At 29.5% G+C, this 72,089-nt stretch overlaps 3 protein-coding genes across 8 annotated transcripts in view; 1 reads left to right on the top strand and 2 right to left on the bottom strand.

Annotated features, from left to right (window-relative positions):
• Positions 1-3,241, bottom strand: part of LOC107456412 (ribosomal protein S6 kinase 2 beta) — a 33,696-nt gene extending 30,455 nt beyond the window's left edge. Inside the window, exon 1 of one of the 2 annotated variants that reach the window (XM_016074266.4) lies at positions 2,995-3,241. In XM_016074266.4, the coding sequence (XP_015929752.2) occupies positions 2,995-3,057 (63 nt within the window). In that variant the 5' untranslated portion in view covers positions 3,058-3,241. The remainder of the gene's footprint in view (positions 1-2,994) is intronic. The other variant, XM_043048527.2, reaches the window with a different exon arrangement.
• Positions 3,242-3,369: 128 nt separating this feature from the next.
• LOC107456413 (small VCP interacting protein) lies at positions 3,370-8,889 on the top strand. Its single transcript, XM_016074267.4, has 3 exons — positions 3,370-3,570; positions 4,956-5,123; positions 7,712-8,889. The coding sequence occupies exons 1-3, from the start codon at positions 3,511-3,513 to the stop codon at positions 7,724-7,726; spliced, it is 243 nt and encodes an 80-aa protein (XP_015929753.2). The 5' UTR covers positions 3,370-3,510; the 3' UTR covers positions 7,727-8,889.
• A 6,319-nt stretch (positions 8,890-15,208) lies between these two features.
• Positions 15,209-39,334, bottom strand: LOC107456410 (Eukaryotic translation initiation factor mextil). 5 transcript variants are annotated; one of them, XM_043048531.2, is made up of 17 exons: positions 38,991-39,130; positions 37,831-37,964; positions 37,120-37,254; positions 36,877-37,043; positions 33,821-33,972; positions 30,672-30,733; positions 30,442-30,513; positions 29,077-29,137; positions 28,952-29,006; positions 27,823-28,032; positions 25,796-25,852; positions 25,442-25,497; positions 24,358-24,508; positions 22,791-22,872; positions 21,082-21,161; positions 18,371-18,538; positions 15,209-16,216 (listed from the first exon to the last, which is right to left on the bottom strand). In XM_043048531.2, the coding sequence occupies exons 2-17, from the start codon at positions 37,961-37,963 to the stop codon at positions 16,139-16,141; spliced, it is 1,719 nt and encodes a 572-aa protein (XP_042904465.1). In that variant the 5' UTR covers position 37,964; positions 38,991-39,130; the 3' UTR covers positions 15,209-16,138. The 5 variants fall into 5 exon arrangements, with proteins under 5 accessions (XP_042904465.1, XP_042904463.1, XP_042904464.1 ...); XM_043048529.2 differs by having other exon boundaries at positions 25,442-25,500; XM_043048530.2 differs by lacking the exon at positions 38,991-39,130 and adding an exon at positions 38,864-38,985 and having other exon boundaries at positions 25,442-25,500.
• Positions 39,335-72,089: the final 32,755 nt, after the last annotated feature.

Here is a 72,089-nt window from a genome sequence, read left to right on the forward strand (position 1 = left end):
AAATGCAATCCTAATTCTCAGACAATAAATTGGATAAATGTCTCAGGAATTCATTTTATATAATTTATAAACATGAATGAAAAAGTCTTAAATGATAATCTATAACCCAAATTTACCAATGTAGTTTGATATTCTTATTTCAATGGGCAGAAAATATCTAATTTACATATTGTTCAGTTTTACAGTTCAAGTATTAATGGAATTAAAGTTTATTCTTATCAAGATCACTTAATACATTCCATATTTTTTAAGCACGTAAATTTTCAATAAATAAAAAGTACTATTATATATACTAAGCTTTTTTTTTTAATCTTTTTTATAAAAATGAATTCAGTAGCATATTTGTTTTTCCAAAAGGCAAGGATTAGTTTGGTATAAAATCGAAAAAGCTGAAACTATAAAACCAAAAATGTTAAGTGCAAGACACATTTGCAATAATTGAAAAAAGAAGAAAAAGAAAAAAAGACTGAAATTTGAATAAGAAAAAAATATGTAGGAAACATATTTATAATATTATCAAATAGTTGGAAGCAGCACACTACAAGTAGGGTAACTACTGCAGTTGCTATTTTTCTCCTCTTTGTGTAATGAGCTACTTTTTTTTAAAATGCAATGAGTAATGTGATACAAAATAGCAGTTTGTATTGATTTCGAGAAACTGCTTTTACTTTAAATAAAGAAACAAGGATAATCCGCAACTAATTTTTTAAACAGGCACAAATCTTCCCAGGTCTATCTTTGGTGAATTAGAATAATGTCTAATGCTCAAGAGCAGCAAGTCTTTTTCATATAGGTAGCGACACCTTTAAATGGGAATATATACAACGGGAGAGAACATATTTTCAGAGTAATTCTCCATGTACTTAATTTCTTTGAGGAAATAAAAGAGCATCAAATTATTAATATTAAAAATATTTTATAACTTCCTAGCACTTCTTAAATATTCACTGTTTAAAAAAAAGGTATCAAAAAATGAAGGTTAAAAGAACAAATTTAGAAAAAATTGGTTTAGGTTGGTGAAAAAAACGGTTACAAACTGACTTCTGAATAAATACTTCTTAATAATTCCCCAAGTTTAAACAAGCTAATTTTTTTTAAAATTTAAAACCATTTTGAATATGTATAATAAGTTCTCCAGTAAAGCTTGTCAGTTAAGTATTATAAATTTGTGACTACATTTCGGAATTAATTTGTAGTCACTATATTTAAGAAAAAAGTAGTTGTTTTTAACAACAAAACAATGTAGTTTTTTCAGCCACTGATATTAAAAATGTTTTTAATAAAAAGTATTAATGGGAGATTTTTCTTTTTTAAATTGTGAGAATATTAATCCTAAAATGTGATTTTAAAATCAAGTGAATATGAATCCCAATGCGTGATTTTTAAATCAGGTGAACATGAATTTCGGTGGGTAATTTTAAATCGTGCAAATAAGAAGATACTTTATTCTAAATCTTATAAATAGCAATCAGGATAGGCAATATTAGATCAAGTAAATACAAACTGTGAAATGTGATTTAAAGCTGCGTGAATGTAACATCAAATCTCTTGTACAGAGGTAGATAAAAGCGTAAAAAATTTTTGGGGGAATTATAACAGAACTTCCTTTGAGAAAACAAAATTTCCCATTTAATTTAATTGAAAATTTCTCAAAAGAAAAGAAAAACTAAATCCTCTAAATACTTTCATTTATACACTTGCTTGGCAAATCATTTTTGAAAACTGCTTTATTAAGAGCAATTGAGACAAAATAAAATATGGAAAAAATCAAAATGTTTATTAAATTAAAAATATATATTCTCTAATATAAAATTACCATAAAATCTTAGTTGGAAGCTTTCCAAACAAAGCTAAGTTTTTACAATTATATTTCAATAATCTATTCATTATCTAGATCTGGTTTAATTTCAAGTAATCTGATCCACAAGTTCATTTTAAGCTCCTTGGAAGTTTTAATTTCATTTCAAACATACAAAGAATCATAATTTAGACTTTATTCTGATGATACAGCCTTTTATTAGTTTAAGCATATAGTAAATTTATTGATATTCATCTTCCAACTTGCTTATTTTCTTTAATATTGACCTTGTTAGCAGATTTTGCTAAGTCAATCTACAGCACAATCTTTATAAATACACATTTTTCTGCAATCATAACAGAGTCAGCCGGAAGAGCTTCGAGTCAGCATTAACAGGTACAGACACGGAAATATCCTCATATCAGTACCTTTGTCAAAATAATCACCATGCTTACAATGGAATAACTCGTAGCTTACAATGGAATAACTCGTAGTCACTAAATACATATATTTTAAAATTTTTGAAGTACAAAGCCCTTTATTTTCTTAGCAACTGCTGTTAGTACGAATAGGTACTAATATGAAAATAACCCCAAGAAGGTTGATATGATAAACAAAGTTTATTGTATATTTTTCTTGGTAAAAGTGTGATATTCTTAACAAGATGAAGACCAGTCATTCTCAAAATAAAGGAAAAAATAGAATTAAATTTGAAAATAAAAAATTTAGGCATATTAATTTGAACTGATAAATATTACACAATTATAGATAAATAATGCATTGAATATTATTTGCCTTTTTAAGCACCAATAAGAATTTAATAATGAAATTTCATAGTTTAATTTTTAAAAAGCAGTTAAAAGTCAATAAAACTAAAGAAAAAAAAGTATCTGTTGTAGGCAAAACTACAAATGAGCCTTTACTAGGACGAACTTTAAAATTTGAGGAAAATAATAAAGATTTTTTTTTATATAATAAGGCGAAAATAGATTTTAAGCAAAACAGCTTAAAAGTGAAAAGAAACGTAATTTATTCAGCTCAAAATAAACGACAAAAACAGAATAAAAATCTTTCAGCTAAAAATGATAAATCTATTGAATTTAAAAATAAACAGCGAAGAAATCAGACATTTGTAACCTTTTGACAGGTATGATTTACTTAAAAAAAGATATATAGCTAAAACTTTAATTGCTTACCTGAGTGCCATTTGTTTCACACCCATTCAAATTAAATGGAACACCCAAGTAAGCTAACGGCATGATTATTAGAAATAAATTAACATTTAAAATTTATGTATTCAATACAACATGAAACAAGACTCATGTTTTTATTTTCTACTAGAATGACACTTTTTCATGAAATAGCAGGTGTTTCTACCGACAGGCGTCATATCCGTTTCCGTTTATTTTATTGCCATATTACCTGCATTAACTCTCTCAGTTTAAAGAAGTTTATTTTTACTAGCACGTTATAATAGCGCAGTCTTATATAGACCAATCAAAACTCAGAATTTCTTTTTCTTCTTTACCTGATTTAATTATTTCTTTTTAAAGTAAAACTTTAACCGTCGTATTAATTTGTTTTGTAAACAAATCCGTCTAGGTAATGTGGGTGAGTTCTAAATGAAAGTGGAAATTGTTGAAGAAAATCAATTGAATTAATTCTTCTTCTTAAAAATTAATGGTGTGGTAAAAATCAAAATTCTTATTATCATGGGAAGTTGTTTGGATTGTTGCAAAGGATCGGATCCTCCTTATACATCCCCTAATGATGTTTGTTTACTATTTAATACATTAATTATTATAACACAAGTTGTTAGTATTTATGTAAATATATAAAAACATTTTTGAGGTTACTATAAATTTTAAAATTGTGTCATTGATGAAACTACGTTGATAACGTTAGTTGGTCGCAGTAGGAATATTCTAACTAAATTTTACAAAATGTACCTTCATATTATGTTTGTTTAATTTGTATATATTATATTTTAAACTAACTGGATTTTAAAATTTCCCGAAACTGTGTGATATTATGACTTAACATAAAAAAAATTTCATTTATCAATTGTAATTTAATAATTAGGTGTTTTTAAATTATGTTTGCTTATGTCTTTGCATACTACCGATCAGGACACAGAAATATTCCTTGTTTATACATTGATTATTCATATTGTTGACAGTCTTCAAATCATCATGTGTATAACTCTAAGACTGCTACTCACGACATTCAAATTGAATGGACATGTTGTCCCACCGGTATATTTTTTAAACTCTCTCTGTGTCAAAACTTAAATCGCCATATCATCAAATGAAGCTACCCAGTTGTTGTAGTAGAAATAAGTTTAAAAAATTTCAAAGCGATTGTCTGGCGTTGCAACAAGTTTTGCTTATCGCATTTGCCTCATTATGTGTTGTTTTTTTTAAAGTTTCACATACTCCACCTGGTTATTGCTAACATTTGGGGATTATTTTGGCACAGACTACTGATACAAGAATATTTTTTTGGTTCAGGACCTTTCAGAACAAACATTGAATTAGGGATAATCAGTTTATTTCTTTAATTTTAGTATGGAAACTAAATCGTTTTGACGTATTTGTTTTAACACAATTTTTTATTATGATACACAGCAATTTTTGTTATTATATTATTTTGAGGTATATAACTTTTATGAAAATGTACTGTGGGGCAATTTTCTATGGAACCTTTATAGTTTATTTTTTTCTAAAGGTACTGTATATCGATAAGCATCCCTCATTATTTACATCTTCTCATGCTTATGCCACTTTTTTTTTTATGAATATAAAAGTAACCTAAAACTTAGAAATGAATATTTTCCTTTCTAACTGGATTTGCATCTAGAATTAACAGTAAAGTAATAAGAAAGTGATCTTAACTTTCTTCTGCACAATACCATCTTAGGCTAAAGAGATATTTTAAATTTAGAATAATAATTCTTTGATCATTTTGGAAGTTTTATTTTAAATATTGTTTTAGTATTATAGAGGCATAATTTTTTAAGATTACATTATTTTAATATAGTTCACATTTTTTTTTGTGTGCTTAAATTGAAAAAGTTTTCAACCTGTGCTTTTCCTGTTTTTATAATAAGGTTAACTTTCCATTTAAGTAAAATATCTCGAACTTAACAATCATTTAGGAGGAAAGAAGACAAAGAATGGTTGAAGCTGCTGAAAGGCGACAACATGAACAGGAAACCCGTGGCTTGAAGGATGATTTAGCAGCCAAACGTGTTGAGAAAAATAAGGAAAGAGCTAGGCAAATAGATGAAGCTTTGGACAAATCGAATTCAGATGCACATCTGAGGGTATACTTGTTTTATTTATGTTTTTAGCAATTGAAATTTTACTTAGATTCGTTAAAGAAATAATGTTTAATATTGTTTTTTTTTCCCTTCATTTTATGGCAATTCTTTTAATTTATAGTGTTTTACATATTTTATGTTGCTTGTCTTATAATTGTGTTTTTTTTAAAAGCAGATTTTTAAAATTTTTTAAAAATTTAAAATATGATTCCATTTATTAAAATTAAAAAATTGTCACTCCAGATGCAAATCTATGAAGTTACAAAACTTAAGTTAAGGTGGAGAAGATGATTTAACAATCTACTTCAATGAAAAACCAAACAATCAGTTACTCAAAAACCATTTCTGCAGTTACTTATTTGTATTCTTCATCCTTTGTGGTATATGAGGCATTCAGGATGTTTATTTTCTTATTATCTCAGAATATGATCTCATTTAAGCTACTAATTATTAAGCTTCATTGAATATTATCAAACAAAATATTGGATATCTAGATTCAACCTGTACTAATATCTGACTAAAAGGTTGATTACTGATTATAGCTGGTTTAGGCCCTAAGAAGTTTAATTCCTCCATGTTGCATTTTGGTATATTTTTCAATTGTAGTGCATTTTTTAAGTTATAACTAGCAAATGCCTGCCTGTATGTTGCTCTCATTAGAATAGCTGGAAGCTTCACAGATTGCTCGATGTAGAAATGGTTAAGTTCGACCCTCTACTATTAGTACCAAAAGTTACTCACATGATTACTCTTATTCTATTACTTTCTAAATTACTCTCATATTTTAAAGAAGCTTTATTTATTTTGGATAGCAGGCCACAAAATCTAAGAAATATTACTCTGTCCACTAAAGAGGAAATTGAAGTAAAATTGCAGGGAATATAACTTATGGGTAAACTGCCATAAATGACCAAGTCAATGATTGACAAAAATGAACTAATATCAGTTACCTTTTTTGAAAAAAAATAAAAAATTCCAAGTTAATGTGTATTATATGGATGTACTGTCAAAGGATATATATATTGATTTGTCCTTTTTTATCTTAAAAAAGTGACAAGCATTATAGTGACTTGGAAATGTTCTTACTGTTGCCAGTTATTGACTTGATAACTTTTTGCAATAGATGACAAAATAGATTTTTAGATAACAAAAACTTTTAGTGAGAAATAGAAATTTTTATTTTAAACTAAAACTATTGAAAAAAATGCTCATAAAGCAAACCAAAATCACAGGCAATGTTGAGCCTTTTAAATAACTTCACTAATCACAGATTATTTTAGAATTAAAATGATAGTTGATTTATAATATGCAATTAACAATCGAATATAATTAATAAACTTACATTATTTTCTAGAATACAAGTTGCAATAAGATACTTATAACAGTTTCTAAACTTTTATATCAGGCCTATTTTGCAGTTCATCAAGTGAATAGTTGAATTCTTTTATTAAAAAAATAAATAAATCCTAATGTCAAAAAAAGGTTTTATTTCTTTAAAAAATTTGCTCTTCTTCAGTAGTATGTGTGTGAAACAACACTTGCTATGAATAACCTTGATGTCAAAGTACCTAATTTATGATCATAGGTGCCACTCAGAAAGAAAAAAAAATCAAGACTTATTTTTTGACTAATTAACACGGTAGTCATTAACACTCTTTACACCAATTGCAGAATTCTGACATTTTCTTGGAGCCTTTCCCATCTCTATTTATCACTTCATCATTAATGTTTTGTCTTGGGTAATTTTTTTAAAAATAATATAATTTAACTTTGCTTAGCGTCTCAAAATATCGGGAATAATTACAATATCAACCAGATTTAGATTTAGCAACACATATTTTACCACAAATTCAGCCAATCCCACTCTTTGATTGTAGTGAGACATCATTAATTGATCATTTTTTATTAATTAGGAAAAATAACAATGTTTATTAAAAAAATGTAATTTTTTTGAGAACTGGAAATATATATTGGAGAAGGTAGTTCAGTTAACTAGAACTTTTTTCAAGACTGATTTCTGTCCTCGGGACAAAATTCTTAATTAACCTCGACTGAGGTTTATTAAGAATTTTTTTTTCTAATATTCATTCAGCAATAATTCGTTATTCTGAGAAAAAGGGAAGGTAAAGAAGAGGTTCTGTGTTTCATGTTTAATTCTTTTACATTTGAAATATACATTCCCGATTTCATTTTTGAATACATTTTGTTCTCACATTGATAAGTCTTGCTTTTTTTTTTTGTTTTTTGTTTCTTTACAGTAATAGAAATTAAAAAAAGGTTCCAAATAATTCTTTTAAAATTGTATGTTTGTTGAAAACATATATGTTCTGAACAAACAAATAATAAAAAAAAATCATTGATATCAGAAATGAACTTTAAAAATAAGGACAGAATATTTTGCATCAGGAATATCAGGACAACGATGAACCCTGCTATATCTGAATTTCCTAAAACTTTTTCTTGTAGTCTTTAGATGATGAGCTGATTAAGTAATACATTTGATTTTCTACTCAACATTTTTACATTTGCTTAACGTTGTATATTGTTTATAGATATAAATAATTACAGTATATTCTTTTTTTTTTTTTTAGTGGCAAGTCTCATAGTTGGTGTCACGCTCAAGAATTTGTAAATATTTTATAAATCTATGTCACATAAGTATTATATAAAATGTTTTATGTTGATAATTTTTAAATTTTGTTGCACTTGATATTTCTGTGATTCATTTACAATTTTGTTTAAGGAAATTGTGCATAACTAAATGAAACTTAGCAAAAGATTTTTAGCATAAATTTTTTTTGAGTTATTGCTATTATTATTTATGATTTTATTATTGTAATCATCATCTAGCTATAAAAAATCTTTAAGAACTTCTAGTTAAATGTTAGTTTACATTATGAAGTATAAATATGTAATCATTGCAACTCAAAGCTTTAACTTGATATTCAATATTTGTGTTTTAACAAATTTTCTACTATAAAGTTTTAACTATTTCTATTTGCTGTTTTGTAATGTCAATAATAATGTAGCTTTTTTACCAGGAAAGAAAAAAAAAGAACAGGAGAATCTATTATCCTAACATTTATATATTTGTACAAATAATACAATTTTTGCTAGTATTTGTAAAGACGTAAATGTTATGTTTTGTTTCAGTAAATTCATTAACTGTTCAAAATTCTCTGCACTCTTAGTTGCGTGTTATACTGTGAAATTCCTAACTTCTTTCATCAGAAATATAGCTATTATTTCATATTCAAGAAATGCTATAAGCCTTTCTAAATAATTTACAAGGTTACTTCTCCTATAGTACTGTTAAAATTAACTGTTTGAATATCTTGAAACAATTAATTTCCTCAAAAGTTTCTGCATTCTTAGTTCTGTGTTTCATTTTGCTATGAAATTCTCAACTTTTTTCATCACAAATGTAGCTATTATTTTATACTCAAGAAATGCTTTAAACCTATATAATTAATTTACAAGATTACTTCTGATATAGTATTATTAAAATTAACTTGGTGAAATCTTGAAACCATTTTTGCAGAAAAATTTGTTAATACTGTTCTTTTTTGAAATAATCCATTGTAATTTACTATTTATTTAAATACATAATTTAATACTTTATATAGATTTTGATAAAAAATTTGTTTTTTCTCAAAAAAGATGTATATTCTGGTTTATTTTCAAGTTGATAAAAATTGCTAGTTAAGTTTGACAAGTTGTTTATTTCTACCTTATCATTTAATTGCTAATAAAATAGTTGTAGAGCATACATTTCATTTATTTTAATTACCTTTTTTTTATTTTAAGTCAATTTCTTTTACTAATTCAAATTATTGAATGATATCAGGCATTCAATGCTTTTCAAGATTATTAAAATTTTTTTTATTTTAAGTAGACTTTATTTGTATTAAAGTTTTAATTTATGAACAATTTGCATTTCACGCACTTATAGTTGAAAGAAACGTTGTTTCAATATTTTCTCGGAATCAATGCACGTGAAGATTAAATTATTCACACAAGATATTATAAGATATTTTATGGTAGCATTTTGTTAAAAAAATGCCTTCAAAATTTATAGCAATAATAACTTTTAATTTCAAAATTATGAAATTATCATGTAGACTAACAAGATGAGAAAGTCTTGTTTTCTTAAATTCGTTTAGAAAGTAATTTACTGCTTAGCATAAAATATAAAAATGTCTTGTTGTCTCAAGAGCTACTTTAGTCTTGCACACTGACTATGATTCTAACCAGAGCTCCGAAAATACCGAGTGTCTAAAGAATCACAGTTATCTGTTATTTGTAATATTATGAAACCTTTTTCTTTTAGTAACAAAATCTAAATATTTTAATTTTGAATATATCAAGGGACATTTTTTGAGCACCTGAATATTGTATGTATTGATTACTGATGTATTGATGAATTAATACATTCGTGAAATACCTATTTATTAATACCTTGAATGATGCCATTGCTTGCTCTGGATTCAGTCATTTAATCTTTGACTATTAATTTTTTTAAAAAGAAATTTCAATAAATTCTAAAGTTATTTCTACAAATCTAAGAAAAAATGTAGTGATGCTGATTATTTTGCAGGTAACCATACTTAACAATTATCTAGAAAAAATAATGAATATGAGGCACACATGAAAAATGTTTCAATATAGAAGTGCAATGCTACTCAAGCAATTATGTATGCTTTTAAACTAGAAATGTTTAAAAACAAACATATTTTAAATTACTTTCATTTTTAGATAATATTAAAAATTAAAATTAATAATTATCTTCACCCTTATTACTGTTAAGGTTCACGCAAATTACTTTTAAGGTTCTTTTCCTGATGTTTTTTTGAAATTGTTGTAGACCCCTGGTTATGAAGATAAGTCTCTTTGCAAAGGTTAATTGATTCATATTAGTGTAAGTAATTTGAGACAATAACAGAAAAATTAACTTTAAATTGTTATTGTACGAGTCTTAATATGGTGCAGAAAATAGGTTGAGTCTCCAATTAATGTGTAAACTTACTAAGTAGAAACTAAGTGTTAACTAACTAAGCGAATCTAAGTAAAAAGTGTGTTATCCTTTTCATTTTTTCAAGTGTCTCTCATTAGAAATGGGTTTATACTTTTTTCCAGTAGAGTATTAAAAAAACTACAACTTATCTGGAGAAGTTTTCACCACAGCAGGATAATGCCTTTCATCTGCATATTTCGACTCGTTATAGTATTATAATTTTCTGTTTGGTTTACAGTGCCATTACCAGATAAAATCACACCTCAGAACTTTAGATTTCAAAAAACTCTTTTTTTTTCTTTGATTTACCCTTGTAACATTCAAATTAGTTTTATGTTTCTATATTACTTTTGTTTCTGGTTAAATGTTTTTTCCTAAGTATCATAGTAAACCCCTACATCAAATTATATAACTTTCCATGAAAGTAATTTTAATGAATTGGCAACTGCATAATGTGTAATACATGTTTTTAAAATGAATAAGGGATCATTTAAAAATGAATCAATTAGAGAATCAACATCAGTCAATTAGAGAATCAACATGAGTCAATACCAGCTAACTACTTTTTAGAGGAATCATTGAGAAAAGAAAGAAAATGTGTTTGCGAGCAATATTATAAAACATATTAACTAGTAAATAATTTGTGTAATAAAATAAAAGTTTTCGTTTTTTTTTCTTTATAAATAAGAAATAAAAGTACTTTCAATAAATGATGATTTTTAATGAAAAACAATGTAATTTCAGAAAAAAATTAGAAGAGAAAACATAAACTATACGAGCTTTTTCTTTAATAGTTAAGCTCTAAGGAGAAAAAAATAATCATGGCCTATCACATGCAGAAGTATTAATGAGGATTATTTCAGTAACAAGCACAATACAATGTTTAAATAAATAAAATAAAAAATTTCTTCTACTCTAATGATCTGATTTTGACAAATTAAGTATTAATCTAAGGGTCTCAACAGGTAACTTTAAACATGATAATTAATTAGTACAGATAATATTGCAATTTTCGAAATCAGACACAAAAATGCATTTTTTCTGAATAAGGAAGACATGCCGTTTTCTGACGAATTTGGATTTTTGACCATCAAAATAGGAGATATAGCTTCAATCTAGAAAACTTGGTTTAGTCAGGTGAGTAGCCTTAATGTTAATTTTAGAGTATTTTCATTATATAGGAAGTATTTTCATTATATTGGGAAGTTTTTAAGCGAATCAAAAAATTTTGCACATAATGCACCTAAAGGTAATGTTATGTAAAAAAATAAATGTTTAATAATTATTTATTATTCTATTAAATAATGGTCGAAAAAATTGTTGTAAGGTATATATCGTTTTAAACTATATGTAATTTTAAAAGGAAATTTTAATAACTATATAATAGTTTGCCAGAAAATAAAGTTCAAAAGTGAGTCTTTTTCCTAAATGTAATTACTCAGAAACTATTTATGCTGATTTTGTAATTTAAAATTATATTAATTTAAATGGAATAAAAATGCATACAACGTAACAATTTAAAAACTTTCAACTATTATTAAATAAACTAACTTAGGGCCCTATCCTCTGCTTGCTGTGCTCACCAATCTGCTTTGCAGTTATTTTCAGATTGCTTCGCAATTAGAGCTCACCTGATACTTCTATATTTTAGTCAAGTGTGCTGGTACTTTTTTTTAAAAATAAAATTCTGAAAATATATAACCTACATTACCTATGGATTATAAAAAATATTTTACATGAAATTATTTTAGGATGAATGACTTATAATTCTGTGCATAACTTTTTCAATTTACTTCTAAGCTCCTCACATATGATGAAATGTGCAAAAAATGAAGTTAACATTAAGGGGCCCAAAATTTTGTCCACTCTTCTGACTAAACCATTGGGATCTTGTTTTCTTAATTGGGGTTACCTGCCCCCATATTTTGATGGTCAAGAGTCCAAAAACGCTAAAAAAAAGCCATGTTTTTTCAGAAAGAGTGTTTTTGTAACCGATTTAACATAACTATTGGCCCTTAGTTTGTGAAAATTTGATCAAAACAAAAGTTATTCAGGGTGATTTTTTTTGTTTGCACTGTGTATGTTTAGTAGAGAAGAAGCTCATTGTATAATAAAAGAAAGCAGGGTTTAAAAAAGCCTAGCCCACCAGGGTTTTTTCAGAAATATTTAAAATTAGTAAATTAAAAGATCTCAAGTTTTACCCCCCACATTAACTCAGATTTAGTTCCCGAGTCTATTAGAATAAAATCTACACCTAAGCATTTTGCTTGGTTATCATTGTTATTTTAAAATTTATTTTTTTATAACCCTATTCAACTTTTGAATTAATTTTATTTTTTTAAGACTAGTTAAATGTTTTTATCTAACAGATTGTTTAGTGTTCAGTAAAGTTAATTGCTAATAACAGTTTTGTATTCATAACTTTAATTGGAAAAAGTTTTATATAAAGCTTATTATAGAAATAAATATATTTACTAATTACAAAACAGTTAAGTTATATAGCATTTTCCATATGTTTTACATAAAAAGTCACATATTGAGGATTACTTCATATGAAAGAACTTTTTGAGTTTTATGCCTTTAATTTGAACAATAATAAAAATCAAATCATAATTATAGAAGAGATGACGATAAATATAAGTAAAAATCTTTAAATAATTATTATTGACCAAAGAAATCTAGTTCTTTGTTAACTTAGAAACTGTAGCATACGATTTTCGGGCCAATAGGAATGTGTTAACAAAAATTGTGTGTGTTATGACAATGTGTTAAAAAATTTTCAGACCATTATTTGTTTGTTACATTGAGAAAAAAATTATTTTTGGATATTTGTTTTGCCCGTATAAAGTGCTAATATTAATACATGAAATGTCTTGATACAAAAATTTTAAATTTTCTCTAACATAATTTTATAGTATAAAAACTTTTATAAAAATATTCATTGCAATAAATCTAAATGTTTCTAAATTAAACCTAACCAAAAAATTTTAAAAGCGGAATGATTTATGGAGATTGGTAGGACCTATATTTATCTGGGTTAGGGGCCGTTCAAAAAGTACGTACACAAAAATGGAGAAATTTTAAACCCCTCCCCCCCCTTCGTACATTACTGTACATAAGATCTTACTCCCCCCCTTAGAGTACGTACATTTTATTAGTCTACCCCCCTTTTTCATAAAAATTAAAATAATTATGTTTTAAATAAAATTAAATATTTACTTAAGGAGTGTGTAGGATGAAGTCAAATTTAAATTTGGTGTATGTTTATAAAGTACGTACTTTGTATAATACCTCCCCCCCTCCCCATCGTACATAATAGCAAATCCCCTCCCCCCCTTCGGGATGTACATACTTTTTGAACGGCCCCTTAGTACTTAATTTAATATGACATTGTTAAGCAAAATTCAAATGCAACTAATTATCAATAATTTTTTTAACATACACTTATAAATAAACCTTTTTATTAATTAAAAAAAAAGCCTTGGGAAATAGTCTAACTGAATATTTTGCAAGATTGGCCCCTGATGAGAAATTTGGTGCTTCCCTAGCTGTAAAATATAAAAAAATATTCTTCTATTGAGCCTACTTTGGCGAATACTGAAAAAAGCATTAATCAATACATAAATTTCTTAGAGCAATATGTTTTTATTTCATAATTTGTTGATAAAGTTAGTTAAAGAATTGGAGATCAGAGATAAATCGGAATGGAAAAATCTTCGAAGGAAGGTATTGGGCTGTCTGGCCAACTACAGTGAATTCGCGGTAACTCGAATCTGATAGGACTGACGAAAAACTTCGACATATCGGAAGTTCGACTTACCTTTAGTTTCGGTTTTGGACTTTCAAAATAGTGTCGGATTATTTAATTAATGCTTATTAATTACAAATTATTCTAAATGCTTACAATATTTAAGATCATTTTTCTGACAAGCCATTTACGATAAGACTGTTTGAAGCACTTTAGGATACCCTGGTCCATTGGCTGCAACTTTGCTGTTGTGTTTGGCGGGAGAAACTGCAAGTTTACTGCTTTCAAATTAGGTAGATCACTATGCGCTGTGCATTTATCCATAAAGAGTATCACTTTTCTTTTTTTAGCGAAGAATTTCCGATCCAATTTTCTTACATAGTCTTCAAATAAAACTGATGTCATCCAAAACTTTTTGTTAGACTTGTAATCCAAAGGATACGTTTTTACATTCTTGAAACATCGGGGATTTCGGTATTTTCCGATAACAAGTAAGGGCAATTTCTCTGTCCCAGACGCATTTCCTCCAACTAGGACAGTCAAACGTTCCTTGCTCATTTTACCCCCTGAGCAGTTTTCATCCTTAAACATCATAGTCTTATTTGGAAGACATTTAAAAAATAAACCCATTTCATCAATATTGAAAACATCATTTTAACTGTATCCTTGAAGTAAATTTGGTAACGTTTCATTTAACCACTGTTCACATACTTCAAGAGGGACAGCTTTAGCTTCTTCATGAAGAGTGCGAAAGACATTGTGTGTGTGTGGTGCAAAGGAAGGGGCAAGATATCGGCTCCTAGGTTTTTTTTTTCCTTGCTTTAAAAGATCCAAAAAAAATCGAGTTAAAGGGAGTAAAATTCGAGTAATCGAGAATAATTAATATGAAATTGAAGATAAAAGGTTCGGGACCTCATAAAAAATCGAGTTATCGTACTTCGAGTTATAGCGAATTGACTGTATAATGATGATAAAGTTAGTTCTTGTGGTAGAATGTCATGGATCAAACTATTAAATCATACAATTTAATAAATAATACACATTAGTAATTTAGAAAAAAAATATATGACAAGTAATTAATATAATAAAGTAACTTATCTTAAATTTCTTTGTTTATATAGATGGCAACTAAGCTTAGATTGGAAAATTTTTATTAAAAAGATATTTTATGCAATTATTTTATATGTTAGATATTACAAAAGTTTTATATATCTTGTGTTACTTAAAAAAGTTAATAAAACTTTCACATTTATTTTAAAAAGATTTTATAGTTACATGGGTATTGAAAAATAAAGAAAGGAATACTGTTTTAAATAATAGAGCACATTTGTATTGTATAAAACTTTTTATTATTATCAGATCTGAATAATATCACTGTAAACATGAATTTTAAAACAAGTATAAAGTATAGCTGGTAGAAAACTACAAATAATTTTAAAGACAATTACTTTTATCAAGAGAGAAATCAAATTATCAGAATATTCGTAATAAATACACAACTTTAAAAGAACATTTAAAAATTTTGATTAAATTACTATAATATGTTTGTAAGTAGTTTTATTACGGCACAGGATTACAAGTACGGGTCATTAGAAGTAAAGTAAAAGTTTCAAAGCATTTGATGTTAGAGACAGTGTATTATTAATTTCAAACATTTGTAATTATTAGTTTTCTATTTTGCAAAGCCATTCTTGCCCAAAATGGAACAAATCAACAATAATAAGAGACAGTTTTTTATTCACAGCATTGAAAAAGGGGAGAATTTAATCTCATTTCTTTGGTTTACATTGCACAGGAAGAAGCAAAATAACATTCATTTTCACATCAAATATAAAATTTAAGAAAAAAAAATTGCACAGTTCTGTAACAATTCTGTATATATATTTCTAGTACTCAACAGATTTATATTTTTTCATTACTACTTCTTTTTACAAATTTACAACACAAAAAAATCACTAGAATGAATGTACATAATCACACAATTGCAAGTTTTAACTTTGTATCAAGTTCAAAATAAAACAAATTTCTCAGGGAAAGGAAAACTTTTCATATCTGTCTCAATTTCTCTAGGTTAAATGAAAGAAAAATGTAATAGCCAGCATGGGAAGCTTTGGTTAGACATCTTGTTTGCCACAAGCTTATCTAGAGGTTATTAACCCAAGTAACATCTTGCAGAAATGATGCCACACTTGAGATATAAAAACTTTCATAAAAAATAAATGTTCCTTAACATATCAGATCACAACATAAAAGTTCTTATTTCGGCATAGTAGTTGCGTCTTCAGATTTATTAGTCCTTTCTTTGAATTTTTGTGGGTCAAACATAACTGGAGACTGCAAAAGAAGAAATAAATATAGATATTATATAATACATAGCAATTAGAGGGGTTACCACAAAAAAATTTAACTCAAGAAAAATCATGTCTTGTTTCCTTGTATCTTTTAAACATGCCAAGCAGACATTACATTTGAAATAACTTTGCCTTGTGATAAACTTTTCAATTTTTAACATACTGTAAAATAATTACGGTTAATATAATTAGCTACTTAAACCTCTAAAGAAACTTGTATCCTTTCATTATTATGATTATTTTTTATTGGCTCTGTGGTTACAGCACTAAGCTGTCTTGGTTTTATCCAGGATTTTATCCCTGGTGTAATGGCATCTTGATATCCAATTAGCTTTAGATTGAAGGGTATCAGCTTGCTCGAGAAGAAAAAGCAGCCGACACACAGTGCTAACCAAATCGCCACTATCATGTCGTTGGTTTCAAAATTGTGGAGCCTTAACTTTCTAATTTCCTTTGGCAGTTATGGGAATGAATTAAGTTGGAACTTTAAAGCATAAAATCAGCAAGGATTTGTCATCCTCATGCAAAAAGTTCAATTATTGCTAAGATCTTTTCAATAGGTAGATAGTGTCAAGACAAATCAAACCCCCAAAATTTTAAAAAAATCAGGAGATTGGCTTATACATTGGTAATAAAGTTGATATTCGTTTATCACGGAACATTGATGAATCATAAGCAATGAAAGGGGTATTAATAACTGAAAGCGGTATTAATTTACCCCTTTCAAAAACTATTTTTATTACTTTATATACAATTAATTTTGCATTTTCTCTCATATTTTTTTTTTACATACAAGTTCAGAAAAATAATTTTGCTTTTTTTTTCTAATTTTTTTTTTACATAAAAGTTTAGAAAAATAATTTTGCTTTTTTTTGAGGGGGTCCTTCATAGTATCTTAAATTGAGAGAAAATGTATCATATCCAGAGAGAACAATGTGAAATTTTTTTAATTTTTAGAAATTTTCATATTTGGTTGCTTTTAGCAGTTGATTTATACACTAAACATAATAGAAATTCGCTTGACTTATACAACGGGATATAGGGTAGTTTGAATTATGAAATTTTTTTTTTGTATTAAAAATTATATTCCCCATCATACAAATAAGTCTTAATATAGTTAGTTCAAATCTTATTTGATTTAAAGAAAAAGTCAAATAAATAAAATACATCTTTTTTTGTATATAATCATGCACAATTGATTTAGTTATTCAATTGATAATCAAAGGAGTAGGGAAGGATATAACATTCTTAGGAAGATCAACTTATTGATAGAAAACAAACAAACATTGTTTTTGTTGTACTATAGAATAAACGAAATAAAAGAGACGAAACATCTTAATAACTTCTGATCTATTGGTCAAATTTTAACATAGAAAGATATGATTGTGCTGGTTTGAGGATGGACTTTAAATACTCAAATTAATTAGCGCCAATGATATTTTAAATTAAATAATCTACCACAAAATTGTACCTTTTCTGAATAACCATATCTTTTTTTTTCCCTTCATGGATTTGAATTCTTCCCCCACGAAATATGGGGCTGGCTGGAATCACAGAAAATATTGCCCAATAATTTTGCCACAAGGACGGTCAAAAGTTTGGATTCCTTAATTTAAATTTTACTTTTTCCTTACATTGTGATATTTCTTGCACTATTTAAACAAATCACAAACTTCTTGCATGCAGTTGTAAAACTTATTCATCTAACGAAAAATATGAAAAATGAAATTAACATTGAGGGGATCAAACTTTCCACTGCTTTCGCGACCCTACTGTTGTAACCGCATTTTTAAGATTGCAGATACGCCACATATTTTGAGGGTCAGGGGTTTATTATGAGAAAGTAAATTTTTTGGTATCAATTTACATAACTTAAAATGTCATCAGCACAAATTTAGATCAACAGTTATTAATGTGTTCACTTTTTTATTTTGTGCATTGTAATCCCAGACCTGAGTGGTTTGGGTAAACAATAATACGTTAATATGAATTATCCCAAATTTTTCTTCATGTTATATACCATCATCAATTTTTTGGTATACATTAAATCCTTCTATTTTATTTGGAATGAGGTAACTTCATCGAGGGAAATGAAGAAAAAAAATTCAAAAGTAAAGGTTGAAAATAAGATATTTACTTGGCATATAATTTCTTGAAAATGTTGGTGTATATGAGCATAATCCATTGGCTGGTTGTGACTAAGAGGAGAATTGGCAAGATTTAAAAGAGATTCTCTACTATACCGCATCTTTTTGTAAGTTGGTGGTGGGATTGGCATCATTTCAGTGTCTACTGGCGAGAATACCTAAAAAGAACATTGAAAATTTCATTAACATTACCACAAAAAATAAGAGAAAGCATACTTAATTTAGCAAAGCTAGACTAATAACTTTAAAATGAAACAAAATGTACCATAATCTCATTTTTGAAATTACAGTTTGCATTCTTAATTTAGCAAAGCTAGACTAATAACTTTAAAATGAAACAAAATGTACCATAATCTCATTTTTGAAATTACAGTTTAATTGTCACACGAATTTCCCTAAAATTTTTTTTTTTATCTTCTCGAAATTTTGTAATGTTTTTCTCCAGACAAATCTCTATTTTCTCTTCCAACACCCTATGCTAAAAGTCAAGGCCACCAAATATGTCCATCTTATTATAAGGGGGGCTTTTTATTAAAAGAAACCGTGTATCGGGGGGGGGGACGAAACACCTTCAATGGCCAGGAAAAAATGACAATTTTCGTGAGAAATCTGAATTTGTAAGTGTGAAGGCAATGGGGTGTCCCCCCAGCTCAATGTCCAGCTGTCTCCAGACTTGTATGCTTGTTTAACTTCTAGTTAATTAGTTGTGAAAGGTTTGGAAGGAAAACGTTTTCCTAATTTGTCAAATAGATTTAATTTATATTGTAAACTGACAAGAAAGAATAAAAAACACACATACCTCCCACAGAGGATGCCACCCATGATGAGGAATCCCTGTAATGAATACTAAAAAAAAGGAGATTCCTCTACCTTGAGTGACAACTAATTTAAACCATTCAAACAATTTAAGATTCAATACACCCCGCTCTGTTCTGAAAAATAAAAACAGATAAATGATGGGTGTTTAAAGATGTAAGCCATTCATGTCTTCACATTTAAGAAATAAAAATGAAGAATAAAGCATATGTATAGGAATTAGGATTTATGTAAAAGAATAGAGCATAGATGAAAAACTAATAATAAAAAATTTATGTTACCAATTACAAAAATCAGGGAAATGTAATAAAAACTGTCTGAAAAAAAATTTTTTTTTTAATTGAATATTTGTAAGTCACTCTAAATTGAAAGAAGAGCAAAAGAAAAGAAGTTTTACTCCTAATTTATTTTTAAGTGTTAGTTTTTTAAGGCAAGCCTTATGAGTACTTTTCTTTTGGCAAAACTTTGAACTAAAACATTGAAATAGTAGCTAAGGTGAATGAATTAACATTTTATGAAATTAGAATAAAGTTTAGGGACTATATGCATATTGAGCGCAGTACTGACCACATTGCCAAAATTATGCAGTAGGTTACGAAATTGTGGAGAATTAGCCTCTACGACCCCTTTGGCCCACAACGGGCTGCTGCGGGAAGGCTTTCCCCCCCTTTTTTTATTTGTATATGCATATTTTTTATAAGTACATTATATATTGTTAAAACAAATTGAACTTTATGTTTGAATCATATGTATGAAGAATTTACATTTAAATACAGAAATATTTTTTTAAAAATGAAAATTGTTAATTTTTTAATCTAAGATTTTTCATAATTTTATATCTACTTTCATGATATTAAAAAAAATATCTATTTATAAATTCATTACAAATTTTAATATTAGAAGCTGCTATGAATTAATTTTTACAAATGTTTATAATATTAGTTCTAAGCATTTGCCAATGCCATCTAGTGTATGTATTTATAATCAGAATGTAGCGAAAGAATGACAAAGTTCTTTGTTTTGCTTCTAACGAGCCTGTAGTGTAAACTGCTGTGTTGAACGGAACAGAGATATGCGAGGTCTGTTTCCTACCATGTGTTAAAAATAAATATGTTTGAGTCTATGTGAGTACTGAAATAAAATATGAGCTATCGATGTGTGCGCTAAGAGAGAAAAATACAATCTTAATGTCTTAAATTTAATTTAAGTAAAAGAAAGGCTTGTTTAATATAATGTAGAAAAAAAAAACTATTTATTTAAGTAGTATTGATGATAAGAAAAATAAATGATATTACCCCTGGATGAGTTTTTCTAAGATAGTATTAACCAAATAAACAGTTTTATTGTCTAAATTATAAATTAGAACATACTCACAATAAATTTGTAAGCAAGCTAATACTGTAAGAACTTCAGAACTGACTGTGAATTTCCCTGAGAATTATAGGCTTATTCAGTGTTTTTTACATATTCTCTAAGAATTTCGTAGTTTCCAAAGAGACTGACCATACTCATTTGACAATTTTGCAGGATGCAAAACATACTATCATTGAATTTAGCTCCAAAATAAGTGAATGAAACAACAGCATAGCTGCCAACTTGTACAGTAGTTAGAAAAAATTTTTAAACACAATATTAAAAGTAAGAAGAATTTTTTAAAAACTACACCATTTTGACAACTATTAAAATCATAATTGCTGAACTAAAAGATCTTATATACATATGTTTGGATAACTGATCTGTTACAGCGAGTAAAACAATATATTTTTTTTAAATACTAAAATTAATAAATTAAAAACCTCAATGTTGCTACTATGAAGGAAAATTTTCATCGACAACTGTACAAGGTGGAAGCTATGTGACAGACATTAAATTTTAATAGAATTACCTGGTCATTTATTGGAGAATACATTTCACCATAGCCTTTCCCAAAATCATTTGGAACAGACGATCTTCTCATTAGTTGTCCTAAAGGAATCAAAAGATTTATTTAGGAATTACTTGCCAGCAATTTTTTTTAACTTCTATACATTTCATGAACTTAAAAAATCAAGAACTATTGCTGCAATCAGAAATACTCTTTTATGAGTGACACAAGATAACTGCAGGGGAATTTTTAATTCAGAAAGAAAAATAGGTTTGAATTTAATAAAGTTTTTTAAAATTACTATTATTAAATGACAACAACATTTGCATACCCAAAAAATTTTTCTGAATGAGTCATGGCTCCTAAGTAGAATCCTAATTACATTATATATAGGGCGACAATTGTCGTTATATCTTATACGAATGTCACTAAAATAATATGCTATGGAGACAAATTTGTAGTCTTGAAATATGTTAGGATTTTACCAAATAGTAATGAAAATAAGTTTTTTTTTTCGCACCTAATTCAATGCCTTTAAAAAAAAAATTTTTGTACTAATTTAATTGTTCTATGCAAGGAATGGAATTCAAATGGAAAAACAGAAAGTGTCTGGAAAAAAAAAATTTAAATTTACCTGTCCTGCTGTGTTTTGCATTTATGCACTGCCAGTAATTATCCATAAAATAATATTTTTTGCTCCTTTAGAATTGACTTTATTTAAAATTGTATTATTTTTAGATAATTAATATTTCTCTATTCATGAAATAAATATTTCTAGAATAGTGAACTAAATTTTTAGGCAGGGCTAGGCTCCTCTCATCTACTCACAAAGCGCATTAAAAAAATTCCATAAATAGTTTCATAGTTCAAAACCACTCTAATTATGCTCTGCTTAAGTTCACAGGAAGAGATACAACAGCTAGTACTACTTAGATTCTAAATAATGACAGTTAATTAGAAGTGTTTATTTTCACAGAACTAATGTAGTTGTGGTCAATTTAAGAAGGTGTTTTGAATAGTAAACAAAAGACCTATCTTTGAATTGCTTGAAACTTTTGAAACACTGGTATTGCTATTTGATTCCCCAAATTCCAATCATTAAAATAAAAGTTATTCAGCATATTTCTTTAGAGTGTTTTATTTGACATTCATTATTTTGAATGCCATTAAAAGAATCTTCTTTCCTTTATTTTAAGAGTCCGTTCCCTACACTTTCTGAGCACACTTTTATAGCTATGCCAATAACCACAAAACTTTGAAATTATTATACTATTTTAAGCATATTATGATGCACAATTTTTATAAAAAAAAGTAAAAACAAAAAGCTTAAAATTAATTTGAAATTAATGAAAATTTAAAAAAATGTTTTTAACCGCTTAAGGAAGTGGTTTTAAGCTATATTTATTCTACAGAAATGTAGAAAGTTTAATGCAAATATAATTGCATTGAGTTTTTTTCTTTCTTCCCCAATGCCCACCCAATTAATACTCGTCATTCAGGTATCAGTAGAGAAGATTTGTTGGTCACTCCTTCAGACGAACCATATTAGGTGGGCCAGCATTGCTCTCAGACTAAGGACAGATAGTACAGGGTATGAAAGAGCATTCATGCCTTGTCTGGGATTGAAACCCAGAACCTTTCTGATGTGAAGTCAGCTACCTAACAACTCCACAGTTTAGTGGGCAACTTAAAGTGACTTAGAATAATTATTATTCTACATATAAACTTACCATGAACATTGGAAGATTCCAAAGAAACAGTTCTACGTTTGGCTTCGGTAAAGACTGATGTATCTTGAGTATACTGATTATCCTAAAATCAAAAACTTTAATATAGGTTGTGAATCAAATTACGAAAGTTATTTATTTTCAGAAAATACATAAAAATAGTGACACTACAAATGTACTGTAACTTTGCTGTGATACGTATTATTGTTTCTAATAACATTTGGACAAGCTAAGCTCGCCAGCTATTGGCCTTTTGTGAATTAAGTCAAGAAAGTGAGCCTTTTGTTTGACAAGAAAGCACCACAAGGGTGAAAGTAAGTCTTAGCTCAGAGCCCCACAGTTAGATGGTAGCAACAGTATCCCTGAGGCTTCAACTTAGACATAGATCTAAAGAGGAAGGAAATTTTCTCCAAATCCCTGTACCAGGGTTGCCACTCAAATTTGAAAAAAAAATTCCTTGTGTTTTCCCTGTACATATTGTACACAATATATTAAGAGGAAACAACAATTACTGCGCTCTTGAGTGAGCTATATTGGACTAACTATATTTATTAGTTTTAATTACTGGAAAAACAGCTGAACATACTTAATTAATGCTATAGTGAATTAAATAGTTTAGTATAGCTGAAATATTATGATTAAATATTCCATAGATTACGCTTTGAGTGGTCACCATTTTTTAAAAGATAAAATAAGAAACAAAATTCCCTGTATTTTCCCAGTTTGTAAAGAAAAAAATCGAAATTCCCTGTTATTTTAGGTGATTTTTAAATTCCCTGTATTTTCCAGGTCTTCCCTGTTCTCCCTGTGGAGTGGCAACCCTGTGTACACATGGTACAGTTCAGAGATCGATCCATACCTGCCAACATTGGAGAAATAAAATAACTGCAATTTTACTACAGACATTGTTTAGACAACGAGTAAAGTTTTGATACATCATGCATAATCATGTAAGTCAAAAAGAGAAATTTGAAATAATATAAGAACTTACATTTGGCGAAGTAAAAAATATGTATATGCATCTAAATCCAAAGAATATTTTTTTAAACCATTATCTATAATTACTTAAACTTTTAACACTCAACATACGGCAATGCTGGTTATAGTACTGTCTGTTGAGGAATAAGAGAAGTATTTTTGCCATCAGCGGATATTTTATCGCCATTTTTTTAAAACCAAATATGAAGAAATTTGAGAATGTACGGGTAAGCAGGAGATAATGGTAAAATACAGGAGTTTTCGTTAAAAAACAGGAGACTTGGTAGGTATGTCGATCACTCAAATTTTAGGAGCACTGAATCGAAAATACTCGGTGGGTCTTGGCCGATTGTAACTCTGGGCTAACACAGCTACATACAAGTTCATCCATTAAGTTATACTAAAAACAAGCACAAAATTCAAAAACTGATAAAAAAAAAGTATATACGATTATTACTATGTGTAATTTAAAAAGAAATTATTACAAAATACATTTAATTTGCATGAAATACAATATGTCAGATAAGATGGATTGACTACTGCTATAAATTCCTTTAGTATAGCACAAAAAATATTTTTTGATTTGTATTACCATATCTATTCTTTTGTCATCCTTCACAAAATCATCATCTGATGAGCTAAAAGGAGATACAGAATCTCTTTTTGGAGGATAACTTGTCCACCCAGTTGAGTACATATTATCTATATTACTTTTCAGAGATGATTGCTTTTGAAGTCCAAGCCTACATTAAAAAAAAAGATCATACAATTGCTATATTTAAATGCTATCAATATGTTAAACTGAATATGATTTATAACTTAATAGGTATTTAAATTATGATTACATAATTTTTGAGAAGAAACAGGAACAATTACTCCCTATAAATGTGAGTTATGTTTTTATCTTTATTAATAGAAAGAATACATTTTTAGATTGTCCGTTAAGAAATAAATGGCAACTATTTTAATCAAAATTATTATACAGTCTATAAACAATTATGCTAATTAATACAATGGTAAGTATGTCAAGCCCATCAACAATTATTTATTGCTGAAGGATTATTTTCCTAAATTATTGTCGTTCCAGATTATGGCAGAATTTTACAGGGTTCATTCGAAAAGTAATGCCAGTGAGTTGACTAAAAATTATTGACAACACATTAAAAGTTTCCAAAATAAGATTCTCATGCATCAATACATTGCTTGCAGTGAGATTTCTAAACATCAAAACCACCACCCTATTTCAGAATGTGGTTGGCTCAGGGATAAGCATTGTTATTCCTCTACTCTAAAAGATGTCATTTCATTGGAGTTTTTAATTGCAGAAACTTAAAGACCTAGACTGTATAGTGAATCAGCCATACAGCACAATTTTGAGAGAGGTACTTTTGGTAACATTTAATATTTATACTATCAAATGAAAATTGAAACAAGTCTGAGTTCAGTTACTTCTATTATACTTTTATCAACATGACCACTAATGATCTTCTAGAAAAACTTTAATAGGTAAAAGCTAAAGATTTAAAAAAAAAAAAAAAAAAACAAAAATAAACTATANAAAAAAAAAAAAAAAAAAAAAAACCATAATGTCATCATGAAAATACTCAATTATTGAGATAATTTTATTTTAAATCTTAACAAATATCAAAGTTATTTTAATAAAATAATAACTATACCTTAGTCTGTTTCTGTCAGGTGATGATTGACGATTCAGAGAAGAGTAGCTTTCATGCTGCTAATGTTTAAATATAACATAAGTTCAGCTATTTATGTTCCTCACAAATAATTTACAAAATGTTGTAGATATTTTTAAATTTTTGCTATAAATTACAAAGTAGGTAAATTAAGTTTCATTTATAAGCTAAATTTTAAAGAAAAAGAACTCAAATAAAAAAACACAAAATATTTGCTAAACAAGTTAACAAAAAACTTTATTATGATAATGATGAAAAAAATTAAATCTAGTGAATTATACAGAATGATAACAAATACTTGCAAAATAACTTTTTTACAAATAGTCTGTTTCACACCTTTTCATTTATTTCAGTTTGGCCGGCAAAGTATTCCATCAAAACCAGTTTAGCTGTCTAAAAAATAAAAAAAAAAAATCTTTCAATAAATAAGTTTTTACAAATAAGACACTAAAAAAATTTTAAAACACACTCCTAGAACAACATTTTGGATAGTGTTAATTAAGTTGAAACAGAATTTCCTTTCACTGTAACAACCCTGACTAAATTTGCGTTAAAAAAGGCAGCATATTTTGAAAAATTACGATATGTTTTTAGGGTTACTTTACAGTTGATAAAAAATATAATATATTTCTTTACATTGTAGGAAGAAGTTTTCAATATAATGTATAATTTTTTAAGAAGAGGCATTTACTAAGACAGATTATTTGGTATGGAGACAAGTTAGAGCTATCAAAGTGAAAGAAGCTAGACTGATCATCATTTTAAGAACTGTCTGATTACGAAATATTGCATACCTGCCAGTATTCGAGAAATAAAATTACGGAGATTTTACTAGCGACATTTTTTAGGCTACGAGTAAAGTTCTGATACATAAGTCAAAAAGAGAAATTCATATTTGGAAATAATATAAGCACTTAATATAAGCGAAGTAAAAAATATGTATACAAATCTTCTAACTATTTTATTTTATTGTTAAACAGCAGACCCGATTTCGGATTTATGTCTACTAATGTTCAACTCCGCAGCCTTATAATTTTGAACCTAATCCAGAAGACAAGCGAACTCCTGGATCAAGTATTAAGTGTAATTAGCCTTTGTGGAGGACTTTCTGATAGAACTAACTTGCATTTGAGTTACATGGAGAGGAAAACAGCAAGGAGACTCTAACCCGTGATCCCAGTACCACTGATGATATTTTACATTTTTACATCAGCACCGTGCTCAGCGCAAGCTGGATGCGGAATTCGTATCGACAAGTCATCGCCGTGATTCGAGTCCAGTTCACTTCATTGGAGGGCGAACGCTCCATCTCCTGAGCCACCACGGTTCAACTTAAACTATTAACACTCAACATACTTCAGTATTGGCGATAGCACTATTGGTTGAGGAATAAGAGAAGTACTTTTTGCCATCAGTAGATATTTTTGTCACAAATTTTTTTGAAACAATTTCTGCAATAAATACAGAGAAATTTGAGAATATATGGGTACAACAGGAGACAGTCATAAAATACAGCAGTGTTCGTTGAAAAACAGGAGACTTGGCAGGTATGATAGTGACGTCAGCACCTGATTTGCTGTAAGCAAATCAAAATCTTTTTTTAAATCAATAAATTTCTATAACTTTGCTTTGAAAATCCTTTTATCCCCTCAATACTATAGCAAAGCCCTTTGTATGAGAATAGAAAATAAGCTAAAGGTGTACTTATTACACCTTTATAGAAACTAATTAAAAAAAAAACTTACTTTGTACAAGAATCATGGTAATGGATTATAAAAACGTGCATATATATATCGCAACATCGAACTTTTAAGTCGTGTAAATCCGAATTACGATGCATAATCTTTAGGTCGCGTGAATATGTCTTACAATACACAGTTTTTAAATCATGTGCAAATACTAATACCTAAATCAATGTTTGATATTACAACCCGATTCTGATTTTCAAATTGCAACATTGAATTTTTTAAATCACTTGTACACGAATCGCAACATGTAACTTTTAAACCAGGTAAATAAAAAAAAAATCAATGATTGATATTAAAATTGGGTGAGTAAGAATCGTGATATTAGCAGATTTTAGAGCAGTTCTAAATATTCAAAATGGTGAAAATTCGCTGAACCAAAAGAATCAAATTGGCAGTAGAATCATAGGTATGTAAACATCTCTTTAATGAGATTTAGCAAATGTTTCAAAATGCTGATATAAGAAATGTAGATATTCTTTAATTTTTTATAGAAAATAATAATTACATGAACTATTTTCAATGCATTAAGTAATTTCAATTTGGGCATAGCTTTATTCTAGCAATTTAGCCCTTATTATTTCAAACAAAATAAATTTAAGTAATAATAAAACTTACTTTCAAAAGTTCAGCATTAGTTCCAGTTAAGCGAATCAAATCTTGATCAATTTGCACAGAAACACTATGTTCTCTTAAAGAAGCATCACTTAAACTGTAACTGTGTTGAAGGTTTCTTTTCATAAACATTTGATTATCAACTGAAGAATATGAATTATTATACTCTATAGAATCCTTAGTATTATCCAATACAGACATGTCAGAGTTTTCCTAAAGAAATATGACAAAATGATAATTGTTGAAATACAAATCCAATATTTAATTAAACTTTTAGATTATTTTATAAATGAGACATTAATAATAAATATGCATTTAAAATTCTCCCTAGATTGCAACAGGGTTCCCACTCAATTTCAAAAAAAAAAAAAAAAAAAAAAAAATAAAAAAAAAAAAAAAAAAATNGGTATATTAGGTAAATTTTAATGAAAATCCATACCATATTTTATCTATACCATGAAATTTTTCATCAGAAATATTTTTTTATTTTTATTTGTAATGTCAAGTATTAGATTTTATGAGCAAAAACATATATTAGAATGAGAATGGAAACATGAAAAAGTTTCACTTAAAAGCTCAGCTCAGTGGTTAAAAATATTTTAGTATTAAAGCATTTTAAATTTATGACTATCATAATAGCACTCACATTTCATTAAAAATATAAAACAATCTAAGTTGGATTGATCATAATTTAGCCAGAATAGGATATATTGTGCTTAACTTAAACAATATTGTAAAATTAAAATCAGCATTACAAACTTAAGTGAAATAAAAGTTTATTAATTAATAATTGATTACAGAGCTGCCAACTTTCTACACTTTTTGGGAAAATTTCTAGTGGTAGTTAAGTTTATGTTTCCATGGATTATCCTTTGTTTTTTTATAAGTTATTTTCTCCACTACTAGATGTAAATGATTCAAAAGTTCAAATGATACAGAGCTTTTTAGTTTTTTTAAAAAAAATACACCACATTTAAATGTTCAAATTAGGTATTAATCTAATTTAATGATTAATTATATATAGAGAGAGCAATAAAAGTATTAAGAATATTTAAGACAAACTAACAAAAAAACTTTTAACGTTTAAATTTATTTCATTAAAAGTATTTAGTTTTAAAAGGAAATAACTTACTCGAATAGGAGAAGCATTTCTACGAATAGTATCTTCTACCAAAAGTTTTGCATGCCTAAAATAAATTATTTATTTCAAATTGCTGATTATTATAATATATTTGGTATATATTTTTAAAAACTTACCCAATAGCTTCTTCATGAGGTCCTGTAATCTGCACAAGTCTATCCCGAGCTCCAGGATTTACTAAAATAACAATGCAGGAAATTTTTTTTTTTATAGTTTTAAAACGTTTTAATGTCAGCTACATATTAAATAATTTGAACTGTAAGAATTTTTCTACAAATAACAGCAGAATCCTAGTAATCTAAACCTTTGTATTTCAAACAGCCACAAAATATAGGTTCACAAGATTTATGTTATGATTATTACATTTTGTTTCACTTCAATTTCTTTCATTAAAAATATATATTCTGTGAACACATTCTGCTTAAAGAATGTACAGATATTATTAATGTCAAAAGTAAGAAATTAAAATGCAATTTGATCTTATATTAAGAGACAAAAATAAGTCTTGAAGTTAAATATTAATGTAATTTAAATTTGATTGATTTGATAACTAATGTAATTTAAACAAAATAAATGTTTAGAAAATAAGTGTTTAGAATAAAAAAAATTAAAAATTAAAGGAAAAATTGCATATTGTAAACTTTTTATGATTATCACACAAAGTACAGTAATGTTCACACAATAATCATTTTTGTTTGTTTTTTGATACATGTTTTTTTGTTTTTATAAAGACAAAGTATTTTTTGAAAAGTTTTAAATGCACAAAATTCTATTTAACTGTAATGAATTATTTAGTTTGGCTTGGACTGAATTAAATAAAATAAATGAAGAGGAAAAAAAGAAAATGAAAGTGAACCAAGTGATCCTGTGACAAAATTGATTAATTTATGCAATTAAATAAATAAAAAATAAACAGGAACATTATTTAGAAATAAAAGAACAGAGTTTTATCATAAAAATAATTATTTTGCAATAATGTAACATAAAATTTTAGAGTCACTTTTGCAAAGTGCTTTTCACACACAGCGTAAAAATAAAATCATTGCAGAAAGAGAACTTAACATAATTTCAATTCAGTCAATATATGTAACTTACAATTGATAAATACAGTATTTGTTGAAATAGTGTTATAAACTAATATAAATAACAGTTAGAAAAATTTAGTAAAATTATTATAAGATTTTAATTATTTGAAATTTGATTATTATTATTTTTTTAGCGAACTAAAGCATACACTGGAAAAATATTAGTGTTTTAAGCACACTATAATTCACACAATGTTTGTTTTAAAAAAATAATAATAAAATAAAAAAAGCTGCAGAAAGAAATATACATTATTTTTTTCACATTCTACTTATTTGGTATTAGGTTTTACAGTATTAAATAGGGAAAAATCTTATAAATTTATTTCTCATGCTCATTTAGTATAAAGCCTTTGTTAAGCCAATTTGGCATGCATTACATGCAAATGAATATCTCACCTCGTTGGAAAGATATTACAGTATCACTCAATTCTTCTATCATGTGAACACGACGTCCTTTGATACCCATCACTTTAAAAAACAGTCATTATTAAACTTTTTAAGTGTCTGAATGCAGTTCAGTTTTCTTATATTTTTTAGAATACCAAAGTTATTCACATTTTTTGTAACTGAAACATAATTAATTTTAGAAAAAGTTAAAATACAAAAATTAATAATACAAAAATTACCTTTTCCAGAATCAGAATTCCTAATTAATATTTCATCTTTAAAGACATTTTTGCCAGAAATCCTAAATGTAAAAATACACATTTAAGGTGATTAAAACAAAAATGTAATAAAAATACATAAAGCTATATTACAGAATTTAAAAATAGCTTAATTAGAAATACCTTCACATTTTTTCAATAGCAAATTAAACACCAGTTAAAAATAACAAGAAAACAAAACTGTAGAAATGTGTTTATATCATTGCTGAGTTCACCTCTTTTTTTAAATTATCCATAGTAGTACCGTATATTTCAGTGTATAAGTAGACCATTGAAAAGAAAAGGGGATAAAAAAAAAAAACAAATATGGAAATTTCTAATATTATTAGCTTGGAATGAATATGGAAAAAATATAATCTTACAAAAACAGGAAATATCTGCTCAGCTCCTTTGACGTCATGTGGCAAATGAGACTAGATACAAGGCAAAATGTGCACTCAAATGTTATTAAATTCTTTTTTAGAAAATGTAAAATGGGGTGAAGACCATTTTTTTGGGGATTCAGAAGATGTGAATAAAGTTGAATCCATGGCAGAGTGGGATCGGTATGCACTGCTATATAATTGAATTTTTAAATTTGTAGCTTTACGGTACATTTTAAAATTTTTCATTTCGTTAAATATTTCAAAATACTCTTGAATCTTAACTTTCTTATTCCAAATTTTTTGAACTTAATTTAAAGCAGTTTTTCTTTCAAAAAAAAATCTTTACAAGTAAACAAATAAGATGTGAGAAAATGGCAACATAATTGTATATAACGTATTAAAATAGTTTTTAAATGGGTAAATTAAATACAAAATTATTCATATATAACACATGCTAAATAAAGCATTGATATTTTGTGATCAACGAATGTCTGATTCTATTACCGGTGAATAAGTCTACCTTTTTGATTTTTTCAAATTTTAGTGGTTTGAGAATTCAATTATAAACTAAGATAAATGGTATTTTTAAATGCTATATAAAAATTTAACTACTAGACTATAAATTACATTTAAAAGAATACAAAAAAAATTATATAATAGCACAAAATTTTCTTTTAAATATCTCTAAATTTTTTTGGTAATAAAACATTTTAGGAATCAGTATTGAAAACAATCTATTCCATAATAGTTAGTACTGCCCCCCCCCACTCTTTTGTAACCATACCTAGCACAGCAACTAAGTTACTAATCTTATCACATAGTAAAATGTTGTTTCTAGCATATGAAAGAACACAGAAAACAATTTAAAAAACTTCTGTCAAATATTTAAAAAAAATTAAAATAAACATTTTTTCGCTATAAAATAATTAGCTGAATGAATATTGCTTTTTAACAATTAAACCAATTAAATCAAGAATTAATCAATAACTTATACTGGACATATTTTAAAAAAGTTGATTTTAAGTAATTTTAGTAAAATCAAGATAAAGATTTTGTCTTTCCGGATTTGAATGTCTGAGTTTTTATTTTTTATAAAACCTCATTTACTTTATTTTTTTTTTATCCTGATGATCAGTGGCGTATGCAGAATTCTTTCAAGGGGGGTGTTCATAATTTTCTGAAACTACTAAAAGAAATTCGAGTCTGTAATAAAGCACTATTATTTCCCTAATTTAGACAGCTAGACAATTTTGACTTTTCATTTAGACAACATTGTTTGGTTAAATTTTGATTTGATTTTTTAAGTTTAAGAACATAATGTAATATCTTCTGAAAAAAGTCCAATGTCATATGGGTGGGAAGTAACACTTTGAGGGCCACTTTCACATTCATCAGATTTTGTTATGCTAGAAACGTTTTCTTCAACGGAAGTATCACATTTCTGTACAACAGAAAAACTTACATTGGTACTAGATGCTGTCACCTCACTAATTTCAGGTCGTGATTTTTTCTCAAAATAATTAAAAATTGTTAAATTTTTACGTTTTGACATCCTAAAGATCAAGAACAGTAAATATATATACTGGCACAGAAATAAATGCTATGCTCAGGGCCGGCGCTTACGCGGGGACCTAGGCCATTCAAATTTTTGGGGCCCTTCAAATAAGTTGTTTTTCTCGTATATTTTTTATTTATTCAAATATAAAAGTATTTATATATCTTTTCATTTCAGAAAGCATGTTTAAAATTAAAATAAATAATAATAAATTGAATTTTACTTTATTTTGTTATTAGAACTAAATTTTAATCACAACATTTTGAAAAAATTTTAATATATATTTAAAATTGATTTTTTTAAAAACAATCATTGTTTTTCTTAATTTTTTAAAATTTATTTTCAAAAAAATGCATTTTAAAGGGGTCCCTAATTATTTGATCTTACACCATCCAATGTACTCCGTTCCCCCTTTTATATAATTTTTCACCGCATCTCCAAAATTCTCGAATTGTCTCAAAGACGACAGCACGTCTAGGATTACAGAATCACAGAGTAAAGATCTCGCGAATGACAGCCAGTCTCGAAAACTATACCGTCAGGACAGAAAGGAACCAGTCCGTAACAATATCATGCGAATTTGGTTTCAAAAGTACAACTCTATTATAGTAAATGTTTTTTCAATATTCTGAGAAATACCGTGACAAAAAAAGTAGGCATAAGGCAGATAAAAATATATTGTCTTAAAAAATAATAGCTCGCATAATTTCTACTAAAATTGCCATTTTGTCTGAGCTCAAGGGGGGGTGTTTAAACTCCTAAACCCCTCCCTTGCGTACGCCGCTGCTGATGATACCACAAAATAAGTGCTATGAACATTAATTAATTCATGTTTTGTTGTCTGCATTTCAATGAAAAAAGATATTTTAATATGAAAAGGCATATCCTTAAAAATCTTTTTAATTATGATACAACATAAAAAATTTCGTACAATTAAACAAACAATGGAAAAATACTATGACAAAATAAGTAAAAAATTATTAAACTCTACAAAAGTAATGATAACTTTAAAAAGTTTGGTAGTAATTTAATTATTAAAAGTCCTTTAGGATTTTTTTTATAGCTTTTAAAAGAAGAATAAAGATAAAATTTATTTAAAAGAATAATGAAGATAAATTTTTGTTAAAGCAATGGATAATAAAAACAATATAAGATGATTGTGAAAATATTAAAATTAAAAAGAAAAATACTTAGTAGGTTTGGCAAATTTTCCAGATGATCTGAGTATTTCTCCTGGTGCCAATGGAAGTGTATTGGCAGGTGAAGAAGTTTGGTTGTGTAAGGCAAAAGGAACTGAGGTCATAGATGAAGATGTAGAAAGAGTGAGATCTTGAATACCTTGCTAAAAGGTAAATTTTTATTAGGCTAAGTTATGGTGTTAACATTTTATATAAAAGCTTTAAAGTAATATGAATTCTTTTAAGTGCTGTAACAGTTTCCATTCGCAAAAATTAACAAAACAAAGAAAATGAGGCACTTAAAGCTTCCATAACAATTATAAGCTTTCATAAATTCATAAACTCAATTTTGAATAAAATTGAGTATATGATGACAAAAGTCACACCCAGTAAAAAAACCGGTTTCTGGGGAAGGTTTTGTGGGAATAGTTGAAGTTGAGCATTTTTCTTATTATGTATACCGATTTAATTTATTAAAATGTTTAAACAAACAAATAATCATAGTCTTTTATTATATAGATGAAAAGTAAATTTAAGTATAGAAATAATTAATAATTTACTCATTCATTTAAACACATAAAAAAATGCTGTTAAGAAATATTCAAATTTAATTAGATTAAAAAAGTGCTTCACTAATTTAAAAGAATTTTAAACTAATAAGTTATGAAAAATATATATCAAATTAATCTTTAAAATGCTCATAATTTTTTATTTCAAATGAAAAGAAATGCTGTTAAGTAATGCTTAAATGCAATTAGATTAAATAAATGTTAAACTAATAAGTTAAAAAATAAATCCCACCAATCTTTTGTTTCTTAAGGTCTTTTTTATTTTAAATTAAAGCAAATGATGTATAAGTGTCAGATTGAATCTCCCCCATAAACAAAATTCAAGACTTGCAATTAATTTTCATTTATTATTTTCTTTTTCAAATTAGATGACAGATATAAATATCTTTAATGGATAATAAAAATGGTTTACCAGAACTCGATGCATTTTGTTTTGTGATCATAGCATACACAAATATTGCTGTTGTACAATTTTTATAAAAACAATTATTAATCAAGTAGCTTTAATTAAATTATGAAACTGTTTGAGAAAATTTTTGATACGCTCAAGTATAGATATTTTTCAAATATATAAATATACACAAGCATATGATTTTTTAAAAATGTTTTCCGTCGTTAAACTCTTTGAAAAAATACCTTTTTAAAACCACTAGCAAATTAAAGAAAAATTTAAAATTATACCTCCACCATTGTATAACCAAATTTACCAAAATGAAAATTGTATCCAAAATTTACTGAAATGAAAAATAATCAAGATGGTTATTTTAATGAAAATACTTTTATGGTTAAATATACCAATGTAAATGTTGGTTTTGCTGATAAGGTCTTAATGATTAAGATTCAGAGAATCATTCAATATTTTTCCTCCTTTCCCCCCCTTTAAAAAGAAAAAAGTGGAAATTTCATTTTAAGTTAAAAATCTATATTTTAAGACATACTAACAACCATTTGTTGACAAACATAAAATGTTTATTATTATTTAAGTAAACAAAAAATGTATTATTAACAACAATAAAATATTCATTTCACCTCACTTATACAGTAGGGAACAGATTATCCGGTTTCCTGAATCGCTACAAAAAGCAGTTTTTTGATTGTTAAACCCAACTTAAAAAAACAATGAAGTAATGCACTAATGATTACTTCCAAAATGATGGTAAGGTAAACATCTTTAAAAAAAAGAAAGAAAAATCGTAAAATCTTATGAGGAAAAAAAATTTTTTGTTTTAAGAATGGCGAGAAAATTTATCGAATTTCGTTCCGGTTTTCTGATTTTCGGATAACGGGTTCTGTACTGTATTTGAATGTATTAATACATTAAAATAAAAGTGAGATGCATAAAAAAGAATGGTGAGCTTGCTTGTGGAAAATCAGAAGCACTCAAGCGCTAATCCAAAACCGAACGATCCTAATCTATATGGAACAATAGATATCAACGCTGATAAGTCTTATCTGTCCAGTTTTTTTAAAATTGAACTGGAAATAAAAAGGTTGAACAATAACCGATCTGCTGGCCCAGACAAAATTAAAGCTGAGCTTTTTAAGATTAAAGACCAATAACAGCTAAAGACAATCTATAGAATCATTTGTAGAGCATGGGAATTGGTAATGCCCACAGACTGGGACAAAGGTTTTATCTGGCCTATTTTTAAAAAGGGTGACAGATTTGACTGCATCAATTACAAAGAAATCCTTTTACTTTTGGTGCTGTTAAAAAAAAAAAAAAAAAAAAAAAAAAGAAGCACATTTCTNGGCACACCTTTTTGACCCATTAGGTAGCTAGATAACATTGAAAAAGACTTCCAAGTAATCAGTGCTGGAAAAAGAAGGACAACGTGACTTAACAGGGCAAGATGGCGAAAACTTGTTGAGATGGCCTGTTCCGGGCTGTAGTGCCCAAGAATTCATTAAATTTAACAAAAAAAAAAAAAAAAAACTAAAAGCNAAAAAAAAAAAAAAAAAAAAAAAAAAAAATCTAAGAAATACACATAAATAGATAAATGAAAATGTGTAAGGACAAAGAATATTTCCTAGTTAAAAGTACTTTGGTGTAGTGACTAAATTTTATCAATTTCTACCCCCGTCTAAAATTATTTTCAATTCTTATGAAATTTTGTAAATACAATAGTTATATAATAAATATTTTTACAATATTTTAATACAGAAAAAAAAATAGTGACAATAAAAATAATTTCTGAACTTTTTAAGACATAAATATGAAGAACTACAGAAAAAATATAACTCTTAAATTATTTCTCAATTTATAGTTTAATTATCCATAAAAACAGAAAACTAATAATTAAGTTATGAAATAGAAAAACACGACAAAAATGAATAGATAAGGGAAAACTACAGGTTTCACCATTGGAAACCTCAATTTAGAAAAAAATTTAGAGAGGAAAACAAATAATTACAGCCAGTGTTATTGCAGGAAATAGATTTTGAGAAATCATTAAATTTAGGACAAATAAAAAGGAATATTTCTATCTACATACTAACCTCAAGATCTAGAATTTTAGAATTAAAATAATTCTGAATATTATCATTCTTTTTCCAACCATTAGCTCGAATTTCGATTGTTTCCAGCAATTTCAAACGAGAAACCATATCCAGTCTCTCTTCTCTGGAAGCATTTCGCAAAGTACAGAAGTATCGGTCAATCGCATCTAAAATGGTAAAATTAATTAGAAATTTATACAGATATTGATGCTAGTATATTAGTTAAAAGTTAGAATGATTTACCTTTATTAAACTTATCCAGTTCCTCTCCACGTTTTTTCAAAATGGCACACATTCGAGAAATATCAGCTGCTGTTACATCGTCAAAGTTACAGTTACTAATACTGACATTCAGTATTTCTAAATCAGCTAGTATTTCTAGAAATATAAAGTTGAGATATAGAATATATTTTCTACATTCTTAGAGAATCAAAAAGTTTAAATTTTTAAAGAAATCAAAAACTTCAAAGGCAAACTTCAATTATTTTAATTGACACTAACAGATAAAAATAAAAATTTTATCAAAGTTCCCATGGACTTTGGTTTCATTTTAAGCAACTATAATTCAAATTCCTTTCACAAAAGAATTCATTTTTAAAAGCCTTTCATAAAAATTGAATAGTAAAAAAAAAAAAAAATGTTAATTTTTTTATTTTTTGAGATAATTTTTCTAAATAGCGCATAAAATTAAAATACTTTTTCTAACTTAAAAACTTAACTTTTTCATTAATCAATTTTAACAATCGATGAGATCTAAGTTATAAATAAATATTCTAAGAAAATATAAGATTCAAATATATATATATATATATATGATTTTGTATAATGATACAATTTTATTAATTGAGGATCAATTTAAAGGAATTTGTTTGCTGAATAACAATGATGAGAAACAAAATCAAAAATTTTTCCATCGCTAAATATCAAAAAAATTTTTTTTGGCAAATTTAGTACCTTCTTTAGACTTTTGCACAACAGCATCCTTAGGATCATGAATATGAAACTTTAATGTATCAGAGCTGTTAACTGACTTCAAAGGACGTGGCTTTTTAAGGGGTTCTCTCCGTATTGCTGCTTTAGAAGTCATCCTAAAAATAAGATGAAACAAGAAATAGAACTAGGCAAAATAAATACTTGATACAGAGAAATGCTAGAAGGTTTGCTATTAAAAATGTACATCCCTTTATTGCTTTTCTTATTATAAATTTTGCAAAATGTAAACAGACACCCAAAAAAATTTGTAATAAAAGAAACTGATATATTTAAAAAAAAACTCAAAACAATGAAAATTAAAATATTTTTTTATACTAAATTTGTATAATTTCAATCCGTTATTGAATGTATAGATTATATATCCAAGAAGATATTTAAAGTAGAAAATAGGCAAGGAAATACGTTTATATTATATTTTCTTAAAGAATTCAAGGCTATTTAATGCAAATGGTTTTCTCATTGTTATCAAATCACTGCAAAATAAATACGAGGGGAAAAGATTATTTTATTGTTTAAGATATCAGGTTTATAATTTTTTTAATAGGTAAAAAAGGGTATTAGAAATAATTTAAAACTTCTTACTTGTGGGTACTTAGGTAGGTAGGAAAAAAATTTAATTTTAAAACTATAATCAGAAATAACTCGTACATAGCGCAAACACAGTAGAACGACCTATTGTCAAGCGTTAAATATATCCTTCAAGTTTAAGAAAGAATTATTGAAATGAAGAAAAAAGTGTAGTACAATATTAATCTAAAAATTCCCTTAACAAATAATTTTTACATAGTATTTGCATCGCATAATAAAGACATATGATTTTAAGACTAAGTATTAAAAATTCTCAAGTTGTCTATTTTTAAAGACACACGTCCCTAACTTGCAGAAAATAGTAAAAAAAAAAAAAAAAAAATAANAAAAAAAAAAAAAAAAAAAATTCACAAAAACTTAATAATTATATTTTGAAATCAATAAAATTAAGATTTCGGTTCATTACGGTAAAATATTAGTTTCTTTCTTCTATTTGAAAAGTGACACGCATAATTGGAACAGTACGAATTATTAAGAATTTCATGATTGCATGAATAAATAAAGGCACAATATTAGCGTAGTATATTCCTTACTTAGCTAAAACAAATTTCAGCTCTAACTTTTATAGGCAACAATTATTAAGACTTGAAAATTGTTGACGTTTTATTCATACATGCAATTTTCATGCCCTAGAAGAACAATAACAAACTAGACCAAAACAAATCGAGTTGAGATATTTCTGTTCTTCTTCTTCTTACGCTATATAAATGGGGACAATTTATCACTAGAGTTAGCTGCATTACGTGCTGCATTTTTTAAAAATCTTCTTAAAAATATGAGGTTGATAATAATTTAACAATATTTTTGAAAAAAGGAAAGAAAAGGTAGGTACATGAAGACTAGAGTATCATGGGAAGACAAGAGTATCGACATTCATGGGTAGGTCGGTACTTTATTTACGTCGCACTAGAGCTGCACAATGGGCTATTGGCACGGTTTGGGAAACATCCCTGTGGATGATCCGAAGACAGGCTATCACAATTTTGATCCTCTGCAGAGCGGATGGCTCCCCTGCTTTGGTAGCCCGACGACCAGAGTGCGAAGTCGAGCACTTTTCGATAGAACAGTTTAACGAGGACTGATACCGAGCACTCTCGGTCCCTACTCAGGCTGATTAACGTGATCACCCACTCTCTTACTGATTGCAGCAGTGATACTTGACTTCGGTGTTCTACTCGGAACAGTGTCTTTACTATAAGTTCACTGCGGGACTAAGAAAAGAAATATAATTAAGGAAAGAAAAAAAGCGATTGCAGCTGTATGGAACTTAAAACTGTTTTAAACATAGTTCTGAACGAAAGCATCGTGGAAAGTTAAAAAAATATTTTTGACAAATTAATGTGAAATATATTATGGAAGGGGAAAATTTCATACTACATTCGCATATAATTGAGCAGAAGAGAAGAGATAAAGGGGGGCGAGTCAAGACATGGAACCGGTCTTCTCCCCAGATGGCGCATCAAGCTTTACGATTGAGAATTTTTATTTTTTTTTTTTTTAAAGGAAAGGAAAGGAAAATGCAGTAAAACCTCCAAGAAAGACTACATCTGTGTATCGACCCCCTCCATTTACGACCACTTCTCGAAGGCACGAAATTTTTCCTATTCGCGATCGCAACACTCGAATACGCCATCTGGGGAGAGACCGGTTTCATGCTTTTAGCCCTTCTCCCTTCCCTCTCCTCCTCTTTTCAGTTGTATAGGAATGTACTACGATATTTTCCCTTTTCTTAATATTTTTCCTTTTTATTTAATAAGAATATTTTTTAAAATTTCCATAATACTTTTCTTTAGAACTATGTTTAATGTACTTTTCAGTTCCATATAGTTTTTCAAGTTAAAAGATTTCAATCTATATGAAAATCAAGAGAGAAACTAGCGTACTTCCTTCCTCTATGACTTTCCACACGCTAATGGGGAAAGCTTGTGAAGTGTTGCCATAGGAAAAGAGTTCTGCTCTACGCCACCTGCAGCCCATTTCGATCGCCAATAGACTTTGTGTTGAAAAAAACCTTTAAGAGAGAACATCAAAATCTGTCCTTGTGTCCGGGCAAATCTCTGTATCAAATACGGAAAAGGTCAAATATGGAAACACGAAAAAAATTTCAAAACAAAAAATATTAACAAAACAAATAAGTACAATTAATGTACTCAAAATATTTAATGAGACCTTTATTTAGAGAGCACTTTTTGACGATCTCTGTTAGAGATAACAGACTCATAATGCAGTCAGAGTGCACTAAAGACGATGCTATCAATGATTTATTATTAGAGTTGAAAATTAACTTAGAAAAAAAAAGTTATTTTAGAAATAAAACTAAGCATCTTAAACAAATAAAACTCTTCTCACCTTCTAAAGTTAACTAATTTTAATGCAATTTAACATAAAATTAAATGCAAACTTAAACGAAAAGATAATTGTTTACTTATTTAAAATAGTTTTTCCTTCATAATTAGTAAATTTGTTTTTACATTTAATTATATCAATAAGGATCATTTTTATTGACGCTAAATTATATTCATCGATCTGGTTTTCAGGACGCCAACACAAGTGGCATTTGCGTACCGAGACTAAATGGCTTAAAATAACAAAAACTAAAATCTCTTGCGAAAATTACGTACCTTCAACAAAAGTTTGAAGTTCATGGAGGTATCCTTTAAGAACGACCAACCTTCATTAACGACCATTTTACTGTGGAACAGAAAGTGGTTGCTTCCGAGAGGTTTCACCGTATTTAGAAAAACGGATGAAGTGAAGAATATATTAAAATATCTGTGACTTGGATAGTTCCCAGAGATAACATTAAAAAAAATGGACTCCTTTCTTCATATATCACTCCAATTAGGAAACTTCTAGAAAAGAGAAAAAAACTGTTAGACATTTTAAGGTGAAAATTAATTTATAAATATTCAATAGAAAAATATCACGAAAAATCTACTAGATTTTGAAATCATGATTTTTGTAATTTAAAACGCATATGATGAATAATAACAAGCATTTACGTAATGAAAATAATGGTAAATCTTGAAACAATCGTATTCACTTAGTTAAACTTTAAAACATAATAATTCATTAACGATTTGTAAAAAATCAAATGCTTAAAAAGAAAATTAATTTTTTTTTTATCACACTTGTAGCTTTTCTAAATACAGTGTTCTGTAATGGCTAATCTTTACTATATATGTAACGAATCCTTTGCAAAAATAAAGACAAAAAAGTATACACAAGCATGGTTGCATATTAATATACATTTGCGAAAAATAAACAAAACAAAATTTTTTTCGAAATCTTTCGAATTACTACTGAGGAAAGTGGGACTGCAAACATCAAAGCCTGTTTGAATGCCAAAGGAAACAGAGTGGAGTTGAAAGACAGTCAGTCGAAATAAATTCAAGTATCATCATACAATCAAACTGGTTTTTTTCTGTTTTTTAGTTTCCATATTTTAATAGCGACTCGTCAAAATTCGATATCATTTTTTTTACTTCTTTATTTGAATATTAATTTGAAACTTTTTATGGGCATGCTTTTTGTTAATTTAATATTTGTCAAGGAAAAATAAAACATTTAAAAGATTATCAAAAAATTACGGAGCACTTACCAGATCTCCTATCAAAAACAATAGTTTAAATTAACTCTTAAAATAAAACAAGTAACATGAGCGAATTAAAAACGAGAAGTAAATATTTCAAAATCTGTTTGCACGCATTCACAATTCTGATAAGATAAATAGCGAATAAAAAGTAAAACCATATAATATCTATAATTATTTTATTCGCTATAATTTCGATTAAAATTTAATAATAATCTTTTTTAACGCAATCAAAAGAAACAGGGAGTTTCTGAAATCAGTTATCATAAGTTTTTTTAAAAGAAAAAAAGTCGTTTGGATTAAAATAAGTTGGAAAGAACAATTTAATTCTTGAAATAAAGAAATAAATTAATATTTAATAAAATTCTAGAAATGGGGCCATTTATTTAAAACGATATCCCCCTTTCTACAGCTCAAGTTAAAAGTATACCCTCGCTTCATAAAACTGGAGCATTCTTCCTCAGCAGGAATATCGCTCATTAAAAAGTGAATGGCATAGTAGCCGCAATTAAATAACGAGTACAAAAGTGTTATACGTGCTTTGTAATAAAAAGATACCATCTTCAGGTCATAAAGTTCTCCGAGATCCTAAGAACAACGATTTTGAGGATAAAACTGGGTATACTAAATATACTCCTTATGATCCTGAAACTTACTCCGGCACTATATTTTCCTTACACTCAAGATTCTGTTTTATAGTTTTTCTCTCAGAAAATATAGCTTCATATAATGGTATAGGAAGTATTATTAAGTTCTAGGAGCTTTGGCTGAGAAAAGGATCTACGTTTTAAAGGACCTCTCTTATAGATTTTTGATCGTAAACATCTAATAATGCATTAAATAATGTAAAATATATCATAATGATGTATTTTACAGTACATTTGAGCATTTTATATCCAGTAGTTTGAATATAAAAATGTTTTATTCATAAGTTTTTTTCTCACTAGATTCTTCGGAAATTAGCGAAAAAGCTATAAGAGTATTTGATAATGTTTTTTATTTATTTATTTTTTTTATATCTGAGAATCAACATTAAAACTGTTTAAAAATAAAACTAAATATTTTTATGCATGAAGTTTCCTCAGCAATTTATAAAAAATGTCAAATACTTCAAGATATTTTGGGGGATGAAAATAATAAAATAAGATAGGTAGAACTTCGACCCACCCCAGGGGGGTATACGGAGATAAAAAGTCAAATTATTACATGAAATGTTTAAGCTGAAGACTAAAAATACAGTAAAATTTTGCCAAATGACAGTGGTGGTGATCAGTTAAAAGTGAATTAATAAAAAATTAAAACAATTAAAATCATGTTTTAAAAGCTATGAAAGCTAAAAGTGATCGATCCGGTGTAAATGAAAACTGGAAATAAATCAAATTAAAAAATAATAAAGTAATTTTTAATTTTTATTTCCTATAGCAGAGAATACAAACAATAACACAAAGGAACAATAAAAATAGAAAATAACAAAAGACCGAAGTCATCTTCCCAAAAGTTCTCTCGCATGCCAATATCTTGCGGTCTCCGAGTCTAGTCCGGGGAGCCTCCTACAGCAACGGAGGTGCTCTCTATTCATTGGTGCTCCAGAACCACACAGTTGACACTGAGGGTGGTCATAAATATCTATACGATGCAGGTGTTCTCCTAGACAATCATGACCCGTTAGGAGTCTAAAGGTGGCTACTGTATCTCGGCGAGGCTTATCTGGCACTGCTTAATGTCTGTCTCACGCCAGTTCTTATTCCTTATGCTTTCTCGTAGGTCAGCGGAGGCATTCATTTTAATTATGTTTTTAATATGTAGTTTTATGGAATGGTATGACAATCCAGAGCAACTTGGTTGAAGGATTTGTGTTCCCTTGCGAGCAAGAAAGTCAGCTTGTTCGTTACCATAGATGTTACAGTGGCTGGGAATCCACTGGATGACTACTCTTTTGTTTTTAGTGCCAAAAGTCTCATAAGTCTCCGACACTGAAGCACTTCATCCGACAAAGTGTCTTCCTGTGGGCCGATCGCCTGGATTGCAGCCTGAGAATCTGACAGCAATACAACTTTTCCAAATTCTGAATGGATGGCCAACAGTTGTTTCAATGCAATATATATAGCATGTACTTCACCATCGAAGGCCGTTTTGTATTTTCCGGCAGATGCAAGTAGAAGGAAAAGAGATCAAAGAAAACACTAGATTCAGCAGCCATTTGCGAGTCAGAGTAACTTGGGTACTCAGTATATATGGTCTCCAATGCAAGGGATTTTAAAATTTCAGGTGCTGTTTGTTTCTTTATAATATAATTTTTAAGATTTAGGTTTGAATAATAAAATAAATCAAATTAAGAAAAAAATGTTTTCAATGTGGATTAAAACGGGAGAAAATAATTGTACTTCAGTTTTAGTAAAATCGTATTGCACATCACCTTTAAAACAGACGGTGGGATTTTCAGTGATGATAGAAGTCTTATTCTTAAAGTGATGCGCTATTCGTTTTTCAATTTTAGTCTATTATAACGAAAGGAACATTTTGTGTTTGTTCTCTAATAATTCCAGTACGGGTATCATTAAGTGGTCTTCTGAAACGTTACCGATACGGAAAGTTCTCATTGCGGTATCTCTCAATTTCGGTTTGAAATTTCCTACTGATTCTAAAAAGAAAAGTCCCTCAGTGGACTGATCGTTAAGACACGGTTCCCAGTAGATCACCGAAGTCAAGCATCACTGGCTACGGTCAGTGCGCGAGTGGGTGACCACTTGGAACAGTCTGTGTAGGGACCGAGGGTGGGCGGTATTGGTCCTCGTTAAACTGTGCTACCGTAAAGTGCTCGACTTTGCGCGCGGGTCGTCGGGCTACCGAAGCGGGGGTGCCATCCCTTCCGCAGAGGATCAAAATTGTGATGGTATGTCTTCGGATCATCCTCCGGAATGTTTCCCAGACCGTCGCCAATAGCCCATTGTGCAGCTCTAGTGCGACGCAAATTAACAACAACAACAACAAAAATCTAAAAAGAAAAAAAAAACATTTAAAGATTTCAAATTGTCCGCTTGGGAGAGATGTGCGGAAAATAATCTTTTTTTTTTCATGCACGTTGTTGCAAATTAAACAGCAGATGACTTATTATTATATTTTAGACGAAGAAAAGAGTAATGAACATTAATAAATATTTATCGACAGGCATTTATGCAGTAACTATATTAAGGTTTAATGGTGCAAATTTAACATTTGAATATGCATTGCACACAGTATAGAAATAAACTTAACAATAAAAAAGGAATCTAATTTAAAACAAATATAATTTTATTTTAAGAGTTAAGAAAAGTGTACTTTGTTTTCATCAACACAGGTCTTTCTTAAAGAAGAAACATAAAAGAAAATGATCTTTTAAATAGTATTTAAGCTTGTCACCGCATAGGAGCGCTATATATACAAGAAGCTCTGCTTTTTCTCTAGTTTCGAAAAAAAAATCGTCATTCTTAGGCATATTTCAGCATTAGGACAGAAACAAGAAACTTTTTAAAACTTCTTTGACCTTTGATGATCTCTGTAAGTTTTGTAATAATAAATTGAACTGTTATTTTTAAAGTTTGTAAGTGTAATATTATTTCTTACAGCGATACTTATTTGCTCGTAGCAGTGGACGGCGACCTCAAAAACTTTTAAATTGAAATATATGTCATAAAATCTTAATATTTCAATCGATTCACAGAAATTGAATTGTTTCACGGAACATAAATGTGATTCTTTAAGTAACTTTAATAATTTCACTCAAGATATCAATTTTTTGAACATTCTGAGTACTAATATTGCTGTTACATTAAAAATACGTATGTTTTTATTGGTACTTTTTAGCATAATTATATCTACACTGTCGGAAGTTTTTGATACGTATTTAACAATTATATCATTAAAATTTTCTTCGAAAGATTATGTCAGTTTAAACCCCATGATCATGAAAATTAATTCCTTATAAACTTAATTACATGATATCGTGATTCACTTTGATGTAAATTTAGTTGCGAAATGTGAATATCACTTAAGTAATTAAGCTTTTAGACTTTCATAAGCTTTAAAAGCACCAATAGCTTATAGCTCTGTAATAGTTCATTGACAAAGAAATCAAGCCTAACTTTTGAAAAAAAAAAAAAAAAAAGATTTTTCACATGCTCTGAAATTAGAGTGGAAAGTTTTTAATTATTTTTTGTGTTATACATTTGAAGTTGACCAAACACTTTTATTTTTTGAGTCATGAATAATTTAAAAGTTTTTAAATTTATTCATAGCTGGAAAGGTTAAAACTCGAACTGAATTTAGTGGAAATATTTATTTCAGATCCTCATACTTATATTTTTTCCCCTCTTAAGCAAATAATTTTTACTGACAACAATTTCGATCATGTATTTTCTTGGGAAAAACTTCTGAATTCAAATGAATGTAAATTTTTCTAAGAGTTAAGTGCTTTAAAAGAGCAATTACTTAGAATAATTTCGTGCATTACACAGGGGAATAAATTTCATTTTCCTTTTCAGCTAAGATAAACTTTTTAATCGCTTATGTTTCATTCACCTAAGGGTTAATGAAAGAAAATTTCGCCCCTAGGAAGCATGTTTAAAAAAGGAAGCAAAGCTATTCTTTTATCACTAGCATAATTTTTCTTCTCACATTGTTAAAAGATAAGCGGAGTCGTTTTCCCGGAAGAAGTTTAATCCGCTGAAACAAGTTGAGTTGAATTGTCTGTTTTTCTTCTTTTGCATAAGTCCTTTATATCTACTAGTACAATCGTGTTGCTAGCGCCATCTGATGGCATTTTATTCATCTTCTTTTATTCTTCGTCTTGGGAATTTTCGCTGAAATGTTTCTCTAGTTCAGTGAAGCTAATTTCGGCGTAATGGTCTTTTTATGTAGAGAAGACTTACTACTTTTTATTTTCAAATGATGCAGACGAATAACCAGCGAGTACTTTTGCATCAGCGTTTTGTTGCTTTTCTTCACTTTCTGCATCGGATTACGCTAACGTTCAGCGAAACAAAAGGAATAATACGGAAAGAAAGAGGAAAACTGTAAATAAAATAGGGATTTCAGCCATTCACGTTCCGTTCACGCGAGAAACTAAGGGTAATAGCTTTTTTTTCTTCCCTCCAGCTTTTTTACTTTCTTCAGAAAGTTGAATATCGTTTGTAGGAGTGGAGGTTTGAAAATACTCGTTTATAGTATTCTATCAAAATATTGACTTAGCATATATAGTTTAAAACTGAATATAGATAGTTAGACTATTAGTAAAAAAATCTGAATCATTTTTTAAAAGCCCAGATACAAAAAAGGTGTCAGTTTAGATAGAAGAAATTGATTTTATTTACTACTGGCAGGCCTCCGGCGATCAAGTGATCACCGAATATTATGTATTTAAAAATTTCAAGTTTTTCGAGATTTAAAATAATACAGTCAAAAATCAAGACAATATGCAAAGATAATAAACTCATATGGGTCAAGTGAGAATGGATTTCATTTTTGTCTCTCACATGCTCGAATGGTATTGTGGGTATTATGATGATTTTGGACTTAGTTATGAAAATTTTCAGTACAACATAATCTAACTTAAAGAAATTAAATACCGTCATGTGGGGCTACTTTGTGCAGGATTTCGCAGTTTTTGAACTTTGACATGTAAAAAAACTATGTTAATTCAAACTTTAGTAAAATTTATCGATATTTTATTCATAACTGGACTCAGATGAATGAACTTGATCAATATTGGCATTATTTGTATGTAATATTTACAAATAATAAGTCAAAACATACCTTGCACAAAGTAGCCCCCAAGTGGGGCTACTTTGTGCAGCGATAGGAATTCAGTTTAATAATCATGTTTTTAGTAAAATATTGATATAAAATTGTTAAAAAAGTTAACCGTTGACATTTTTAATAACAAAAAAAATCAAGATATGTAAAGATATTAGTTCGAAAATAATTTTCAGCTTTAAAAAACCATTTTTTATAAAGAATTTTTTCTTAAAAGGAATGTTTATTTCAAAACATTTGAGTTTAAGTGAAAGGAAACCATATATATTTTTGAACATTGAAATAGATGAAATTTCAAAAATAATAATTATTGCATATTCATTAACATTTATAATATTGATAAATTTGAACATAATATGCTTGAATGAACACGACAGAACTTGCTCTTCAGTTTCTGTCAAAATCACCTGATGTCCTATAAAATATATTTTATGTGTTAAATCGTTTGATTAATTCAATGAAAAATCTTTGTAGAAGAAAAATAATAGTTTACCAGTACGTTTCACGTATTTCTTGTGAATTTTATTAGATAAGGCTCCTATACTATCAGAGCTGACCTATCAAGCAATATTGGAGCAAAAAAGTTCACAAGTTAACGTTATGTTAGTATTGTGCTTATGTTAGCTCTTTGGAGAAAAAATAAATGATAAGTCGGCCTGTCTAATTCAGGGGCTCTATTATTAGAGATAGTATTTCTGTGGCTTTTGTACTTCCGAGAAGCTTCTGCAATCGACATACCACCAGCAACTGCTTGCAAACATTGTTGCAGCTTTTCTAAAGTGTAATCACGGTAGTTCCTCGTTCCAGGTATTTTTTTTATAACGTCTGACCGTTTTTCTGTCGAAAAAAAACGAATGAAACTTTGCACAAAGTAGCCCCACAATGCATTTTTTTTCATTTTCCGTTTATTTGTTATTAAATTTCAAAATTTTTTTAGCGCTAACATGATATAATTGTTTATTAATATATAAATGAAAAAATTTGCACTTACGACAATTGTTTTATCAACGTCTTTGCATTTCACAGCTAAAGTTTCGACGCACACTTTTCGACGCCTGACGTTCTCGGAAATTTGATGACATTGGATAAACAAAACACACTCTAAGATTGTTTTAAAATTCGTAAAAATGTTTGTAGTAATAGAAGAGACTTCTATCTTCAAATTCCACACATTTTTAACGTGAAAAAAGCATAATACTGAACAGCAGCACTTGAAAATTGCCAAATACGAATTTGCACAAAGTAGCCCCACATGACGGTATGCTAATTATCTCAATGGAGCCTTAGGGGGATAATAAATCTAATTTGCAACTTTGTCAAAATACAGCTCTGCTCTTATTTGATATCGCTAATTATTTGAGTCAATGAATTTCATTAGAAGGATTTTTTCGCCAAAGCGAAACGAACTTTAATTGTTATTAATTTCCTGAAGTTAACGAATGCACAGGTCTAGAACAGTAAACAAAACATTTTAAAACAAAATAATAAACTTTTTAAAAAAATAATTCAGCTTAATGGTGCTATTCAAATACTAGAATACAGCATAGCCAATGTTTACGTTAAAAAGTTAAAATCAGTCTTTACATTAAATTAATAATTAATAATCATACGTTTAATTAATAATTAAAATTGAATTTAGCTTGCCAACCAATTATATTTCAGTTTGTATGTCTGGATGAAAGATATTTGCTATTAAAATTTTTTCTTTTCTAAATATTGAGTCTCAGGAGTTGAGACTTAATTGATCTAAGTTTTAAACTTGTGTCTTCAAATACGTAGTTTTTGTCTGTTGAGGCACATAATTGCTGTTAATTTCTCAAGTTCTAGTTATCAGTAAAAAGGACCATGTGTTGACTATTGTTTTTTCGAGTTTTCACGCTCTCAAACATAATATCGAGATGCATTTTCAAAAAGTATAGCGATATTTTCCCAATTAATCTCATTTCTGCATTAGTGTCAATATTTTGTTACACCTCATAATGATTAGCAGCAATCACAATAATATCGAATTCAATAATTACAGCTCTGTATAATATTCACGATACTGTCATATTCGATGCACCTATGTTTATTATCGGTATAGATCGTTCACCAGGAGTTGGTTGGCTCCACCTTCTCAGAAGCAGAGTTCATTTCATCGCGGGTGCAAGAGGAGAAATATCTCCGCTCTTGAAAATGAAACAACCCTTAATGCGAGCCAAACGCAAACAGTTATTCTTTTTCAGTCACTTACTTCGCTTTCTCATCTGCTATTATACCTTTCGTTACTCCAGCTAATTAAATATATTGTAAATTTAAAAACTGCTGTTTTTCCAATAAAATGTCTCAAGAAGGACAAACTTTTCACTCAAAAGAGAGAAATATCATAAAATTTATTATATATTTATTGTTAACAAAATCCACATAAAGATTGCTAAGTAAATGTTTTTGTCATACGATTGCCAAATAGCAACTTAGTTCGGAATTGCTCACATCATTCTCCCAAAAAATAGCGAAATAGTATTGTCGGATACCACGTGATGAAGTAGGAGCCAAGTGCCAACTCCTGGTGAACGAACTACAGCCGGTGACCTGCGTAAATCAGAATTGGCTTCATGGTATCAATAACCGATAAGTACTGATTTTTTTTTATCATGAAGTTTATATTTTCATTTTAAAGATAACAATATAAAGTTTGAGAATTGGGTACTTGCTACTCGAGAAGACGATCACTTATTCACAGACACGTGACCTATGAACTCAGCGCTAGTTGATCCTTTATAAAGAAGAGGACGTGTTAAAGTCGAGTTCAGTTTCTCCACATGAGTTAGAATGTTAATTGATGTTTAAGTTAATTAAATACAACGCCGAATCACGCATCGAATTTGTTAAAATATAATTCTTTTTTATTTACGTTTTTTATTTAACTTTGATTTTCTTTATGTATCTTATTGTAACCGTGACAAATTTTTTTTTGCTTACCTGACAACTTCAATGCATAATCAGTTTGTCTATGTTCTGCATGACTTTGCTCTTGTCCTTGTGTTAAGTAAGAAATATATAGTGAAAGAACACGTTTAATCTGTTGAGTTGCAAAGTCCTCCATGTTCCAATAACAAATGAATACTTCTGGGGGATCCACGAGTTTCCTTGTCTTCTGGATTGGTTCAAAACTGCATAGCTACGGAGTTGAACATTAGCAGTCGTAAACCCAAAGTTAGGTCGGCTGCTTAGCGACGGACATAAATGAGAATGAACGGAGCCGTGATGGCTCAGGGGACAGAGCGTTCGCCTTAAAATGAGGTAAATCGGGTACGAATACCAGCGATGGTTGGTCAATATGTCTGATCCAGCTTTCACCGACCACAGTGCTGACGTACTCAGTGGTAGACGGAATCATTGGTTAGAGTCCCCATGCCGTCAGGCTATCCCTGGGAGGTTTTTGTGGTTTTCCTCTACATGTAACGCAAATGCGGGTTAATTCCATCAAAAAGTCCTCTACGAAGCCAAATTTCTCCCAATACTTTGTCCAGGAGTTCCCTTGTCTTCTGGATGGAGTTCATAATTACAAGATTACGGAGTTGAACATTAGTAGTAGTATACTCAAAATAGGGTCGGCTGCTAAACGAGGGTTAGAAAATAAAATAAAATGAGACTGAATGAATATGATGTTTTTAATTAATCGTGGGGTAAATTTGTATTTTATAAGAAATAAATTTCTTTATCTGTTACTTGGTTTTAGGCTTAACTGTAAAGAGATTTATTCCATTTTTTCTTTCTTTTGAAGATCATTGAATAAAGTTCAACTTAAATTTGAGCAAAATAAAGTTTTCATGCATAAGTTTTAAGGATCTTCTGTTTTTAAACATCGCTACAAGTATGCTAGATTAAGCTGAATTTTTACAATTATAATCTCTGCCAGCCCTGAGGTCGCAAACGAATTTGGATTTATGAAAACGGCGCTGCAAATTCACTCCGTAAAATACAAAAAGGATTTAAAAGTACTAAAAAATATTTTTACTCTTTTTACAGAAATAAATCACCCTTTTAATAAACTAGAAGCAATTTTACAAACAAATTTACAGGCAACAGTTTTGAGGTACGATATTTTGCATGCTTTTAAGAAAAGCTAAAAAAAGAAGAGAGGGTCAATGAAATTAAAGAGTGGGATTCTATACATAGCACATTTATTTACAGCATCTTCCTTATATATTTCAACAGCACTCCTCACATTTAAATATTTCTTTTTAGTCGAAAAAATATCTGTTGGTAGAATGCCTCGTCACGAATTATATAAGTTGATAAATTTTCTTAGTTTTATGTTATTTTCAAATGGATTCGCCGTTTGTCTGATTCATTAACTCGTGATTCATTAATAGCGCGATTTAACAATTGACCGTGGAATCGATTAGAGCAGGGCTGTCCAACTGCAAAGAGCCCACGGGCCAGAATTCCGGTCACTGATCACCTGGCGGGCCGCAGTTTGAAAAAGTTGAACAATAACCTCTTACCTCTTACGCAATAACAATTAATAGTTGAATTATTAATTATAAAACAATGGAACAGAAGGATTATAAAACAATTTGCTCACATTTTAATGGGAAAACTGAGGCCGATCAGCCTGAATAAGAAGTTGGCGGGCCGCACAATATGTGCTGGAGGGCCACATGCTGCCCGCGGGCCGCCAGTTGGACAGCCCTGGATTAGAGGGTTCCCCACTTTCTTTGTTCGTTGGTTTTTCAATTTATCCACTCGCTCTGTCATGTAGCCCAGATGGCGTTGTAGCCCAGTGGTTAAAACATCGAACTTCGGTCCTGTGAGATCGGTTTTCGATCCTGATTCCACCAAGACAAACGGAGTACATGCGATATCTATGGAATCGAAAGTCAGTAGTTGTCGGTCACTTAGCAGTACAGGGATCTAGAGAAAGTTTCTTTCCCCTTCAAATATATGTCTGAATTGTGAGAGTCAGCTCACGAATAAATATTGCTGCCATCTATCAGAGGGTTCTGAGCTAAGTCGCACTTCACACTTACTGTGCTTCCTTGTTAAACGGAAAGTGCTCCTTTCTGATTTAATCCTCGAGACCATTTTTTGGCAAGTTTGGCTTGTCCGAGTCTCATTGGAAACAACAACTGAATTATTTTCAGGAACAGTAACCATAGTATCTCGCTACTTTTGAAAATTACTAAACTGTGACTTTTAAGTCTACCTGCTGTATTTCGAGACTAGAATGGGTTTCTAAACCTGTTAATATACTTAATTTTTTAAAGAAATTCCTCGTTGCATCAGTGATTTTTAGTCGTGCCTTGCTAAATCCCTCTTTCTGTTGTTGACACCTAATTCATTTAATTTATACTAGGTACCAAAACAGTTGAGCTTTCAGCGATTTTGTATAAACTTTATCGCTCTTGCCAGATATCAAGTGGAATTTTAATTAACTCGATGGGATAGAAACTTATTCTTTCTGGATTCGGAATCTTTGCACAAAAATGTGTTATTCTCCTGTAGATATTTATGTTTTCAGAAATTTTTCTGACCATTGTAATTAAACTTTAAAAAAAAGTTAAGTTTTTTAAATGGGAAAAACTTTTTTCTGCTTTAATTTTGTTACGTAACATAGAAAAATTCTATTTAAGGATTTATGAGTGACGGATATTGTAATTACATTTATTAAATTATTAAAATATCTAAAACTTCTCTTTTTCTTTTCAATAATTTAGTTTTAATTTCCTCGAAGTTTAACTGTCATCTTCTGCAACTATTAAGCACGCTTTTTTTCTTTTTGTCCCTGCAGGTTACAGAAAGGAATTTTACCAGTGGAACTTGAATTTTAAGAACTTGCTATACATTAAGGTGATTATAAATGCTTACTGAATTTGTAATCAGCTTAGTGTAGAGCAAATTTCAGCTAAATCTTATTGTTTACAAGTCAGTAATTACTTGTAACAACGATCTCATATTATCGTGATTATACAAAATCAGGTTTTTAATTGAAATCATGATTAATTGTAAATGCAATGTATGTAAACTTAATTGATTAACTTTAAACTAATTGTATGTAAACTTAATTTTATGTAAACTTGATTAAATGTGAACTTGATTAAATGTAAACTTAATTGCTTTAAATTGTAGTTCAATATAAGACATTTTATGATTACAATTTTAAAATCAAGTCATGAATGCACATACACTCGATTAAAATTGTAATTGTTCATTATTATCGCTATTAATTAATAATTTTTTTTTCAAATACTGGTGCACTATCACACTTCAAGGACAAAATAAAGCTGGGACTTAAACTCACAAGCACTTAATTTCACGTTGATAAAATTTAGAGGAGACAAAATAATACAGTATATAGTTATTTTTTTTTAATCACACATAATATATTGTCAACACTCTTAAAAATGGACGACGTTGAAGCATAATGTCGGTTTTTTGAAACACAACATGATGCAACATTGCTTTAACGTTATTATAGTATTAACCCTTTGCAATAATCTAACTTAATGTAGATAGGTCACCGGTGACCTTTTTATATATTTTTTCCGACGCTCTAACTCAGTGACTACCAACTGGCTGCCCGCGGGCCGCATTTGGCAGCGAAGCCTTTTTTTGTGGCCCGCGAACTAAAATATATTAGTTGTCGTTTTTTGCCGACAATTTTCGTGAAAAATCTATATGGGTTTAAAATGATTTTCTTTCGTTTAAGAAAACCTAATTTCTTTATTTCTTTTAAATTGAACATACCAACGGTGCAAAAAAATTTATTTCTCAGGTTTTCCATCCAAGAAAATATTTATTCAAATACAAAAATAATCGTGTATGTTGCTCTTTTTTATTTCGTTTTTATTTGAATTTTGTGAATATAATTTAGCATGTGCGTATCAGAATTTTTTTCGAAGAAATTCTCCCATATAACTTTTTGAAACCACTCATTTTGAACGAAATTATTTACATTTATAAATTTTGAAACGCATAAAAGTGAAAATGAATATCATCTTTTATTTAAATTCCTTATATTTAATATAGAATGAGCGGAAAAGAAAAAAAAATTAATTTCAGATTCTTGAGAGTTTTTCTTTTGTTTCTATAATTCCTAAAAAGTCGAAAAAATGTTAATTTATCAAATGATTTGTAATGCTTGTTATTTTGCTTTTTATATTAAAAAACTTTGATAGAAATCTGTCAGTAATATTTAATGTTCCTACAAACATAAAAGAGTCCTGTATAAAATTTTGATAAAGTTGCGGCCCGCCATTTGATTGCTGTTCTTAATTGCGCCCCCCCGATCACATGTAAGTTGGAAACTCCTGTCAAACAAAAAGATATTTTGTTATTTTTTAATTTCAAAAAACAGTCAAAAAATTACTAAAATCTTAAAGGTTATCAGAATTATATTTTCACTAAAATATAAAAAAGTAGTTTGAGAAATGTTTTTTCTTCATTCATATTCTAAACTTTATCAATAAGTTATTTGGTAAATTAAAGAAATTTCACTGATGAATAACTGTTTCTCTTAGAATTATTGTTTGGAAGTAAGACGGATTTGGAAGATTTTACCTTAACACAGAAAAAGACACCGATGTTTCATGTTGTATTTCAGAATTATAAATTATATATATAAAAGAAATATAATATAAAAGATATAATATTTTTACCTAAATAAATACAAAATAATGAAAAAAGTATGAGAAATATGCTTAATAAAAGTTCTGCGTCTAAGAAGGGTAAATTTGTACCAATTGAACAGCGCTTAAGTTAAAATTGAACCATAGTTTTGACCAATATATATGGTTCAGTACCAAGTTTTCACGATATTGTAATCAAAATTTTACCCTAATGAATTCTGTCAGCATAAGATTTTGTTTCCACTCGAAATCATGACAAAATCCCACAGTTACCTCACATTCATAAGGACACGACAGAATCAAATAAAATCAAAATGAACGTAAAATTAATTTATGTGATGGTTGAATAATTTTTTTACCACATCATATAAATGCATTAAATGAAATTTTAAGCATTCGCTTTTTTTACATTAATAGAAATAAGCACTGACTCGTGCTAATAAATAACTCTTATTTCATCATAAGATCGATGACATCTTCTTTGATGGAATCTAATGAAAAAAGATGAGATACGAAAAAAAAGAATAATTTCTCTTGGCCTAGTGGCAACATATGTGTCCATGGGGAATAGGGCTTAGTTTCACCTTTCGGGTTGGAGATGATTCGTAGAGGGTAACTATGAAAGATAAAAGGATAAAACGAATGACTTGGATGATGATGTGCGTCTGTCGAATATCGTTTCGCATCCAATGACCTTAATAAAATTCCGTCTCGTCCTTGGCTAAAGGTGGGATATATCCGGCTGTAATTTATTAAACAATGCATAATTTTTTAAAAAATTGTTTACAACAGTTATGTTTTATCTTCAAAATCGTTTTCCGGACGGCGTATCTAAGTAAAGAATCTTTTTTAAAGTACATGGTTATTCAAAATTCCCTCCGGGGTATTGAAGCGTTATAGTAAAAAAACGAAGACGAATATGGCAAAAAAGAGCATATGAAATTATTCCGAAAGTATTCAAGTTTTAATTTAAGCAGTTGCCGGTAGATGGCAGTAACATGTACCACTGAAGCCAGTTGTCATAAACATAAGGTTGTAGTAAACAGAGGGAATTATGAATAACCCTGTAGGCTATCGGATATATCATCGGAAAAATTAAACGAGTACAAAACATGCAATGTCAATTTTTAATAAAGTTGATACATTTATTTTTTTAAATATTAAAACTTCATATGTTATTAAAAAGTATCCTGCAAAAAATCCAGTTTAATAAAATTTTTTCTACTTAAAAACAAAAAGAATATATTTTGCCGAAGTAGCGTGAAAAGAATTACTCTATTTTGCAAGGAAAAAAGTATCTTGTCCTGATAGCATTTTTCCGATTTTTCTTTGAAACGAACTCCCGGACAAAACGATAATGAATTTAGGATGATTCTAACAAATAATAATAATAAAAAAAATACAGAATTATTGTTACTAATGCGATTTATAACTTTTAAAACTCGTGGTAATTTATAAACGATATTTAACCATAATAACTCTTGATATTTAGTCAGAAAAAAAATATTGAAAATAATTTTATACGGAAGAGGACCAATGGCAAATAAATCCCTAAGACTTTATGAATATGACAAGCCTGAAAGAAAAAAAAATAGGTGGAATTTTTGTGGCTATCGTAAATTACCATCTTTAAAACTTTGGGGTACTTATAGACGGTTTTAAACGCAATGAGCATAATAATTTAGTCTTCCCCTCATAAAAGTTCTTAGAACATAATATGTACATTGCATAATAAATAATTTGCATTCAAATATCAAAGACTTTATGATAATTATGATTTTATGACATAACCGAACAGAATTATTTTTATCACTATCAATCACCACTTTTAAAACTCAGGTATATTTACAAATGTTTTTTTTAACAGTAATAAGTATGATACTTTAGTTCCCCCCAAAAATGAACATAATATAATGTGGGAAAGAAAAATTTTCTGTTAAATACTAAAAGTTTTACAATAATGATTTTATGATCTTACCTAGACAAAAAGGCAGAATTATAGTTACCACCGTAAATGATCCTTCTTAAAACTCGGAGTCATTTACAATCAGTTTTTAGCATTACTTTGGTAATCTAGCCGGAGGAAAAGAAAAAAAAAAACAGTGAAAATAATTTCATACGGGAAAATACCGTCCACACTCAAATACTAAAGCCTGTATGATAATGATGACGAAGTTTAGCTTCAACTATGCTATGCAATTTATTACATTGAACGTTCACAATGCGTGCTTGCATTTGTCAATGGTCTCGTTCGATTTGTCACATTATACCCTATAGCGGATTAAACAGGTTGGGGGAGTGAATTCGACTCGTCTCTTCGGCCAACTGGACTATCGCTCATCATCAAGTCCGGCAGGAATTTCCATTCTCTTCCTTGACAATGGGAGTCACGCAATTCTCCGGGTTTTCCGGATTAAATTCAGGAAGACGGAGAGGTGAGGGCTGTTCTATTTTGTGTTTCAGGCCACGCTCCTGGCCTATTGAGATTTTCACTTTGCGGTTTTTGGATTAGTCAAATTAGATAGCGCACGAGAGATTGCTACAATTTAAGAGACAGCGCTTAATATGAGAGGATTCAAACTAAACATTTTGTTACCTAATTTAAAGCAATCCCCATTTTTAAACATATCGTGAAATGTTAAATAATTTGACATGTATCCCAAAAACATACGTTGTTTATTGCCATACAGGCTGATGAGCAATAAAAATTAAGTTAAAAAAAATCTGTGTCACAAAAAGAACAAAAAAGTATATACACTGTGAACTTCAGATTGATATTGAAGTGAGGAAAAAATAAAAACGCTATCGAAATATGACAATTTACTATTTAGAAAGGAGATTTTATTTTATTTTATGACCGCCGTTGAACAGCCGACCCAATTTTTGGGTTTACGACTACTAATGCTCAACGCCGTAGCCTTGTAATTTTGAACCAATTCAGAAGACAAGAAAACTCGTGGAAGACAGTACCCCCAGAGGTATTGATTTGTTATGGGAACATGGTGGACTTTGAGACTCGGCAGATTTAACGTGCATCAGTCACCGTTTACTACACGGGGAGCCATCGACCGGCGGGGACCGAACCCGTGAATATTTGGACAAGGGCCTGGCACCCCACCGACCAGGTTATTCCGGCCTACTAGCGACAATTTATCAGAATTATTGTTGTACCGCACCTGTGGACCTACTACAAGGGGAGCATTAGTTGATTATATAGTTGATTATGGCAGTAAATAGAAATCATTTGTCATAATTGGATGTTAATCTTATGTTAATGGTTAGATAATAGGTTTGGTGTTTGCCAATATCTTCTAGTGGTTCCATCATGGTGTTGTTCATCGCTCGTAAACTATTGAATTTGAAAAATTAGTGTTGGAAACATCAAAATTCCTTCTCTTTCTTTTTTTTCTTCCTATCCTTCTAATCTGAATCAGATTAGATCCATGAGTTAGTTCTCCCTCATCACCCCCTGTCAGGATGCTTTGAAAGGTCATCCCGGACCAAGGCAACACAACTCAGCAGGAGTAGCTTCATTCGCATTTCAATTTGTACAAATCTCAAACTTCTTGCTACTACTGATGGTCCTTAAGTGATTGGAAGTTAAACGTGTTAAAGCAGTTTGGTCTTTCCTGTTCCTCTCAAATTTTAAGGCAGTATCTGAACCTACGCTTCTAAACCGTGGTTTATTCCAAGAAATGACAATAGAAGCCTTCGTTCTCGAGTACAGTTCAAGGTATGTCAAAGTTTCCTCATTTGATCAATTTTTTTGATGATTGAAGGTGTTTATAATACTCTGCTTCTTATTATCTCTTTCCTCAGGAAATTAAACTGATTTTTATTTTTTAATATAAACACTTTCCTCAAAAGAAGTTGGTCAAATCCTTAAATTGATTTTAAATATTAATCGCTAAACTAGAAACTTTCGACTTTAAGGCGAATTCTTTTTTGTCAACATTTTTGAGAAGAACTTTTAAAGAAATCTTTAAATCAAATTCGATAATATATTTGATTAATGAGATGAGACTTAGTCCTATATTGTAAGCCTAAAGGTCTGGTTTCTTAGGACAAGCGCCTTATCTGGGCGTCAGCGGGACGTCAAAGTCCCGCTGACGCCAACAAAATACTGGTTTGTTAGCTCAAGGCCTGGTTTCTTAGAACTAACGCCTTATCTGGGCGTCAGCGGNTATTAATAAATATAACTAATTAGTACTAAGAGTATAACTGTAAGAGAGAGATAATGCTATAACTAGAATTATGCTTATAGTAGAGTTTCAATGAATATTTTGTTTCTTCGACATACTTTAGTTTTTATTGCATCAATGTATCTCATGTTTTGAGTTTCTCAAGAAATCATAATTTATCTTCTTATCATATTAATTTAAATACCTGCTAATATTTACGAAATTAGCGTTCTAATCTCGTAAAATTATTGAAATATATTGATTTATACTTGTAGAAACAAATTTTAGGAGGCAAAATTTTATAAATCTAAAAGTTACTTCGCAATGCTAGCAATCACTTGTTCATATAAAAATAGAAAAATAGACTTTTACTGAGCCATGTGACTTTTTCATAGGATTTGCAGTACTAATGGTGGAATGTGCAATACTGTAATGAAAAAATCAAGCAAAGATATTAAATTGCATTATAAGGATTGAGCCTGGTCTAACAAGGTTCTCCAGGTTCAACCTACCCTCTCTTCCTATTTATTGCATATTTTTAACGATGAAAACAAAAACTGTTTATATTTATTTTCTCCTATATATTCTTTAGTTATGCGAGTATGCAATAGATGGCGCTAATCGCATCAAAATGCCTTTCGAATTCTTGGAAGTAGTGCAGTGAAAATATATATTTCCAGTACATATTCTGTCCCTAGTTTGTTGAAAATTGTTTGCATAAATTTATTTATGACTTTATTTCAATATTACGAATTTTTATAAATAAATTAAAAAACAATCTTTTTTACAATAGCTTTATTTTAGATATTCTAAGGTTCTTAACTTTCATAAAGTAGAGTAATATTTTAAAACTTCTCTGGAAAACAATAAATAAAAATTAGAATCAAACCTATTTCTGGTAGAATTGAATTATTTACTAAATATAAAGAAAGAAGGCATTTTCATTAAATAATGGAGACAAAAAAAATTTGCTTAAAATAAAATTACATATTAAATACCTTATAATTTTTTGCAATTGGTCACGTGTACATATTTTTTCATGAAATTTCTTAGACTTTGTATAATACTGTAAGTCGAATACTAAATATTCTGTCTCGAATTAACATTTATTTCTAAAACGCAATGGGAATTTCCATGCTTCAAGCATGCACAGAGATCTTTATAAGTGCATAATACATAATGCATAAGCATACATAGAAATCTATATAAGTGCATAATACATAATATATAAGCCTATGCAGAAATTTCTGTAAGTGCATAATACATAATATATAATCATACACAGAAAAGTACATAAGTACAAATAAATCTCGGTTAGAGAGGCTTGTATATTCTTTCCTTCTTCTTTCTCTGTACTATGCGTCCTTCTTACCGCGAGAGCAGCGTTGGACGCCCTAATATGGTATGCCTGAAAGATTGATCAACACATCAGTCCCTTTGATACCCAAAATATGAATGAAAGTGGTACTTTTAGAATTCGATTTAATTAAAAAATTATCGCTTTAACGAATTATCATAATTATTTAAAACGATGAAAAAATTGTATACTTTGCAACACAAAACTTTTTCGACTGTTATTAAATAGAATAAATATTAAATAAATATTTGCTAAAAGTTATATTTTTCATGCAATTATCTTAGGATAAACTAATTTTATAATTGTTTTCAAAATTTTTTCAATTTGCTCCTGACATGGTGAAGTGCGCAAAAAGTAAAAATATCAGTAAGGAATTTAAACTTTTGCTCTCCTGACAGAAATATTCAGACTACATTTCCCAGATTGCGGCAGCCAACAATATTTTTGGGGTCAGAAATCCGAATCAGCCGAAAAAAAAGGTATGTTTATTCAGAACAAGTAAGTTTCTGGTTGCTGATTTCGTAACTTAAAATATCGTCTGCACGAATTAATTAGCATATTTGAGGTCCACCCTTGAACCTTTGAGATTGAATCCTGGAACGTGAAGATCCGATAGTTAGATCAAAAGTTGTTCAAGATGCTCCGGTTATTTATTTGTGAACTGTACATTTGTGAAACATTGGAATTCAGATATAATCTTTTTATCAGTATTTTGAACAAAAATATAATTTTTTTTGACAATCGTTTGGCAGAATGTGCTTTGTGGGAAGTTAAAATTTGAATAAATTGTTTAAATCCTAAAAATTATTAATGTCATAAACATATGTCCAACTGCTGGTTTCATTTGAAAATTATATTAGAAGAACAATTTATGAATTTAAGGAAAACACGCCAAGACATATTTCCAAGCATTTGTGCTATTTTTAGCAAAAATCACGCTTTTAATGCTAGCTACTTCAGAAAATCTTAAACTCTGGGTCAACGAAAAAGAAATGTCTGAGTTTGTGATCTCATTAGAAATTAATTAACGTACGGAATTAATAAAACGTACGGAAATAAATTGAAATTTAGTCGAAATGCAATAAAATAAAATAAGTTCTTACCCTGCGTACTGCTAGATTTGTTATCGATAGGCTCGCAATAGCGGTTTTTTTTATATTTATTCTTCCGCTAAATCAGTACGTTCAATGTTATTGACATTTGTTTTATACACATTAGAAAATGCTCTAAATGAAAAAAAAATATATGAAACAATTGAAAGAAGCTGTTAATATAGCGAGGTTCGACAAGAACTTCCAAAGAAGTTTTAAAATACAGAAGACAATCCTGTGTTAGAAGTCGTGAAAATTCTACTGTTCGTCGCATTTTAGGAACATAAGCATAAGTTTTAGTATGTTTATTAACATTCAGATTAGGCATGAAATTAACACTTGGTCAAACTAAGCGATATGACTTTGATGCTGACGAAAAATTTTGATTGAAAGCTTCTAAAATCCTATTTTTTTTCAAAGGCCTTTTAATGCTAAAAGGGTGACCAAAAGAGCACACTCCGAAACGTATTGAAATGAACATGAAATTTGTACTTTTTTTAATTATTTCAGTGCCACATTAATGTTTACCTGTTATTATTGAGCAGTAGTGTCTCAGGTGATAGAGCGTTTGCCCCCAATACGGTGAACTAGGCCTGAATCCCAGCGGTGTCAGGTTGCTACGAATTCTGCTCACGCCTCGCACCGACCACACAGCTGACGTAAACTATCCTCAGTGGTAGACGGAGCAGAGGATAGAATACCTTTTGCCTCCTGGCTTACCGTGGGAGATTCTCATGGTTTTCCTCGCCAGGTATTGCAAATCTGGATTAGTTCCATCAGAAAAACTCACTACGAGGGCTAGTTTATCCCAATGATTGATCCAGGAGCTCCCTTGTCCTCTGAGCTGCGCACAAAATTACATGACTGTGGAGCTGAACATTGATAGTGGTAGTTGCAATTTATTCACGTAGCACCCTTGCTGGACAATGGGCTATTGGCGAGAAGGTGTGGGAAATATCCCAGAGGATGATCTGAAGGCATACCATCACAATTTTGATCCTCTGCAGACGGGATGGCACCCCCGTTTCGGGAGCCTGACGACTTGCGCGCGAAGTCGAGCACTTAACGGTAGAACAATTTAATAAGGACCAATATTACAAACCCTCGGTCGCATGGCAGACCGATCAAAGTGGTGACCCCCCTACATACTGACCGCAGCCAGTGATGCTTGACTTCGGTGAACCCGCTAGACTCCCACTCAACTTTTCACCCAATTTTTTCTCNTACTGCTAGATTTGTTATCGATAGGTTCGCAATAGCGGTTTCTTTTCTTTATTCTTCCACTACATCTGTGTAATGTTATTGCCATTTGTTTTATACACATTAGAAAAGTCTCTAAATGACAAAACAATTGAAAGAGGCTGTTAGTATAGGAGGTTCGACAAGAACTTCCAAAGAATTTTTAAAATACAGAAGACTGTCCTGTGTTAGATGTCCTGAAAATTCTGCTGCTCGTTGCATTTTAGTGTTTAGAATTCGTAAAATTACTATACAAAACATAAGCTTTCGTATGTTTATTAACATTCAGATTAGGCATGAAATTAACACTAGGTCAAACTAAGCGATATGACTTTGATGCTGACGAAAAATTTTGATTGAAAGCTTCTAAAATCCTATTTTTTTCAAAGACCTTTTAATGTTTAAAGGGTGACTAAAGGAGTACACCCCGGAACGTGTTGAAATAAACATGAAGTGTGTACTTTTTTAAAATTATTTTAGTGCCACATTAATGCTCATCTGTTTTAATTGAGCAGTAGTGTCTCAGGTGATAGAGCGTTTGCCCCCAATACGGTGAACTAGATCTGAATCCCAGTGGTGTCCGGTTGCTACGAATTCTGCTCACGCCTCGCACCAACCACACAGCTGACGTAAAACATCCTCAGTGGCAGACGGAACACGGAATAGAATTCCTTTTGCCTCCTGGCTTACTGTGGGACTCCTCGCCAGGTATCGAAAATGTGGTTCCATCAGAAAAACCCTTTGCGAAGGCTAGTTTATCCCAATGATTGATCCAGGAGTTCCCTTGTCCTCTGAGCTGTGCACAAAATTACATGACTGTGGAGCTGAACATTGATAGTGGTAGTTGCAATTTATTCACGCAGCACCCTTGCTGGATAATGGGCTATTGGCGAGAAGGTGTGGGAAACATCCCAGAGAATGATCTGAAGGCATACCATCACAATTTTGATCCTCTGCAGACGGGATGGCACCCCCGTTTCGGGAGCCTGACGACTTGCGCGCGAAGTCGAGCACTTAACGGTAGAACAATTTAATAAGGACCAATATTACAAACCCTCGGTCGCATGGCAGACCGATCAAAGTGGTGACCCCCCTACATACTGACCGCAGCCAGTGATGCTTGACTTCGGTGAACCCGCTAGACTCCCACTCAACTTTTCACCTATTTTTTTCTCATCCTTATTAGATTAACATACCCCCCTATTTTTATTTCTTCATTTTGTTAGATCGGAGGTGCGTGCCATAGTGCACAGGTACTCCGTTGCCCACTAAGCAACACCCCTCGCCCTTGACTTCGGTGATCTGCTGGGAGCAGTGCCTTAACGATCAATCCACTGCAGGACCGAACATTGATAGACGTAAACTCTGAATGGTGTCGGTTGCTCTACCTCGTTTATAAAATAAAATAAAATAAAGAAAATCTATGTATTTATTAATTTTCATGATGAACTGTTGAAATCCTGGCATTCTTTTCTTTTGACGATCCTGTATTTTGAAAGCCTCAGCTACTTCGGATAAGATTGTAGATCGTTACATTCGTAGTTCTCAGAAAGAACTCAAGTTTAAACAGAATTAGATTCATACTTTTCTTAAATATATTTGCAGTCGCGAAGACTAATTCAATCCAAGAAACAGTCGTGAAAACTAATTTAGTCTAAGAGTCTGTCTCGAATCAAAAGACAAAATCTCTTTTTAGAGCTTGTCAATTTAAGATTATTATTTTAGTCGACCTCTGTTATACTTTTTAAAATGATACCTACAAAATTCTCCTGACACATAAATGTTGTTCTATCACGCATTTAAAACGAATGAATAATATAATATTAAGAGCTGCTAGGATAGCTAGTGATAAAAATAAGTTAGTAGCATTTATTTTCCTGTCTCGTTAGACACCATCTAATGAATATTTTAATCTTATGAAGATTTTGAGCTGCTTGTAAGAATCAATTTAAATATTTATCTGTGCTTAAAAGTTCTTATTAATGGGTAAAGTTGAGAAAATAATGAAAATAGAATGTTCGAGTATTATTACGAAAAAGTGTGAGTGTTAGCAGTTATTACAATTAAGCCATATCTCTTTTGAAGTAGTAAAAAATTTACTATAATTACTAAGAACAGAATAAAGTGATACGAAATATCATTTAAACAAGTATGATATATATGCTGAAGGACTGATGGTGTACGATCCTTAGTTGACTACTTGAATCAACACTTCCTGGAAGAGAGAAGGCCTCATCACGAGTCAATTTAGTAGTCCGACGTGACGAACATAAACTGCACAGTGGAAAATAAATTAGGAAGATGTTACTACGTTCATGCTACTTAGCGCAGAGTGAAAATTACGAAGGTTGTCATTGCGTTTGGACAACTAAGGGATTAAATTTCTTGTTTATGATAAACCGTGAGGAGTTCTTCTCTCTTCTAGGAAGTGTTGCTATATTGCTTGAACCCCACCAAACTTCAGATATAAGAATGCATAGCAGACGTGTCGTAATACATGTTGTTCTTTAAAACCGTAATAATTTTTTTGTTTCTGCAAGTTTTTCTATTACATGTCATTACATTTTGCAATTTTTTTACTATAATAGCATATTTTAGACTATTTTTTCATTTTTCTAAAGAGAAATTAGTTTTAAAGATTTAAATAATTGATTTAAATTGTTGAGATTTTACACGAGGGCACATTTAAATGTGATTCACTCAGTAACGAGCGATGCGAGCATGATCAGCAAAATAAACCATATTAGATTGCTTAGCGGTCTTCGGGGTTTCAGGAGCGTTTGCGAACTGTTGGCAAATCTTACTAGCTTTACTATTTTTTCAAAATTTTTTTAAGAATGAATTTTAATTAATTAAAAAAATCTCCTTGAATGTTTCGAGAAAACGCTTACAAATTTGCTTTTTTCATTAAAACCGCCTTATGCAAACACTTCACAAAATAAAGCAATATTCCGTATTTATAACCTATTATAACGTATTCCTAAGCCTCCAAAAAGTGAAAAAGTTTTCCAATTGTCACGCAATAAGCTTTTTCTCTAAGCTCTTATAAATGAGGGATTCAATTGATAATTGATAGAAACACAATTATTTTCGATAATCATAAAAGGCCATTCTTAATTCCTCCTCAGATATACTTATTATACGACACACAAAATTAATATTTCAGGACAGTTTCAAAATCTATTATATTACCTACAGTAATTTTATTTAGTACGATTTTAATGAAAAAAAATTCTGTAACAAAATTAGTAAAGGAATCCACTATAAAATCGCAATAAAATAGATATTTTCTTAACGATTGTAGGACGTTAAAATAGAAGCTTATGTGGTGATGTTCAGTTCATCACCACACACATTAAGATAAGAATAAAAATGAATAACAATTAAAAATAATATACTCTTAAGTAAGAGAACAAGATCATTAGAATGATCACTAATTGCAAGGTGTTAAGACTATTTATTTAAAGTAGATCATTTAAGATATTTAGAGTTACAAATTTTGTTCCAGGAAGGCATTCACACTAATTAATAATAGGTACATAAAATGAATTTACATGAAATTATACATTATGAAGCTGCACTGCTAATAAGTAAAATTAAATAAAAAAATAATTAAGGGGTGATAGAAAATTTTATAATATAACTTAGCTGTTGAGGATGCTCATATTTTTATGTCTTAACCCCAGCTCTCCAAAAACATGTGTCCTTCCCTCTTCTCTCACCTCCTCTAACCAAGCCCCCAAAGCATACTCAACTCTTATTGGCTGTTACCACCATCACAAAATAAGTAGGGCTATACTTGCTATTTCTTTTTTTTTTTTNTCATTATAAATTATGAGAATTCTTATGAAAGGAAAACATTTATAAAAATTCTGCATATGTTAATGTTATAATCGACGTTTTTAAAATTGATGTCTTTCACATGAAATTTTTTTTATATAAAAAAAGTTTTTTTGATGAAAGTCTATCATTATCAGTCTGATTAGTTCATATTAAACTTCTTAGCATCCTGCGATAACAAGTTGATGAAGACATGAGAAACATTAAATTCAAAATGAAGCTTTTTAACCCTCTGACGCGTAATTTTTAAACATATTTTTCATACTTTTTTCATTATTTCGTATTAATTTAAGTCAAAATAAATGAAAAATATTATATATAAGATTTTAATAATTTATGGTTATGAAATACAGCATTAAACACAAGTGTCTTTTTCTGCTTAAAGGGTAAAATCCTTCAAACACGGCTCGCTTTCAAATAATACTTTTTCTAATGTGCACTTATTTGCAGCTATTTAGACCCTGGAGAAATAGTTATTCATCTCTGAAATTTCTTTTATTTACAAAATCAATCATCGATAAAGTGAAGGTAAATTTTTTTCCTTTTACTTTTTTTTGTATTTTATATTTTAATACAAATATAATTTCAATGAATTCACAGATTTTTTTCGTAACTATTAGATTGCTTTTATAAATAAAAAAAAATACCAGGATATATTTTTGCTTCTAATTAGAAATTCAGAGAGAAAGCATATAAAAAGGACTATGGCGTCCCATCTGCGTCAAGTGTTAAGTGCAGAAGAAAAAAAAAACAGATACAAAAATCATTGAAGCTCCTTAAATGGAAAAGAAAACAGATATCAAATTAAGGATTATCAAATAAAAAAGAAAAAAAAGCTATTAAATTGAAGCTTATAAGCTACAAAAGAAAATACATGGGAAATCAAAGATCATTAAAAAAACATTAATATATGTTCAAAAGTTTTTGAGATATTTTGGAAACTGCCATTATGTTTTTCCCAAACAATCTTTTTTAGCTGCAGAATAATATAGATGGTAACATAATACTTTCCTAACGGATGTAAACAAATCGTCTAGAAATGAAAAACTAACGAATTAAAATGACATAAAATTTATAAATGATATAAAATAGCATTTCAAATGTAAGCAGAGTTTTTATTATATGAAGCTATTTTCTTTTTTTTTTAATATGATAAAGGAACGCAAACTGCATAAGAATAACTATTCTCAACATTATATGTAAAATCCATTTTGCCTTTAGAACATGACTAAAACAAAATGAACTGAATCTTTTTAAACAAATGAGACATGCACGAAGAATGCTTTAAATATTATGATAGATCATATTGTTTTGTCATATCCACTTTGGTTATATCATCTGTCTTCTATGAGCAATAAAAGTGGGGGTGATCTTTAAATTGTTGAAGTCGAATTCGCTACAACTTTTCATTTTCACCTCCTTCCCAAAAAAGAAGAGAAAAATTGTTCGCTCAGTAGATGATGGCCGAGAAATACAAAGAAACTCGAGTGCAGAGGGAAGATAAAGTTAAACGTATCAAGAAGATGAAAGAAAAGTGGGGAGTGGGGTTGATGTAAGTGTGGTACTTGCTGTGGCAAATCGATTTAAGGGATGAGTGTATACCCTTCAAATCATGTTTTGTTTGGATACAGAGCTCTGATTCTGCTGTTCCTTTTTTAAGTAAAAAGGGGAGATATATACTTTGAGAAAGGTTGCAGTTCACTAGGCAATAAAAAAAAAACAAGGAATTTATTTTGACTTATACAAATCTGAAGAGTTAAAAAGTGAATTGTTTTCCTCGCTCTCGTAGAGAATGCTTTTTTTATGCATATATCTATACAATGTACTCAATAAACATAAACATTGCATTTTCAAGAATCTTATTTATTGTGAATGAAGCGATATCGATTATGTAAACATTGTATCTCTCACAATTCAAAACTTTTAATTTTTTCAACTATCTATATTATATAAAACGCTAATACGTACGTATGTATGTATCAATAAAACCGATGATATTTCTTTTCCCACGCTGGCAACAGTTTTCATTTTTAATTGATAGGCTTCGGCGCGCAAGAGCACGTAGTGAGCATCATATGTCTAATCTATATTATATAAAACGCTAATACGTTTTAATTGATAGGCTTCGGCGCGCAAGAGCACGTAGTGAGCATCATATGTCTAATCGGGTGAATTCTCACCGAATTATCAAAAAAATTCTCACAAAATTATCTTCATCGAAGCCGATGCTTTACATCCGGCGTTCAGTACTATTTCATATTGTTTTACAACACATGGTTTTAGCCCTCTGGTGGGAAAGACTTTAAAACAAAACTTACAACAGTTACTTTTCTCAACAACTGAAATTTAGAATAGTGTGATTAAGAAAAATATGTGAACTGTTTGCAATTTCTAATTAATATTGAAATGCACAGGTATAGAATTTTCTACAGTGAAAAGCTTTCGGAACTTCAGTGTTCAAAAAAAGTATACAAAATCTAGACGCTAAGAACGTATCCAATGAGCGAGTAAAGCGAGCATCGGATTGCGAAGCAATCCGAAATGAACTGCGAAAGCAGTTCCGGGGGTTGGCGAGCGCCAGCGAGCAGGGGGCGAAGCCACCTAGTTGTTATTTAATAAAATAATAGGGAAATAATAAATATTTACTCAGTAATATTTTTTGCACGGAATTATCCTTGGATAAAGGAATGTTATATTTGCGTGCAAAATTTTTTAAATCCCCCGAAAAGTTCCTGTGATAGGGCGAAATTCTTAAAAAGTAAAATTAACATTAAGGGGGCCAAACTTTGAATCACTCTCCTAACCGAACTATTGGGACCATATTTTCCAGATTGCTGCTATTCCCTATATTTTGGGAATCAGAAATTCGAATCCGTTAAAAAAAAAACAGGTTTATTCAGAGAAAGTAAGTTCTTGTGTATGATTTCATAACTTAAAATATCGGCTGCACTAATTAATTAGCACATCTGAGGATCACCCCTTCGAATCACTAAGACTGAGTCCTATAACGCGAAGATCAAAAGTTATTCTGGGTGGTCCGTTTTTTTTTTGGTGGACTGTACGTGACTGATATAGATTCCATTGCGAGATCTTAATTTCAACGTAATTTGTCAGATTGTATTTTTCATTTAATGAATCTTTTTTTATGGAGCAAAATTGCACGTGTCGAAAACTAAAATCTAATATATATAATTCTCGTACGTGGCTCCCAAATTTTGGCTGTATTTATTTTCCGCCGGTGGCAACGTTTGCTTTGTTTTGTTTACGTTACTATTTCTCTTACACGGCGAATCGAATCGATCAATGATTGCCGCTGAAAATGTCACATGCCAAATCTAGCTGAGGTGGCTCAACATATAGCGCTTTTAAAAACGGAAACTGAAATAACCAGAGAGCATCAGCTGCAGCAATCTCATCCTATTAAGATAGACAGAAGTGAGTAGTCTTTGTCGATAGATCTCTATTTTAGCATTTTTTCGAAAGCGCTTTTTTTCATGAATTTATATATTACAAATTTATTTGACGATTTTTGATTTATATTACAAATTATACTATAGCACATTTCTAATAGGTTTAACGAATTACATGTCATTTATTTGAATTCAAATTTATTTTAATGACTTAGTATTTACTAANATATTTGCGTGCAAAATTTTTTAAATCCCCTGAAAAGTTCCTGTGATAGGGCGAAATTCTTAAAAAGTAAAATTAACATTAAGGGGGCCAAACTTTGAATCAATCTCCTAACCGAACTATAAGATTGCGTAGCAATTTTCGGGGGTTTGGTTAGCGTTAGCGAGCAGTGGGCGCAGCCCACTAGTCATTAGAAAATAAACTATACATTAGATGCAAAATCTTGGAGCAGTTAGAATAAAACAAAATCGATGAATTAAGCATGATTGTCACTTTGTCATTTTCAGGTGGCCCAAAACAGAAGCTCTATGTTAAATTAGCGTTTTTTTTCATAAAGTTTATATTATTAACTATTTTTATTTTTGTTTACAAGACATGCTAAATAATGCAAAATTAGAAATAAATACTTTTATTTAATATACAATCCTCAAATTTACTTAGAATATCATGCTCTTTCGTGACCTTAAATAATTATATAATTCTGCTCTTATTTATTATTATTTAATTAGAACATAAATGTTCCGAAAGAGAATTTCAGGTCTACAGAGTAATATCTAGTGGTTCTTTTCTGATTCTCCCTTTTGTTCTTGAACTCAGATAAGTATAACACCTTCTAAAGTTTGCAGAAAATTTGCACGCTATTACAACGCAAAGTTGAGTAGTTTTTTTAGAAAAGGCACTACTGCACATTAGCCGTATGTAATATCAACTATTTTTTAAAAAAAATTCCTTTCGATTTGATAGTTCTTTTCGGCTGATTGCCATTATTTGTTTTTTCAAAAAAGATAAAATCGTTGATATTATTTTCGATATGCTAACGGAAAAGTATACCTAAATTAATTACAATGCTGAAATCAGATACTCAGAGATTAAAAATTGCAAGGTGTAAACTCTGACCTAGAATTTACTAGATATGTTTATTCTGTGCATCGTGATAGCCTCACTGCGTTTTCGAAATTGAAGATAAATCTGACTACGTCTAGGTTTATACACGCAACTGTTGTATCTAATAATGATTTAGTAAAATGCACTGCATGCATAAAAAAGGAAGAAAAAAAACGTCCTACTCTGAATAACTTTCAATCGAATGTTCGTATTTCCAGCACTACTTCGTATTTATTGTACTTAATGGTTCCCGAGAGTGATCTCAAATATGCTAATTAATTTTTACAGACGATATTTTAAGCTACGAAATCAGATACAAAGACGTGCTTTCTTTAAATAAGCAGACGCTTTTAGATTCTTTGCTCTCAAAATGTAGGAGGTAGCCACACTCTAGGAGTTTCAGTTGTGTTG

This window comes from Parasteatoda tepidariorum, chromosome 4 (genome assembly GCF_043381705.1).
Source record: "Parasteatoda tepidariorum isolate YZ-2023 chromosome 4, CAS_Ptep_4.0, whole genome shotgun sequence".
NCBI lineage: Eukaryota > Metazoa > Arthropoda > Arachnida > Araneae > Theridiidae > Parasteatoda > Parasteatoda tepidariorum.

Bases quoted from the DNA above. Each gene is read 5' to 3' on its own strand.
- LOC107456410 (XM_043048529.2), bottom strand. From the start codon at position 37,963: ATGACTTCTAAAGCAGCAATACGGAGAGAACCCCTTAAAAAGCCACGT. The intron at 29,138-30,441 runs GTGAGATATTCA...TTGTTATTTTAG, and splicing joins TGTAATATCTTTCCAACGAG to TAAATCCTGGAGCTCGGGAT. The intron at 16,217-18,370 runs GTAAATATCTTA...CTTCTTTTGCAG, and splicing joins TTCAAGAAATTATATGCCAA to TCTCCAGTTATGTTTGACCC.
- LOC107456413 (XM_016074267.4), top strand. From the start codon at position 3,511: ATGGGAAGTTGTTTGGATTGTTGCAAAGGATCGGATCCTCCTTATACA. The intron at 3,571-4,955 runs GTTTGTTTACTA...ACAATCATTTAG, and splicing joins CTTATACATCCCCTAATGAT to GAGGAAAGAAGACAAAGAAT.